Raw genomic sequence first — 56,083 nt, 5'->3', positions numbered from 1 at the left:
TCAGCATTCTGGCCATTTCTAGGAAAGAATCATTAAGTTATGTTAAGAGTGAACAAATTCCCAGGAGAAGTTCAGGGTGAACAAATTCAGAATGTGATTTTGTTGAGTAAGATTCACCATATATTATAGTGTTATGGAGTCTAAGCTTTGTCCCCCCCACCTTTTTTCCATTTTATTTTCTTCTTTCCTTCCTTTGTTTCATTCTTTTTCTTTTTGTTTCTTTTTGTTGTGAGAAAGACAGGAAGGTCCACTCTTAAGGATATTTGACTGGAGGTAACACACTGTTAGTTAGAACTTATTAAATAACAACATTAGAGTCTAATATCTAGTGAGAGCTTGATTGTAGTGCTCCTTAATGTTTTTAACTTACTGTTGCTGTAGGGCATGAGCAGTTTTGCTGCCTACCTGAGAGTTCTCAGATCCCCCTCCATTCTTGGTACACTGGAACTACCCAGATGTAGATCTGATGCCTAAAAGTGGCTTGGATAGACTACTGTTGCTGTCTCTGCAGTCCCCAGATTCTGTGAAGGCTGTGGACAGTACTTTTGCCTCTGCTAAGGATCCCTGGTAGTCACAGAATTCACAGCTTCAAACCTATCATTTTCCTAGATGCTCTGGAAGCTGTAAAGTAAACAACTGCTCGCTCCTTCATTGTTATCAACAGCCACTTTAAACATCTTTGGGAGGCCTAGGGAGACTTGGGCTCAGCAGTAAATACTTTGAGGAAACTACAAACCAGGCAGAGATGCTCTGAGGAGATCTCATCCCAGGCACAGGAACCACAAATATTATGATGACAGATCGAAGCCTTCGTTTCTGCTTTAGGAGCCCACTCACCCACCCTGTCCCCCTTTTCATGCCTCAACTGCTCCAGACACTCTGTGGTGACTCATAAGGCTTTGTTTCACCTATGACAGCTTTGGATGACCCTCAGATGACCTGATTCACACTCTGGATCTTTCCACCAAAGCTCAGTGTGATCAATGCACAGCAGTGAGGAGCAGGGCAGGTCTAGTTTGCCTGTTTCAACTGTGTAACCAAGCAGAAAGTTTGTGGCTACAGAAGGGATGCTGTGTCCATTTGGTACCAGCACTGCAGGCAACGCCCTTCTCACACTCCTTGGAGGAGTTGTAGAGACCTCCCTGCATGTTCCCCAGCCTTAGTTGTTGCTGAGGCCCCAGTGAACTATAATCTTGTGTGTTTTCCTGCATGACTATGGGCTTTATGGGTAGAGCAGGCTAAGCTGGTGGCACAGTTAGCAACTTTCCAGGGCTGGTAGCCCTACATGCACCTAACAATAATTGAAAAGTGGTTAAGAATTCCAGATTCTTGCTGGAATCACAGAGGTTAGAATGTTGATGCTATGTGAAACAGGAAGTGTAAAGAGATGAGGGTACAGAGCATTTTCAGGGCTTGGTCTCTGGAACAATCCCAAAAAGCTGCAGGAACTGGCTCTAACTGGTGAGACATCATAACACTAATAGCTGACGGTCCTGATACCCCAAGCTTGGGATTTTAATACTAGATGCTAACCACTAGGTGCAAGGGCACTAGCTCAGAGCTATGACAGCAAGAGTGAGGCAGGAGTCATGATATATTCTGTTTATTCACGATTTTCATCTGAAAAGAGCTGATATGGGTGACACTCTCCTCTTGGAAAAAGACAGCGTCTGTCTTGGAGAGATAGAGATACAAGGAACATACCTAAATTCCTAAGGAGCATTCCTCAATACCTAAGGAACATACCTAAATAAACACAATATACAGTAAGCTGACAGCCAGCATCAAATTAAATGGAGAGAAACTCAAAGTAATTCCAGTATAACTAGGAACAAGTCCATTCTTTTATATCTATTCAACATAGTACTTGAAGTTCTAGGTAGAGCAATAAGGCAACAAAAAGAGATCAAGGGGATACAAATTGGAAAAAAAGAAATTAAAGTATCTCTATTTGTAGATGACATAATAGTACATGTAAGTGACCCCCAAAAATTATACCAGGGAACTCCTACAGCTGATAAACACCTTTAGTGAAGTAACTGGATACAAGATTAACTCAACGAAATCAGTAGCCCTCTTATACACAAATGATAAAAGGGCCGAGAAAGAAATCACAGAAACAACACTCTGCATAATAGCCACAAATAACATAAAATATTTTGGGTTAACTCTAACCAAGCAAGTGAAAGACCTATATGGCAAGACCTGTATTCAAGTCTTTGAAATAGAAATTGGAGAAGATATCAGAATATGGAAAGATCTCCCATGCTCATGGGTTGATAGGATTAACATAGTAAAAATGACCATCTTACCAAAAGCAATCTACAGATTCAATGCAACCCCCATCAAAACTCCAACACAATTCTTTACAGACCTTGAAAGAAAAATAGTCAACTTCATCTGGAAAAAAAAAAAAAAACAAAAAACAAAAAAAAAAAAAACACAGAATAGCTAAAACAATCCTGTATAATAAAAGAACTTCTGATGTATTACCATTCCTGATCTCAAGTTCTACTACAGAGCTATAGTAATAAAAATGGCATGGTATTGGAATAAAAACAGACACATTGATCAATGGAATAGAATCAAAGACCCAGATGTAAATCCTTTCACCTAATGACTCTTGATTTTTGACAAATAAAAACAAATGCATCTTTAACAAATGATGCTGGTATAACTGGATGTCAGCATGTAGAAGAATTCAAGCAAATCCATATCTAGCACTCGGCACAAAACTCAAGGCCAAGTGGATCAAAGACTTCCCATTAATCCAGTTACACTGAACTTTATAGATGCCCTGGGACAGGAAACAACTGCCTGAACAGAACGCCAATAGTACAGATACTAAGATGTACAATTAATAAACTGGACCTCATGAAACTGAAATCTTCTGTAAGGCCAAGAACACCATAAATAAGACAAAACAGCAGCCTAGAGAATGGGAAAAGATCTTCACCAATCCCACATCTGACAAAGGACCAATTTCTAAAATATATTAAACACTCAAGAAAGTAGCCATCAAAAAACAAATAATCCAATTAAAAAATGATGTACAGATCTAAACAGAAGATTCTCAACAGAAGAATCTCAAATGGCAGAGAAACACTTAAAGAAATGTTCAACAACCTTAGATATCAGAGAAATGCAAATCAAAATGACTCCGAGCTTCCATCTTATATCTGTCAGAGTGGCTAAGATAAAAAACATCAATGACAGCTTATACTGAAGAGAATGTGGAGGAAGAGGAACACTCCTCCATTGCTGGTGGGAATGCAAATGTGTACTGCCACTTTGGAAATTAGTATGGCAGTTCCTCAAAAAATTGGGAATCAATTTACTGTTGTGGAATATTATTTTAACTAGGCAAGGATGTGTTACATTCGTCTATGCTGCAGAATATTAATTTGACTGTGTAAAGGTGTGTTACTTTTGTTTATGCTGCATTTGTTTAATTATGAAAGATGTGCTGCATTTGTTTTACTTTGCCTCCCTAAGGCAACTGATTGGTCTAATACAGAGCTGAGTATCCAAAAGTTAGGCAGAGAAAGGATAGGTGGGGCTGGCAGGCAAAGAAAATAATTAGGAGGAGAAAGGAGAAGAGAGGAAGGATAAGAGGGAGAACTAGAGAAGGAAGAGGGAATAAGGGACAATTCCCTGGGCAAGAAGCTAGGCAGCCACCAGACAGCCACACATACAGAAAGTAAGATATACAGAAGTAACAAAGGTAATAAGCACCAAAGGCAGAAGAAGAGAAACAGCTTAATTTAAGCTAAAAGAGCTAGACAGAAATATGCCTAAGTGAGGCCAAGCATTCACAACTAAGTCTCTGGGCCATGATTTGAGAGCTAATTGGTGGCCCAAAAGAACAATTGGTACACAATCATCCTCAAGACCCATTGATACCACTCTTGGGCATAAACTCAAAGGATGCTCAATCATACCACAAGGACACTTGTTCAGTTATGTTCACTGCAGCTTTATTTGTAATAACCAGAATCTGGGGAGACCCTAGATGCCCCTCAATCGAATAATGGATAAAAGAACTGTGGTACATTTACACAATGGAGTATTATTCAATGGAGTATTCAATGACATCAGGGAATTTGAAGGCAAATGGATGGAACTAGAAAAAAATCATCCTGTAAGTACTCACTCATATGTGGATATTAAATGTAAAGGGTAATCCTGCTATAATTCACAGATCCAGAGAGACTAGGTAACAAGGAGAGCCCAAGGTGAGAAGGGGGTGGGGATGACGACATATGGCTCTACCTGGGAAGGGGAAATAGAGATCTCCTGGATGGACGAGGGGCTCATGGAGAATTTGAGAGATCAGTCTGAGGGGGTGGAAGGGAAGAGTACAAAGAGAGATGACTGGAAAGGGGGTGCTTTACCCAGTTGGGTAGAAGCCCGATGCAAGGGAAACTCTCACTAGTCTACAAGGATGGTCTCACCGAAGACTCCTGGCAGTGGTGGATGAATAGCCTGAAGTGGCCAGCCCCTGGGATCGGATAGATGACTACCCCAGATGTCATCAGAGAGTCTTCATCCAGTGACTGATGGAGGCAGATGTAGAAACCCAAACATTGGGCAGACCTTGGGGAATCATGCTGAGGACAGAGGGAGGGATTGCAGGAGCCAGGAGTGTCAGGGACATAGCAGGAAACCCCACAGAAATGGCTAGCCTGGTCCAGGGGAAGTCACAGAGTCTGAACCAAAAGCCAGGGAGTCTGCATAGATCTGGCCTAGGCCCTCCGCAAGTATGAGACAGTTGTATAGCCCGGTCTATTGGTGGGGCTCCTGGTAATGGGAGCAGGGGCTGTCTCTGGTGCTTTGACTGGCTGTTGGGAACCTATTCCTCATGCTGGACTGCTTTGCCCAGACTGCATGGTGCTTGGTCTTATAGCAGCTTGATAGGCCATGCTTTGCTGATTCATAAGAGAGGTCTGCCCCTTTCTGAACTAATATGAATATGAAGGAGGGGTGGGTTGGAGGAGAGAAGTGGGAAGGGATTGGGAGGGGAGGCTTGGTTGAGATGTAAAATAATTTCTTTAATTAAAAATTAGGTTAGCATACTGTATTAGTTGCTTTATGCTTGGTTTTGACAAAATACCCGGCAAAAGCCAACTTACTGAAGGAAGTTTATCTAAGCTCACAGTTTGAGGGGCTAGTCAATCATGTTGTGAACGTCATGACGGTAAGAGTTTGAGGCAGCTGGTCACAAAGCCCGTAGCTGGGAAACAGAGGGGGATGAACACTAGTGCCGCCTTTTTTTTTTTTTTTTTTTTTTTTTTTTTAATTAGGTTTTACAGTCAGGATGAGACTTCCCACTTCCCTTAACCTAAGGTAGAAAATCCTCACAGACATTTCCAGAGATTTCTCTCCAAGGTGATCCTACATCCTGTCAAATTAATAATCATTATAAACCATCAAACTTGTCAACTTGACACCCAACTTATCATTTTATACTAAGCCTGAGTTTGGCCCCAGGAACCCACACCGCAGAAGGAGAGAACCCATGTGGTAGGAAAGGACCAACTCCCCAAAGTTTTCTACTGACCTCCACCCGCACCCACACACATGCAAAATAAATTAGCAAGTGACTAAATAAATAAAGCGTAATGAACTATCTATCATGCATGCCAAGTAATGGGTTTTGTGCCAGGCATTGGTGGCACACACCTTTAATCCCACCACTCGGGAGGCAGAGACAGGCAGATCTTTGCGAGTTTGAGGCTAGCCTGGTCTACAAAGCTAGTTCCAGGTCAGGCTCCAAAGGAAAAAAAAAAGTTATGTGTTTTACTGTGCAGTCTGTGAATACATATTTGTGTCTGGCGTTAGAGTTTGCTCGTCTGCATCCCCTTCCCGGTGCTGCTCCTCCTTCCAGCTGGTTCCCTTTCTTCTCAAAGCTATTGCTCCCTGATCTGCTTTTTAATTGTATATGTTCCCTTACCTTCTCTCTGTCCCACCTTCCTCAAGATCATTTCCTCTCCTCTCATGATTCCTTTCTAGTTTCATAACCTGTATGCATCATGTCTGACTTGGATAATTTACAGCCGCATTTTCCCCCCAGAAAATATCATTGTCTCATTTTTTTTCTTTATGGCTGCATAAAACTCCATTGGGTCTGTGTACCACAGTTGATTTATCTGTTCATCTGTTAATTGGCATCTGGGCCGGTTTCATTCTCTGGATATTGTGAGTAGTGGAGTATGAAAATGGCTGTGTCACTATCTATTACAAGACATTCTGAGCAGAAAAAAATCCAGTATTTAATTCAGACACACCACTGAACTAGTTATATTTTTATGTGATTTCAACACAGAGGCAAATGTCATGAAATGGTTTATTGTGCTTTTTATCTCTGGAGACATTAGCTTGTTTTTCTTCTTAAATCCACTAAAAGATATATTTTTTAATAAACATCTTGCTCCAGTAGTACATGTGTATTTTTCTACGATGAAAGAATCATTTTTAGAATTATGAGTGTGTTGTTTTTGTTTTAAAAATTTGAATTGATCTATGTATGTCACATGTTTGTATTCCTAGTACTTAGAAGTCAGGGGATCATGCTTCAAAGCCAACCTAAGACACAAAGTGAATTCAAGGAGAGCCTGGGCTACTTGGCAAAACTTTACCTCAGAAGACAAATAACAACAAAAAACAGTTAATGTTAAAATTGCAAAGAAAAAAATTTGAATATTTTGAAATTCTACCACTCATAGATAAAATTGGTTAATATTTTAATATATGTAGAAGTACATATATGCAGATAATATACACTTATGTATGCAATGTACCATTATTATTTTCTTTCTCTGTTTAAGTACAAAGTCCGGTAATTAATAAAAACCGAGAGTAATGCTTATTGAGTAAAATTGAAATTTTTTTTAATCTTTCAAGACAGGGTTTCTCTGTATTGCTTTGGATCCTGTCCTGGAACTAGCTCTGTAGATCAGGCTGCCCTCAAACTCAGAGATCCTCCTGCTTCTGCCTCCCGAGTGCTGGGATTAAAGGTGTGCATTACCACCACCACCAGGCTAAAATGGAATCTTTTTATATTCTTTAATTTTACACAATGACTTTTCTTTATAGGATATATCATGTCAGTCAATAATCAATCATTTTTATGATTCTGGAAATAGTCATGACCTAGATTTTAATCTCAGGTCTTTCATTAGTCAGCCTTGCAATCCTGAGCAAGCTTTCTCTTGTCCGTTTTGTCCTCATTTGTAAAATAATAGAGGTTAAAAGTAATTCTTTCACAGAAATGGTATGTTAATTAGGCAATGTAAAACACAGAGAGCAATGTCTGTCACATACAAAACTAAAAAATATTAGTTGTTGTCTTATTTGCTTAATATTTTGATTTTTTCCCATTAAATCCATGAAGGGGTCATGCCAGTCTTGTTCCCTATGTCATCCTCACTCTGATATATAGTGTACATGAAGAATTTGTGAAAGTTGTAAGTATTTTTAGTGAAAGTTAGTAACCACTTATTGACTGGAGAAATGCCCACCTACTGCTGTCAGTATGGGAGATTGACAATATATGAGGAAAATCTTAAAGTGTGAAATCAAACAGGTTTCAAGACTTTATTATTTTGTCCTTAGTTATTAACATTGGGTGTGGATGTATGGAGAGGGTTACTTTTTGAACTTTCCTGAGCCCCAGATTTCCCATCTATAAAACAGAGATGATATCCAAGGTTTCAGTTAATGGATATTCTATTCTGAACATTCCTGATGTCTTTGGATCCTGGAAGTTAAGCAGGGTCTATTTAGTCTGGTGAGTTCTTCTGTGAGAGATAATTCATCATCACGATGTAGTTGGCCATATATGGATTTAACAGGTTGCACAATTTTTTTTAAATATTGTGAAATTTTGTATCATTAAAGGGTGTCTAATTTTATTGGAAGATTTCAATGTACCCATTGGAATATTGATATGTTAGACATTTTGTTGTATGAATGTGATTGTTCTAGTTTGTTTTATGTGATAATCACATGACCAAAAGTACATGTTTATTTGGGATGAAAGTACTTATTTGGCTTATATGTCCCCATAACAGTCCATTATTGAAGGGAATCAGAACACAATTCAAACGAGAGAGGCAGGAACCATGGAGGAACACTACTTACTGGTTTGTCAAGGATTTTCATACCAATAGTCATAAAAACTGACCTATGCTTTATTTTCTTTTTATTTATTTATTTAGTTGCTTGGGTTTTATATCTGGGTGGAATATTTTAAGATGTGTTACATTCATTTATGCTTTGGAACATTTGTTTAATGATGCAAAGATGTGTTGCATTCTTTTATGATGCATTTGTTTAACTCTGAAGCTGTGTTACTTTGCCTGTCTAAAACAGCTGATTGGTCTAATAAACTGCTAAAGGGTTGATAGCTGGGCATAGAAAGGATGCACGGGGCTAGCAGGCAGAGAGAATATATAGGAGGAGAAAACTGGGTAGGAGGCAAGAGCAAGAAAAGAAGGATATTATCAATGACCAGCCACCCAACTACACAGCAAGCCACAGAGTAAGAAGTATAGAAAGTTATATAGAATAGAGAAGGATAAGAGCCCAAAGGCAAAAGGTAGATCTGATAATTTAAGAAAACCTGGCTAGGAACAAGCCAAGCTAAGGCTAGGCATTTATGAGATAAGAATAAGTCTCCCTGTGATTTATTTGGGAGCTGGGTGGCAGGGCCCCCAAAAGAGCCAAAGAGTAAAATAAATAAATAAAAATGGCATTGGGCTTTCTTGAAAATGCAGATTCTAGATCATGCAAGCGCCTTGGTTGGGGAACAGTTTTACTATTGTCTGAATTTCATGCCTCATTATTGGTCTGTTGTGGTTTCTGTTCCTTCATGACTCAGCCTTGGTGTCATACACATCTAGGAACTTATCCTTTTCTTCAGTGTTTGTCAGGTTTGGGGCATGTAGTTCTCATACAGGTCCTGAATCCTCTTTTCTATTTCTGTAATGCCGCTTGTAACACCTCTTTATCTTCACTGATTTTGGTTTTCTTAGTCTGGCTAGAGGTTTGTCAGTTTGGTTATCTTAATTTTGTGATGACCCTGGGTGCTATAAGAGTGCAGGCTGAGCAAGCCAGTAAGCATTGGTCCTCCATGGTCTCTACCTCTGATCCTGCTTCCAGGTTCTTGTCCTGCTTGGGTTCTAACCTGACTTCCCTTAGTGACAGACTATGATATGGAACTGTACACTGAAATAAACCCTCTGCCTCCAAAATGGTCTTTATCACGGCAATAGAAATTCTTACAAAGACTAACAGTGAGCATTCTTAAAAGCTAAGCCACCTCTCCAACCATCTTTCTGCCTTTTCATATAGGTATTAGTTGCTATAAGCTTTACTCTGATATATATATATGTATATATGTATATATATACATATATATGTGTGTGTGTGTACACATACATATATGTCATAAGTTTTGGTATCTGTTTCTCTATGTTCACTTATTTCAAGAAGAAATTAATTTAATTTTACTCTTAATTGCTTTGTGACTCAGGTGTTATTCAAAACGATATTATCTGGTTTTCCTGCATTTTTATAAAATTCACAATTTCTGTTATGGTTGTATCTAATTTTATCCTAGTTTGGTCAGAGACAGTACAGGTTATAATTTTGAATTTTTTGATTTGTAAAGACTTGTTTTATGACCTAACATGATCTGTTCTGAAGAAACTCCACGAGGTAATCAGATGAAAGTGTATCATGCAAGTATTGGGTGAAATTCTTATAAACATATTGGATTCATTTCTCTCTGGCTCATCTGACTACTGGTTAAATGGGAGTTGAAGTCCCTGGTTATTGTAGATGGCAGGTTCTATCTCCCTTTAGATAATGTAATTTATGATTTGTACATTTGTATAATCTGGTGTTGGATGTCACTCTGTTGATTCAGTCTTTTGTTTACTTTTTGTCATAAAATCCATGTTTTGGGTTTTTTTTATTTGTTTGGTTGGTTGTATTTTCATTATTTGGTTTTTCGAGGCAGGATTTCCCTGTATAGCCCTGTTTGTCCTGGAATTTACTCTGTAAACCAGGCTGGCCTCAAACTCAGAGATCCACCTGCCTCTGCCTCCTGAGTACTGGGATTAAAGGCATGTGCCACCATCACCTGGCTAAAATCTATGTTTAATTGAGAAATGTGCCTTTTAATTGAGGGATTTAATCCATTGAACATTAAAGTGACTATCGATGGCAAACACCTGTGCCTGTCACCGTGCTGGTTGTTTTGTTATTGTGTGTACTTGCTACTCTTTCTTCCTCTCTTGCTGTGAATCATTGTGGTTTGGTGGTTTTCTGTAGTGAGCAGTTTTGATTGATTTCTTTCTCTTTCTCATTTGTGTATCCATTCCACCGGTGAGTTTTAAGCTTATGCATGTCTTCATGATGTCAATTACACTCTTAAGTAGTTTTTACAAGTCTTTTATAGTGTTGATGAACTCCTTCAGGTTTTGTTTGCCTGAGAAAGGCTTTATTTCTCCTTCATTTCTGAAGGATAGTTTTGCTGTGTGTAGTATTCCTCATTGGCTATTTTTCTTCTTTGTTCTCAGAATATACTATCCTATCTTCTTTAGGGCTCCAAGACTCCAGATCAGAAGGCTGTTGTTGGCTTCGTAAGGACTTCCATATAGGTGACTCAACACCCTTTCCATGCTGTTTTTGAATTCTTTCTTGGCCTTTCAACTGATTAAATATAGGACTTTTGAGAAGGCCTCTTTGGTTTGGGTCTAACAAGGACTCTTTGAGATCCGTTAGTCCAGGTGTTCATATTTCAAAGCTTAGGATATTCACAGCTATTGTTTGCTCAGATATACTTTCCATGCCTTTCTTCATCTTCCTGCATCTGAAATTCCATAATGCAAATATTTACCCATTCATTGGTCTCATGGGTTCTGTAGAATTTCCCCCCAACAGTTTCTACTTTCCATCTTTTATTAGGTTAATTAAAATAAAACCCACCTTTAAATGTAGGCATTTTTTTCCTCTGTTAATCTAGTCTGTTATTGGGGAGCTTCATTGTTTTAGTCATTGAGGTTTTTTAAACAAAAAGATTTCTGTTCGATTTGTCTTTCTAATGTCTGTCTGTTGAAACTCTCACTTAGATTGTGAATTGTCATCCAGATGTTATTGACTTTTCCTCTGTAATCTCACTGATACCTCATTCTGAATTCCATTGTTTGTATCTTCCTTCTTTGTGTCTGTCTGTTACTATAGGAATACTAGATTTCCTTATTTTTTTTTGTTGTTGTTTGTTTGTTCATGTTTCTTGTGCCCCTATACTGTTATCTGAACATCTAGTAAGACAGGTGCATTTTCCAATTTGGGGAAGTTTATCTTCCCCATATGAAGAGGAGTTTTCCTATGATGTGTATTAGGACATTGGTTAGTTTTAGTCAGTTAGCTCTGAGTTTGTGTATAGTGGGTGTTGTCTTGTCGCTTATTCAGCTATACTCCTTATAAAAGTTATCTATAGTTGTGTTATTGGACAAGACTGTGGGAATCTATAGATATTATTGACATAGTATGAAGAATCACTGCCTGGCTGGCTATGCAGTTATAGAAAGTACCTACAGATGGTGTGAGGCCAGAAAAGGTGGGCCGTTTTCCATAGAACATACAGTCCTGTGGGCCAAGACCAGCCAGCTGTGTAACAGGGCCACTGGGGAGGCTGTCATCTTGATTCTGGTTCAGACATAAGTGTAAGCATTGCAGGCATTCTGGGAACTGGGTTACTGTTTGTTTGGTTTGAGGTCATCACAAGCTTGTGATGGTGACATTTAGGGCAGGCCTATTGTATGGCAGCCTCACCAAGATGGTCATGTCAACCACTCAATAGCTGTCAGGTTGAGATTAATTAAACACTTATTATGGGCTGGACAGCTATGTGATATGCTCTCAGTCAGGAAGTGGAATTTAGATGGTTGTTGGGACAGAGGCAGAAGGACAAAGGTGCTGTAGGCTGAGTGCCTGTATAGTGCTTCACAAGACACCCAGGCTGCAGACCTCTGTTAGGGCAGGTAGCCACATGAGAGCTAGAAGCTCTTTCATTCAGGTACACCTATTTGGGGAAATGGGGCACTGTGTATGTTTGGAAGCCAAAATAGGGGCCTTGCTGCTGGGGGTAGGCAGATTATTTGGGGTTATGGGGATGATGTCTGTGTTAGCATGGTTGAATGATGGCAGTCTCTAGAATGGCTGACCTCTGCCAGAGGGTTTGCTTTTAAGATAGCATTGAGCTGCTCAGGTTAGATGTGAATGGTGTGAGCTCTATGACTGTGTCTCTGCACATTGAGCAGGCTCCCATACTACCTTCAGACTTTGGTGATGGAGGAAGTCTCCTGCACTGTGAAGAGAAACAGCAATGAGAGCATACTTTTTCTTCTGTAGGAATACTGGCTCTGAAATGATTTTCAGGCTGAAAAAGATGCAAGGTGCCTCACTTCTATAAGGCTGTGCTGTGTTTTCAACCTCCACAGGAATTAAACCACTTTTCAATGGTTCTTTTATGTGCTTTCTCATTTATCCCTTTTTGCAGTTGTTGTGTTCCAATGCTCTGAATCAACCCAAGCAGACATAAGAGGTTATTACAAGGCAAGATTTAATTAATGCAGGGCAGCGCAAAAGAAGCAGGGAGAGAAGGGGCCTGATCTGTTAGGGCCACAGAACAGACTCAGGAGATGAACTGCAACCCCAAATGTCAGTCGAAGCAAGTATTTAAGCACAAAAATCACAAACATGTGTTGCCTAGTTACAGTTCCAGTTTTCACCAATCAGGATTTAGGGATTCGGGGCTTCCTTGAGTGTTCCGTCATTGCCAGTCTACATACAATGCATGCTTTTCAGTTCTTTCTGTTGTTAGGAATTGCCATGATGTTTCTAGGAACTAAAGAGGAATAATAACTATATCTATGGTTTTAGGAGGTGGGTCAGCTCCCCTGGGGCCTGGGAACCTGAACTTTGTTTCTTTCACCCTACAGGTGAAATGGAGTCTGAAGTCAAAATGGCAGTACTTAGGACAAGGTGCTTTTTGCCTGTTCCCAACATCGAGTTATTAGTCCCTATTGCCTTGGGAAATGAATGATGGGTAACTCCATGCAGCTCTCTTGCTGATATCACTAATATGCTCATCTTTAAACCATGGAAAATGAGACATAACTATGAACTCTAGCCCTAAGTTTAAGCTCCAAGTTTATTAGCCTGTAAAATCTACTATACCTGGTGATGGAGGATAAAGGCCATTTTAAGCCACTTTCTGAGAAAACTAGTAAGAGTTGTGTTTGTAACATATGCTTATTTACTATTTGTTCAACATCTTCCAGATGCCCAGAGCTAAAGAACAACTGACTGTAGCCAGTGCTTCCTCTCTCCCCTGCATCTAGAAATAGATTTAGTACAGTTCATACCTTTTGGTCAGGTGGTATTCACATAAGAATGGTAGTTTATGGCTCAGATAGCTACTTGTCTATTTCATGAACAATAGATGAATCAATAAGTAAGCAGATGAGCAGGATATTTGGCATGACAAGTTGCCCCTGAGGAAAAACGGGTGTGTTGATATGCTCCTTGTCAGCAGTACAAAGCAAGAAGCTAAATTTATCCCCACTTTGCACCAGTTCACCCCATTGCACAAGTGCCTTGTGCATTTGTTTCTGCTGCTGTTGCCTGGTTCATGGATCAGGACCTGAATGGACAAGTTTCCACAGAACTTTCTTACAGGCATTGTCTTAAAATGTTTGGGAAATATGGAAAATAGTCCTAAGTTAGTACACAAGAGAGCTAACCTAGGGGATTGCTAGGGCTTGGCCAGGGATTGCATGTCGGTGTGGTAGGAAGGGGAAATGGTGACCTATAACCTCAGGGAATATTGCCAAATGTCCACTCCTCTCTCCCTGCTGTCCTGAGGAAGTAACAGCCAGAGAGCAATACCTCACTTGGGAGAAAAGCAAACTGAAAGCAGCCTTAGCTGTCACCCTGCTCCTGGAGGCAAAGTTTTCACCAACACCACCAACTTCTATTAAAAATTCATTGAAGCTTTCAAATACCCGAAGAAATAAATTCTCTTGTGTCATCTGTAGCTGCAGAATGGTTTGTGAGTCAGCCAATCGCATCTGCCTGGCCCAGTGCTGCTTAAAGTGTAATGGATCACCAGAGCCAAAGTCAAAGGACCTTCCTGAATGCCATGCTAATTAAATGTTAAGCTGTTTTCTTTTTTTAATTGTTGCTGTTTTCAGAAAGAATCCAACCTGAAGAAGGTAAAAGTCTAAAATGACCTTGCAGTGAACCGCAGCTCTGAAGGGTTTGTATCCAACTCCTATGCTGAATTTACTCTGTTATTCTTGTCATGCAGGACAGTGGCAAGTGAAAAGGTTTTGTTACCTGAAAAACCTGAAATTGTGGGTAGGGATTTTTTTTTTTTCAGCTTTAACACTCATAAAGCACAGCCATGAAGCTTGCAGTGGGGGGGGGGGCGACTACATTTGGGGGATTCAAATTTTCCCTTCAAATCTCGAGCTCAGCTTCCAGAGATTCAAGACTAGAAAGAATAGAGGTGACAACAGCTCAAACAAAGATTAGATGACACAAATGCAGGCAGAGAATTCAAAAAAGGTAACTGCAGTGGTGTTTCTACAACACAGGCTTGGGGAGCTGAGACTTCTGAGGAATGCACCGGCCAGACCTCTAGTGTGTAATGAAATGTTGGATGGAGTTAATTTGTTTTCCAAAATACATAAACTAAGAAAGGTGTTACTTAGAAAATGTGTTTTAGAGAAACTATGAAAGGCTAGGGGAGTAGCATAAATGGCCTTCAGAATAGAGTGCACACATAACACCTGTCAAAGGTGGGAAAGAGGAAAGTTGAGGGAGCATTTCAGACTCTTGCAGGAGTGCTGGAACAGTTACAACCAGATGGATGAAGAGTCCCTCAGGCACATCAACTATTGTCTGAGTCCCACACCCATGGGAGGGGCCTGCACTAGTTATGTACCTGTGTTTTGGGAGCAGCTTGAGGAACATGGGGCCTCCCTGTGGAATTGTGTCAGATCCCAGAAGGGAGGTGACTGCAGCCGTCTGTCAACCTAGTTCTGCAATAAAGAAGGCATGACTGGTGAATTTTCATGGCTTCCACGTCAGCTGCCCAGGGGTAGAGCTTCTAATGGTCTCCATTGTGAGGGTTAATCTTGTCAGCTCCTGGAAACAAATAAATCTCTTGGCACAATGGTGAAGGATTATCTAGATCAGATTAAAGAGATGTTGTTATGTCAGGGTCTGAATAAATAAAGGATAGCAAGCTGAGCACAATCACTGTCTCTTGCCTCAATACCCAGTGAGCATCAAGCTCCTGTTGCCATGACTTCCCAATTATTATGGACTGTATTCTGGAGCTGTGAACCAAAATAAGCACTCCTTTGTTTTGCCCTTGTCAGGTATTTTTGTCACAGTAGTAAGACAAATACCTAATAAACCCATCAGGAATGGAGTTTGTTGCAGTGTTCCGTAAATAGTATTTAACAGTTAAGGAATTCCCCCTTCTGGCTTACTTTTCTTTCTAAAAGTTATGATTTTTTTTTCAGTGTTGAGATGATTATATGGGTTTTCTCCTCTAGTCTGTTAATATGTTATTTGTAGTTATGGATCTTGTCATAGAAGTCTCATTCTTACATCCTGGAAATAAATCTAAATTGAGTACCAGTGTATATATTTTTATTTGATGCTGCATTTGACCTGCTAATATGTCTGAGGTATTTCACATATATTCATAAGTGTGATTAGTCTGGAATTTTTCTTTGTTGATAGGTGTTTATCTGAGTCGTAATATTTGGAGAATAGTCCTTAACTTTTTTGTGTCTAGAAATGTAAAGAATACTTTGAAGACTATTTTCTGTTGTTTTCTTTATGGGAAAAGTTTTGTTACTATATTGAAATTCTTTGATGAACCTGAGAGTTAAAGATAATACACACTCATAGATATGTATTATGTAATGATAATAATTGAAGAAAAAGAGTCTGGCATGTTGAGCAGTAGTTCTCAACCTGTGGGTTGTGACCATTTGGAGGGGTGTTGAACTACCCTTATAGGGACTATATATGAGATATTTATATTACAATTCACAATAGTAGCAAAATTACAGTTATGAAATAGCAATGAAACAATTTTATGATTTGGGGTCACCACAACATGAGGAACTGTATTAAAGGGTTGCAGCCTTAGGAAGGTTGAAAACCTCTGCTCTTGAGATTGGGAGGACATGAAAGGGCTTCAAGGAAAGGCAGTTGGGAAAGTCGAGGGGGAGGAACAAGAATTATATCCCCAAATGATATAATTCTATTTCAATTAAAATTTTGTCATTAAATGGAAAAACAGAAAGGAAGAAAAAAGCCTGGCTCTAGTTTTGACAAAGAATGGAACAATACACAAATGAAGGCCAGCATATTCTTTTTACTTTTTAATCTTTTTTTCCTTTTTTATTTAAATATGAAACAAGGTTGTTTTACATGTCAATCCCAGTTCCCTCACCCTTCCATCCTCCCTTATCACCCCCATCAAACCCCAGCCCATCCCCTTTCTGTTCCTCAGGGAGGGTGAGGCCTTCCATGGGGAGTCTTCAAAGTCTAACATATCATTTGGGGCAGGGCCTAGGCCCTCCCCCATGTGTCTAGGTTGAGAAAGTATTCGTCTATGTGGAATGGATTCCCAAAGTCCATTCTTCTACTAGGGATAAATACTGATCTACTACCAGAGGCCCCATAGATTGCCTAATCCTCCTAGCTAACACCCACATTCAGGGGGCAGTCCTATGCTAGTTTCCCAGCTATCAGACTGGGGTGCATGAGCTCCCCCATATCCAGGTCAGTTGGTTCTGTGGGTTTCTCCAGCCTGGTCTTGACCCCTTTGCTCATCACTCCTCCTTTTCTGCAACTGGATTTCAGGAGTTTGGCTCAGTATTGAGTTGTGGGTGTCTGCTTCTGCTTCCATCAGCTACTAGATGAAGGCTCTAGTATGGCATATAAGGTAGTCATCAATCTCATTATTGTGGAAGGGCATTAAAGGCAGCCTCTCCACTATTGCTTAGGTTGTTAGTTGGGTTCATCCTTGTAGATCTCTGGACATTTCCCTAGTGTCAGATTTCTCCTTAAATCTATAATGGCTCCCTCTATTATGGTATCTCGTTTCTTTTTCTCCTCCATTCTTTCCCTGTTTTAATCTTCCTGTTCCCTCATGCCCACCTCTCCCCTCCTCTTCTCCCTTTCTCTTTTTCCTAACTCCCTCTCCCTTCCCTCCATGCTCCCAATTTGCTTGGGAGATCTTAGGTCAGCATATTCTTTAATTAAGGACTTTAACATTCTTGTTCAAGCATTAAAATGTTAAGCAAAATATACCTTGTCTTCCAAATAGGAGAAACTTAGGCTTCCCATTCTTGAGGTGTATCTTTGGGAAGTAAATGTTTTTAACAAATGTATTCATTTGCCTGGTGTGTGTGTGTGTGTGTGCATGCACACATGTGTACACATGTGCATGTTCACATCTATGTATGCATGTTTGCATGTGTGTGCGTACACATGTGGAGGACTGAGGTTGACATTGGGTGGCTTCATCAATCACTCCTCACTTGATGCATATATAGAGGCACGATCTCTTGCTTAACTCAGAGTTTGATTTCCTGTTTCTATATTTCCTTTCCATGTGCCGTGTCTACAGTGTCCAGCATGATCATCCTGCTTTAATGTGGATTCTGGGGACCCCAACTCCAGTCCTCACAGTTCATGCATCTTACCCATTGAGCCATCTTCTCTGCTCCCCAAATGTCTCCTTACAGCTTCAAGTCCTCTTGGCTTAGTAATGCACTAAGTCCAATCAATGCTGCCCAGTTGTGCATGGCTATGAGATTATCCCCTAGGGCATGGGTAATCAGCCAATGGCCACTCCACCCAAAAGATGATTCTCCCTCCTCTAGTAGCCATTAATTTCCAATCACTCCTTGTAAGGTGTACGGTTTTTCTGCCTGTCGCCGCCGGTCTTGTCCCGCCGCCACGCCGCCAGCCCCAAATAATACACAGAGACTCTGTATTTGATACAATACTGTTGGCCCAGTTACTTGTTTCTTATCGGCTAGCTCTGCCTTTAATTATTAACCCATTTCTGCTGATCTATGTATTTCTCTTACCAGGGAGCCGGCGGCATACTGCTTTCTTCAGACTCTCCATCTTGACTCCTCCTTCCTACTTCCTATTTCCTCCTTGTCTCCTAGTCCCTCCTATCTTCCTTTCCTATTGGCCAACAGTGCTTTATTATTAACCAGTATGAGAAACATATACAGAATGACATCTCCCATCAGCTCCTCCTGTTTCCATATCAGGATTTGTAATTGGCTTGATCTTGGCCAAATAATCTCATTTGTTGTGAGTTCCTGAGTGCAAGGGCCATGCCATGTTAGGAGGACAACAGTCTTCCTCTTTATCTGGCTCTTACATCCTTTCCATCCCTCTTCTGTGATGTTCTCCTATGCCTTGGTGGGTGTATGGAAGAGAAATGTGATGTTCTATCTGTGGCTGAGCATTCTTGGTCATTTATTCTTACACTTTGAACACTCTCGAGTCTCTGCCTTCACTACTACCCCTCTGGTACAACAGAGAAGTAATTGTCTTACAAGACTCAACCAGGTCTGCTTAATTCCTCTTACATCTTGCCCTTCTGATCCAGTGCTTCCTCTGTTTAAGGATAAAGTTCCTGTCAATAGTATGAAAATTGGCTTGGGGTTACTGGACCCCACTTATTTGTTCCTCTCTCCAGCATGACCACATCAAATAAATCTCTATCTGCTTCACACCATTCCCAGCAGAGGATCAGCATATAGTTTCTTATTTTGGGAATCTGAGTAGGCTAGTAGGAAATCCTGAGTAATCTACCTAAGATCACACAACTATTAGGTACCAGAAACATGGATCTAGCACCCCACCTCACCATCACAGATAACTGTCCGTCCCATAAGGTATTGTTCTTCTGTGAGTCCAAATGAGGAATCGATGCTTTTTAAACAAAAGTACCAAGTGCCTAATTCAGACTTGTGCTTATTTTCTGTGCCCAAATTCTTCATTTTTAAGGTAGGATTATGAACAGATGGACAGTGGCTAAGGCAAAAAGATCAAGAGATTGAAGCTGTGTGCTATTCTGTGGTATTTTGACATGTGAATCTCCAGGGAAGTGCTGATTTGTCGATGAGAAGCATAAGTGGGTCCTTGAAAGTATTGCATGGTGTAAGAAGCCTTAAGTATTCTCAGGATGAGAAATCTTACACACACACACACACACACACACACACACACACACCCCACAAAACATTTACTTATTGTTGCTACTGGCAAGAGCAGATCTCGCCAAAGAGTTGTGCTCGGTGATGAAAGTATGATTAGGAACATTGCTCAACAACTGGTGTTATTGCTCAGTTGAGTTGTGGCTGGTTCACACACCACCAGCCTCAAGAGCCTACTTACACAAGAAGCCACAGAGTATAGCTTGACCATGCTGGAGCTCCTATAGCTCTAATTACTTCTAAATATTAACATGTAAATATCACCCTGCCTAAGCACATCTGTGATAGGAAACGGTGGCAACCATTGATGCAGATGTATGCTTTCTAAGGAGAACCAACAGGTCTAGAAGGTTATAAACTACTCCACAGCACGTAGTACAGTTGTGCAAGTCAGTCCATCACTCAACACACTTGGTACCTGCAAGCTCTAACTCTACATGAAACTAACCTCACAGGCAAATGTGTGTCCAGTGAGCCCAGACTCTAAGAGGCTGACCAGTCTGTGTCAGTGTCTCTACCTAAACTGTATTCATAAAACTTCAAAACCTTTTTTTCTTGTGAGTGGGCAGAACTGATTACCAACTGCATTTTAAAGAACATTTTAGATCTGGGGTTTTTTTCCCATTCCCAGTCTTCTTCAATTGTCTTTGTGAATTTACAGGCATTTGGAAAACATCCTTGACTTGATCCTATATTAAGAATAAAGAAGATAAGTTCATACGGGGGGGGGGGGGGGAAATAACAAAGGAGGGACTTTCCTTCAATACCTTTGAAAAAAGTGACATTTGCATAAGCCATATTTAACCAGAATCTTTGTTTTATGTTTTTCCTTTCTAAGGGCTTTGGTAGACTCCTTCCCATTCTCCACCCTTCCACTAATCAGAGAACAAAGGCTTTAGGATGCCTCTTAGGGATACTTCCTGGCTCATCATCTTTGTGCCTGGATAATTACATTTAATGACTGGCATCTTCTGCTTCCATTTCTCCTCCCTCTTAAATTATCAGATATGCTCATCTTCTAGATGCCACTGTGACTCTGTTGCTCTCCCTTTCCAAAGGCTTGTACAAGGTTCCTGAGTTTTAATTTGAAATTTAAAGCTATATGGTGGCATTTTCATCTCTGCTTTCCTTTAAGCCAGCAATGTTTGTTTGCATAGCAACAGGCCCCAGTAACATTTCTTTCATTCCTTCTTCTTTCTTTTAAACGTTTATTCTTCTCTCATACATTGCATCCTGACTACAGTTTTCCCTCCCTCCACTTCTCCCAGTCCCTGCCCCTACCTCTCCTCTCACCCAGATCCACTTCACCTCCATTTCCTTTAAAAAGAGAAAAAGGAGCAGGCCTCCCAGGGATAGCCGCAGAACATGGCCTAATAAGATAAAATAAGACTGGGCACAAATCCTCATATCAAGACGGGACCAGGCAACCCAGCAGGAGGAAAAGGGTCCCAAGCAAAAGTGTCAGAGACACATCCACTCCCATTCTTGGGAGTCCCATAAAAACACCAAGCTATACAACCATATGGTGTATGCAAAGGATATAGCTTAAACCCATACGAGGTCCATGTTTGTCATTTTAGTCTCTGTGAGACCCTATGAGCCCTGCTTATTTGATTCTGTAGGCTGTGTTCTTGTAGTGTTCTAGACCCCTCTGGCTCCTCAATCCTTCCTCCCCCTCTTCTATAGGATTCCCATGGCTCTGCTTGTTGTTGGGCTATGGGTCTCCGTATCTGCCCATCAGTTTCTGGATGGTGCCTCTTTTATAACAACTGACACTGATCTATGAGTATAGCAGTGCATCATTAGGTATCTATCTGTCTATCTATCTGCCAACTGTATTTGGAAATATGGGTCTCTCAGGGAAGGGAAAACAGAATAGATTTTGTGAGTAGACTGGGGGACTAGTAGGGATTGGAACAGGAAAGATCAGATGGGATGAGAGGGACAGAGGGAGACAGAACTGGAAAGGAAGACTGGGATTGGGAGCATTTGGAGGGTGATGTAGAAATCTAATAGAAACTCCCTGGAACTCTAGTGAAGTCTCCTAGCAATGGGGGGGGGGGGTAATGCAGAGCCTGACTGGACACCTTCTATGACTAGGCAAATCTCCTAGCAGTGTGAAGGTGGGGTTTAAATGAATTCACCAGTCCCAAGATAAATTATAAATAGGTGTTTATTAGGGAAAACACACAGATAAGAGTAAATAACCACTTTGGTCTTCCAGCTCCAGAAGATGTAGTCTTTGTCTTTCTGGTGCTCTCTGCATCCCAAGAGAGCACAAGCCAGCCCCTTCTCTACCTTGATGGGTCATGTCTGCACTTGAAACCACGCCCAAAAGGTGTGGCTACCACTACAAGTTCACTGGCAAGGCAAGATGCCACTGCAGCAGTGGGATTGGGACATCAAACCAGCCACAAACCTTGGACCTACAATGTGTCCTGCCTGCAAGATGTGCTGGGATATGGTAGTATAGAACTTGTAGGAGTGGCCAATCAATGACTGTTATAACTTGAGATCCAATCCACAAGAGGGAGCCAATGCCTGACACTACCATGGCCAGGGACCAGAGTTAGGACAACCCAGAGTCCCAGGATAGAACCAAATATGACTGGCAGTAACATTTCTTTCAATAATAAAGATTAAAGTTTTGAGTTCATGAAGCAGTTTCAAAACATCACAATAACCCTTGACAAACATCACAATAACCCTAGGATGGAAATAGGTAGACTTCCTTATTTTACAGGCAAATAAACTAAATCTCAAAGTAATAAACTCTACAGTCTTTGAGGAGATTTATCTCATCATTGCAATAAAATTCTTAAAACCACATATTAATCTTATGTTGTGAATAGAAGACTGTATTTTGAAATCTGCGTCTCTTTCATTTTGGTTCCTTGTCCCTGATGTCTTAAGTGACTAAGCATTTCAGGCGGGGCTCTGAGCACTTGAGTCTGTTCTCTGTGCACTGTTCTTCTCTGACGGGCACATTCTAAGCCCTGTGAGTGTGATTTATATCTACTAGTAGGCACACAGGTTGAAGGGTCTTCTGGAATAGCAATAGAATCTTAAAGGACTTCAAGAGAGGAAAAAAAAATCTTGGTTTCACAAAATGTAAAAATGTGCATAAAAACAGCATCAGCCATGAAACAAGAAAATATTTCTAACCACCAGTTTCTGTGTGTGTGTCTCTCTCTCATTTTTGTTTTTGTTTTTCAAGACAGGGTTTCTCTGTACAACAGCCAAAGCTGTCCTGGAACTCACTCTGTAGAATGGCAGGCCTTGAACTCACAGAGATCCACCTGCCTCTGCCTCCCAAGTGCTGGAATTAAAGACATACACAACCACCACCCATCTTTCTTTCTTTCTCTTCCTTCCTTTCTTTTTCCTTCTTTCTTTCTGTTTTTTTTTTAAGGTCTCATCATTTGTCTACTTGTTTGCTTGTTTGTGTCTCACTATGTAGCCCTGGCTGACCTGGAACTCACTATGTAAACCATGATAGCCTTGTTCTCACAGAGTTCTATCTGCCTCAGGCTTTGCCTTCCAAGTGCAAGGATTAAAGCCTTGCACCACTACATCCAACTGCAGTCAGTTTCTAACAATATCCTGTTCTCCCATAGGAATTCAGGCACTGAAGTTAGCTGAATACTTACCACTGCACTCGTATACTTTTTCTAATTTTTATTTTATTCATTTACTGTGATTGCTCTAGTAGGCGTCTTGAACCTGGGAGAGTGGAGACAAAAAAAAAATGAGGTGGACTAAAGTCTCATGCAATAGTCAACTCTTTATTCAGGGCATCAGAAAGTTTGTATTTTGAAGGTTAGGCAAAATCATTTGTGCAAAGTTTCAGATTTCAGGCAGTATACAGTCACAAGGGCAAGGTCACATGAGTTTTGGCTTATACAGTCAAAGGGCAAGGCCACATTAGTTCAAATACAGTCACAAGGACAACCCGTGCTTGGAAGCATTATTTAATAAGAGTAAAATGATGGGTAATCTGAAGGAAACCCACTCCCATTTACACCAGGAGGGGCACAAGAATACATTCCAAAGAGATACCCACATTGTAAAGGAGCAGAGCTCACAGGTCTCTGGTCTTGTTTACTTGGAGTTTTCTCACAAGCTCTCAGAAATCTCCTCATACAGCTTTATTCCTGAACTGTGATCCAACAAGGTACCAACTGTCAAGTAACAAATTAGGAACTCTAGAGATCTGGCATATTTTCTTCCCTCAAGAAAAGTCCAATCTAAATGAGGAAAAACCAACATACATTCTCATACAAGAACAACAGATTAAGTAACAGTCCAAAAAATGGACTGTATTTAAATGCATCATGTTACAGATCTTGCAGAGTAAAGCCAAAAAAAAATTAGATAGTATAAAAGCTAGTATAAAAGAAGTGGGCAGGGCTCAGGGACAGCTGTCCTGAGACTTGAAGTATAGAATTTACATATCTGAGTAGGAGAAATTAAGGAAAGGAGAAGGTGTTCTTCCAGTATGAGCCCAGGAATCTTTCTACCTATTTTAACTCATTTTCCTAATATCAGTATTACCCACAGCTTCAAGACAGTGTGCTGTATCATTTATAGCAATCAGTGATCATCAGAACATTGACCTCAAGGAACCTAGAGAGACCTAATAAAGAGAAGGAGAAACTCAAAAGTCAGTGCAGGCAATTTTCTCTTTTGTTTGGTGGCTATGAGATGCTGTGTGTGGAAGTTAGCCACCTAAGAAGAGGAGATAGGGAAGGTGAGTGTGAACAACTACATTGGCTTCCACTCACAAAAAGTGGGGCTACAGTGCAAAGGAGATTGCACCTTGAATAGAACACCATTATTTTGAAGTGGAAAGTAAAGATTTTTATCAACTTTAACATAGTTTATGGACTATGTGCAAGGAATCTGAGTTTTTAGTGACACATGTATCAGACTTTCACTGTGTTTGGCATTAGATATGGTACGGAAGTAGAAAACAAGTTAGAAAAGAGCAAAAGCAGATATCTTATTTGTTCCTTCACAGACAAGATAATAAAATACTGATTTATATCTATAGAAACAAAAATTATGGGCTAGGGTTATGGGGATGAGGAAGCAGGGAAGAGCTTAGGGGAGCTGTTGGCCAGGTAGAAATCCTTCCAGATAACTGAAACAAACATTTCATCTTCATTGTGGGAGATGCCTGCATGCAAAAATCTCTTCAGGAAGAGATGAAGTTGTTTCCCAATGGTTTTTTTAGTACATCATGACTTTCCCTTTCACAAAGGATGAGTTAATATGGATCATCCATCCTGAAAAAGAAGTAACAGATCATAAAATTAAACTAAGGAGCTTTTAAAAACGGCCAAAAAAAAAATGAAAATGTTAGTCATACGGATAAACATTCTCTAGCTGAGAGAGGCAAGGGAATTGCTAGCACTGCAGTGCTAGCAATAAACAGCCATTGCATGAAGAAGAGATACAAGGTATTGCTTTCTGTTGGGAACTGTAGACAGGATGCGGGACATTTTAAAACAAATGGAGCAGAGACACCAGAGCAACATTTTACACACTCATGTATTAATCACGCCCCAGTTAATGTTTTTAAATTTTCATTTGCTTTTAAGCACATGTGCATGCTTGAGTGAAGTTATCCGAGGAGGCCAGAAGAGGGCGTCAGATTCCCTGAAGCTAGAGTCACTGGCACTTGTGAACCATTCAATTCAGCTGCTAGGGACTGAATTTGAATTCTCTGTAGGAGCAGTACACACTCCTAGCTGCTGAGCTTGCTCTCTGGCTCCCCTCTCCAAGTAAACAGACTGAATCCGAGTTTATATTTAAAATATTTACTTCTCTAATAAGTTTCCCTCTAATGTTCATCTGCAATTTGACCTCTGCTGGTCAGATTTCTGCAATATTGCTAATTTCCATGTCTGCATCACATCTGGTCAAATTTCTGTAATACTGCTAATTTCCATGCCTACCCTCTGAAGGATAATACATACTGATGTGCTCAAATGGAAGTGAAATGAGAGAAAATAAAAACCCAGGAAAAGGGTGGTATTAGTTCTAAATTAGTTCTGGTGGGCTATGACTTAGAGAAATGGTGACAAATTTAGACTCATGTATATAGGTGCCATTATACTCTGTGCTCAACTGTGCCATTCTTGGAAAGGGTGGAGGAGAATTGTATTTCTGTGTCTTTGCACCTTTCAAAAGGAGAACCGGATTCTGAGGGTCTGGTCTTGTGATGAGCTGTCAGGGTAAACCACCATGGCAGGTGCAAACTTGCTTACCAGTATAGAAATAAAATGTTTCTGAAAGTAGAATCTCACACATACCCTCCTCTGAGGTTGGCATCATATCTTCCTGTGTATCTTGGGTGTAGCTTTTACCCAGGTAGAATTTAGAAACTAGAAACCAAATGAGGTGATAAACAGAACCCATTTGCAGAAGAGTCTAAATAACCAGCAAGAATCAAAACCACAAATGCTCAAGAAGTCATTCATTCATTAGCCGAAAACTAATAGGAGTGAGTACAAAGAACTGTGAGAATCAACGTAAGTCAGAAAAAAAAGTCATAAGGTGTTTAGCGTGATGGTGTTCATCTTCCCCTTGGCTTGTTCTAGGGACACACCCTATTTCTTCCACCCCACCCTTCCTCAGTGCCATCACACAATGGTTTAGTGTGAAAATAAATCATATTACTGGAAGAGGAGGGACTCTGGTACTAACAACTCTAACATGGAAATCGAGAGCTTTAGATCTAGAAGCGTAATAGTTATCAGGGCATTATCTCTGGATACCGGTGCTGCAAATCTCAGCTTCTCCATTTATTCAATGACTTCCCTTAAGCTATTGTCTTTGCCCCTTCTGTTTCTTTACTATAATCAGGGATAGCAATGCTCCCTGTCTACACAGACTTGTAGGCAATATTTACTCATTTCAGACTCACTCAGAATAGTATGCAGCATGGAATGTATATATGATGAAAGATTATTTTTAATCTGCTATTTATTGTTGTAACTCTGTCACTGGCTCAAGGCCTACAGGTAAGTTATTTACTTGATGACAAAGATAGTTTTGACGTGACGTCCCGCATCTTTCTAGCCTAAAATTTTGTGAATTAGGATCACCTTAGCTAATCAATGACATATGTCCCAAGGCAGTCAACCAGTTTAAACCAGTTGATAGTTTCTGGATAGTTTCACCTGGTAGTGAAGTGCTCTGGACATACAGGGTGTGGGGGGAATAGCCTTCCTTTCAACTTCTATTGCACAGACTCTCAAAAAACCAAGAGCTATAGGAAACTTCACCCGTGGCCCCTGAATTTGCTTTTAGACCCACCTCACCATGCCATTGTTTCAGTTATTTTCTAGCCAGAACATTTTGATGATTCTCTCTCCAGCTCTGCCTTTTTCGAATGATTTTTCTGTGAGTGATCACTTAGACCAATGATTTTTCATCCGTATGAAATTCATCAGCCATTACCATTTCTGCCTTTTGTTGTTCTACACTTCTAAATATTTCTGTCTTAGCACCCCAACTAGGCAATAATTTCCCTGAGGTCAGAGCCAAGGACTTACTGCTCTGAGTATCTCAGCAACACTTAGCATTGTTCCAATACAAAAATATTCACTAAAAGAGTATTAATTAGTATTTGTAAAAAAAATCAACAAACTGTTAATAAGCAATTAGTAACAAAGTTTATGCTATTTTTGGTCAGCATCTTCAGCTGGCCTCCCAATCCTTGAAGCGAACTGAACTGCTTTGGTGCTGTAGCTATTAAAGTACATGTTGCTGTGGCCAGAACACCACTCTGGGTAGACAGACAGACTTTCACTAAGTGGGTGGGAGCACAAAAGAAATCTTTACACCCTGTGGGTTTCCTGCTATGGAGATAGGAGGCCACCCCCCAAAGAGCCCTTTTCCTTATTAGGACTCCATCTACACAATTACAATAATAAAAACAAAGTGAAAAGATTCCATTGACCCATGTCTGTATCCTTACCACACCCCCCCCCAACATGGCAAATTCTAAAGAAAGCAAAACACATTCTGCCTCCAGCTGTTTGTCCTAAATAATTGTCCTCATCCTTTCCCCAGCTGCCTTCTGGGGAAGGCATGAAAATGGCTTTCCCACTGATGTCCTTAATGCATACAATGGGAATGTAACAACAGTTCTTCCTGCTGCATTTAAGACTTTCCACTTCTGTCTTTGCTTCTTATCTCTGATCCCAGCTATTCTCCATCCTCCTTCATCTGTGTCTCAACCCCCTCTTTTCATCCTCTTTTTCCTCATTTTGGCTAGACAGCCTGGCATTTCCAGTGTTTGTATCTTTCCATAGCAATCTACGTTATTATCTAACGAGAGAGTTAGAACGCTGAGAACAAACCAGGCAAAACTTCCTTAGGAAAGTGCTTAGTAGGTTTAACACTCCACAGCTTTGCTTCATTTCCAAAGGCTAGTGCTTATTAGAGCAATAACCATTCACTAATTATTGAGGGCCTGTACCTGGGCAGTTCCTTTCTACAGATATGCTAGGTGTTGGAAATGCTCATTGAATTGTTTGTTTCTCAATTGTTAGGTTTGAGTCTTATAAGCTAAGACAAGAAGAAACATAATAGCATACTTCTATCCCTCAAGGAAAATTCAGAGACTACAGGGAAACATTCCTACCGTATGGAATCTCCTTTCTAAGTAGAGATATTTGTACATCCATTCATTTACTTCCACTAGCATCAAAAAATGTCAAGATTTTTAATGGAAGCCAGTACTCGACTACCTTAGCTGGAAATGCCATTTTTATGAGACCCCTGTGTAAATGACTACCACAAGGTTGTTCTATCTATAACAGGAAGTATCCTAAGGAAAGTAGAGATAAATAGACGTGCAAATTCTTCATTAAAAACTTACCTTTTCTGAGATTTCTTGCCTAAAAATAGAAGAGAGAATAGAAAAATTGTATCATCAAAAAGTAGACAATTTTAATTTTTTAAGTAAAGGCTATGCTGATCCCCATAACTGTCTTTTAAAGTACATTATGCATTTGATAAGTGGGCACTCACTTGGGACTAAGTGGATCTGGGGTACCAGTTAACATTTGGTGCTGTAGCGTAACAAGGGGCTTCTCAGGACTCCATTCCACCTGCTGTACTGCTCAATGAAGCCAGAGCCTAGGCTGAATTCCCTCCCAATCAGGCTCAGTATCCCATTCATCAGCTTATTTCACATTTCATCCTGCCTCCTGGCCCTCCCTGAAGGACTTAGGTGCTAACACTGCAAACAAACGGGTCAGTGTATTATTTGTATCCTGAGAATTTCATTCTGATCTTTTTAGTTGGTAGCTTTTAGTGGGAATCATGCAGCCTGATTTGAGTAATTAATGTATTTTCATCTAGATATGCAAGTGTGTGTGTGTGTGTGTGTGTGTGTGTGTGTGTTTCATATTTTATAAATACACTGCTTTCTCTTTTGACTGGTTGCATGGAACCAGGTCTGAAAGTCACTTCCGTAAGTGGATAGGACTCTGTGACAAGCATGTTTGTGTCCTAACATTAACCTTGGTGCCTCAGTTTTGCTTACTCAGTTGGGGCTTTCTTTTCCTTGCTCTTTAGGTAATTTCTGTTGACTGTGCAAAGTGTAGCTTGGGAACTGAACCACATTCTAGAATGGAAAAGAACATAAATACTGATTCGTGATGGCCTGAAGAATTGTGATCTCCCAGAAAGAAGAGGAAATGGGGAAAAAACAAAAAAAAAAAAAAAAAAAAAAAAAAAAAAAACAGAAAGAAAGCTCTCTAAGGAAGAGGGCTCCTTTGAGAGGGGATGGATTTTGTGTATTTCTGTAAACTGGTATTCTAGAACAGTCTCACACAGATTGTAACTTCCTTATTGGGTTAATTAAAGAAAATATATTTAAAATGTTTAGCCCAATGTCTGGCATATAATATACAGTACTGCTTTTTTAATAACAAAGTTCTAGAAATTGTTATTTCAAAACTTTTCCTTCTAAATTTAGCTTTCAGATGATATGGACCAAATTCATTGATCAGGGAGAATCAAGTTCATTTGTTCATCTTCACGGAAACATGTTTTTTCTTTTATGAGCAATGAAAGCAATGGCAATAGATAAATAAAACTGGTCATGTGTGGGCTTGCCATGTCCTACTGAGGGAGTGTCTTTTTTGAAGAAAAGAGAACTAAGGAAGAATGTGTTCAGTTTCATGTAGTGGAGTAACCCTGTGTGTTGGGTCAGGTGGAAAAGTCTTCCAACCGAGGACATAAACAGCCTTATGAACCTGAAGGCAGATGATTTTCAGGGGTGCTATTTTGAATGGAAGAGCCACTTCTGACTTGAGCTTCTGCTAAGGAACAATTTTAGAGCTTGGCCTCAAAATGTCATTGCCTTGGAGAATGAGAAAAATTATGAGTACTGAGTGTTTCTAGCAGAGCCCACAGCCAGAATATTTGTTTGTGGGCCCAGAAAAAGAAATCTAAAGGCTAGTTAGACCCCAAGATGGTTAAGGCATGGGCAACCCTTTCACCATGTTCATAAAATTCATCTGAAAGAAGAAAGTTTGGTCCTTTGATTAACTCAATAAAATGATAACATTTATGTAATAATGTATAAATACAGAATTATTATTTTCACTGTGATTCTTATAAAAGTATCTGTTTAATCTCTATGAATTTATCTTAGGGACCTAGCCACCAGTTCTACCAGTGTCTTTCCAAGGGGGTGTAAAGAGATACTACTCATGTTGCAAAGAGCAAACTTATGGCTAAAATTTTTGAGAACAAAGTCATTCACTTGCAAAGCTGGAGAGATCAGTAGCTGTTTGGCAGCTGAGCACTATTGAAGACAGCATAGCTACCCTGAATTTGCCTCCAGAGCCAGTGATCTCTGGGCGCTGGCACTCTCTTTGGTGGCATAACTGTCACTAGCCCCAAAGCCCGTTATCTGTTTCCTGTTTGCCCCACTCCAATTCCCACAGCAAGGGCATGCCATTTCAGGTTATCAGTTTGAGATCTTGTACAGAAATGACTGACTCCAAGGTGAAAACTTTAAAAACAACCTACAGGTCTTCTTATCCCACTCATAATACAACCTTAGCCAGCTTGCACCCACAAAACACATGTGACTTTGATTCTGTTCTTTTGAATCTCCAACTACCTATGTAAAGGATCGAATTGGGGGGTCATTATCTTCCTTATTAATAGGACTTATCATCCTTGAAGTTATTGAGCTAATAGCCCCCTTACCCGGGAGCATGCGTAATGAATGGCTGCCTCTTCACTCATGGCAGCAAGCCAGCTGGAGGGAGATTTTGAAGTCTCAGTGAAAAGACTAATCAATGGTGAAAGAAAATGTCACTCTTTGTTTTGTGTGCTGGTGCTATAGTCAGTAACAGTCTTTTGCGGTGGTTGTATAAAAACTCCATGGAGTTTCAGCAGAAGAGATGTTTAAGCTGTTCAGTGCTGACACATTATAGTTAGTGGTGTTCTTGTACATGGATAGTGCACCCTCTGTCATCTTTATGGATTGGTGGAAAATGAATCTATCACCCCTTATTTTTAAATTTGGACAGAAGATCAAATCATAGTGGAAGACCACTTGAGACCAGTAGATAATATCTCTTGGATTGCCAGTGCACATGGGTTGGGTAACAAAATACACACTAATGACTCAGAAGGGGAACGTAAGTGGCCATCTGCTCACGTCACAGGAAGTAGCACATAGGAGTCATTCATAGTCCCATTCATAATGCAGGGGATCTTTAAAGCTGCAGGGCTATGTGAAATTTACAGTTCATCTGCGAGATGAACTTGGGCAAAAGTGACAGTGCACACCCAAATGCTGCTGTGGCCTGTGGGCCTGTGGCTGGTGTACTGATCTAACCTGAAGGCAAAAGAATATGCAGGAGGGAGGAAGGGGGCAAAAGGAAGAATGTTGTGTTCTCGTGTAGTGTTCTATCTACTTCCTGTGTGGCAGAGAATAAGGTTTGGAGGAAGGTCTCCTATTCCATTTTTCTTCTTTCCCCAACCTTTTGCCCTATTTTCCAAACATATATATGGTATACCAGGTTATAGCCTCAGTGAACAGATTATAGAGAAAATCCACAAGGATTTCTTCCAAGAGCAATAAAACTTCCACATGTCAATACCCAGACAGTTATGTGACTCTTAAAGAGATCAGATGTTTGAAAACTTTACATGATAATAGATTCACTTCCCAATGATGCTATAGTGCTAAGATTGAAGTCATCCAGGCTCCTGGAAGACAATGGAAAATACATCCTCTCTTCAAACAGATACCAAAGAACCATTACAATGTCTCATTTAGCCAAGTTCCTCATAGCAAGCCATCATGAAAAGGCCTGCCTAGTGTGAACCATTGGCTGGCTTTTTTAAATGAAGTACACGTTAAGATCAGTGTCTCCAGGGACTTAGTCTACCCAGGTTAGAAGTCGCTTGGCACCTGCTTTAGTTAAATCTCTTGCACTTTATTTCCTGTGGGGTTTCTTTTTCTTTTCTTTTCTTTCTTTTTTTCTACTCTAAAATGTTTTACTTTGATGTTATTGAACACACCTACCTTTTTTTAACCTCCTTGCCAGCCAAATGATAAATGCCAGACCGGAGAATGCAGTAACCGTGACAGCCACCGGAATGAAGAGGGGGTTATAGTTGCCTTCCTTGATCTTTGAGAAACTTCTGTCTGTCTCTGAAAGAGGAGTCAGTAAGACATATGGTATGAGACCACAGCATTATTTCCTTAGTCCAGATCATGATGCTTAGCACTTTGGTCTCCTGATATTCCGCCAGTAATAACATATACCACTGATGAGGAATGTAGCATGGGAAGGCCCATGATGAGTATGCAACTGGGCAACTGGGCAACATGATCACAGTTCTCAGATTTGCAATTCATGGAATTCCAGGGGATGAACCTAAAAGTATTGACAAGAAGTAGTTATCGTGATGTTCTACCCCCAGTCTCATGTAAAGGTTGACTTTTGTGCATATAGAAGAACTAGAAAGCTTCATATGTAACTGCAAGGAAAATTAAGTTAGCAATCTGAAGTAGGTAATATGTTAATCAACAGAAGCTGTTATTAGTCCTTAATTAAAGGAGTTATGCAAAAGTGTTATTGTTTATATATCCAGGATGTGCAATGATCTAAAATGATATAATTGTACCACTTCCCTTCATTTCCATCTAAATAAATTAAAAGGACACGTCTACATATCCTTCTACAATACAAACTAGTTTTGTTTACACCTTTTATTAAAAAATATTCATCTGAAAAAAAAGTCAATCTTCTGATACCTCCAGGTGAAGGAATCTACTTTTACATATTGGCAACTGTTGTTTTGCTGAAGATGAGGAAATGAAAATTGAGTAGAGACGAAAGGAAATGTATTTAATGAGCCTGGCATACAGCTTTACTGTAATGTCTGCTCTGTCCCTGTCTGTCTCCACCCCTACTTTACTTCAAACACCCAGAGATCTTTCTTGACAGCTTCTTTGGGGCCTCTCACTTCTATACTCTGTGCAGATGGTATCAGGCAGACATTGGTAGCTGTTATTTCATAAGCTAATTTAATGCACACTTATTTTAGCATTTTTAAAATGTACTCTGTTAGAGGATATATATATATATATATATGATGAGGAAGGTCAGCTTTTCTTGATAGGCCTAGTACAATCTTGGGAACAGGGTTGCTGTGTTGAAGGTCTGACAGTAGCTCTTAGCCTTGCCTATCTTAGATAGTTACGCTGTGCTATTGGTGTACTATGTTTGATTTGTTCCTGATACCTTCAATTTAAAATTTTTCTGAGAAATGGAGAAGTAATGCAGCATCACCTTATTAAAATACATTTGAAGCCTTAAAAAAAAAAGATGATGAGGAAGATGTGGTTCTTTTCTTACACAGATAGATTTGGAAGAATCAGTTTAGGATAATTGTGTTTGGAGTTAGGTAGTCATTGGTGACCTTTGAAGAAGCATTTTAAATGACTAATAGAGAAATTAGGTTGTGGTGGAGTAGAAAATATAGGCAATGCATAAATAAGTAGACAATGGATTTAAAAGTAAGAGGAGAGTTGAGATTGAAAACAAAGAAAATAATTATCATTAAAGGAGAGGCTGAGAATAGCCAAGAATTTTATAGTACGTGAATGTGTATAAATTTCTTTTTTAGGCCATATGTATTGAGAAAAATGGAATGTGAAGGTGTGTTATATCTCCCCACCTTCTGGGAGTCAGTCAGCTCCACCTTTAACCTTCAGTATATTTGAGCACAATTACTCACTTTGACATATTGGACTGGGGTTAGACCAGATGCCAGCTGACCCGCAGATGGTTTCTCTCTCCCCGATTAAGTCAGTTCCTTCTCCACAGGTGAAGGTACAAGCAGAAGAGAAGCTGAAGTTGGCCAAGGGATGACTGCATTCAATTGCTCCCAGACCAGGCGCTGTGAGAGCCTGGCACTGAGTCACTTCAGTGAAGACACAGAAACAAAACAGAATTCATGACCAAAGGCAGTTTTCAAGCTTTTATTATTAGCATAAGCTAACTATCCACAATAATGAATTTCATTATGGCATTTCCGTAGATGATGTATATATTGTAGTTTGATCAGATTAGTTCTGAGGTTTCTTTTCTTCCTTTCTTTCTTTCTTCCTTCCTTTTTTTTTTTTTTTTTTTTTTTTTTTTTTTGTTGTTGTTGTTGTAAAGTTGCTTTATTTGACATAAAAAAAAAAATCACTAAAGTATATCTTCAGTTCACCCTGAACTCTAAAGTGTTATGCCTGTGTTAAAATACTGGACATCCACAAAATAGTCCTGAGGTTTCTTTGTTTAATTTTTTAAAATCTTTTATGCATATGAGTACCTGCACATTTTATGTGCTGCATAAAATTATCTTTAACTGGGATTACAGGTGGTAGTGAGCTGCCCCAATCCAGGTCCTCTGCTGGAGGAACAAGTGATCTTAAGCACTGAGTTCTCTCTCCAGCACAAGTTTTGGATCAAAGCCACCAGATTTAACCATGGTGACCGTTCATAGGAATCTAGAAATTTCTGATTTGTAGGAATTACTTTAGACAATGCTTTCAGGATTGTTTTCTTAATATGATATCGAGTAACAATTGGTCAGGGATGGAGCCAACAAGGCACGGATAACCCATGGTAGTATAAGGTAGGCATTCCAGGCTGCTGCCCCAGCATGGGGATGTGCCAACTATGCTGGAAATGTCATAGCATACAGCCATGGACTCAAGAGCACGCATGGGACATTCTCAGTGACTGCCGAGATTTCAGTCTTCTCATGTGTTGTGAAATCTACTCAAGCAGTGTGACAGACACCCCCATTCTCCAAGGCAGGCTTAACTTTATACTATACATCATTTACATCAATTCAATTCTATGATTTCAGTGGTGGATTTTGGTTTTCACTAGAGAATTAAACTAGGGAACCAGAAATATAAATGTAGACAGCATAACCACGACTTCATAAATGTAAACCCTACCAGTTTTGTTTTTCCCCATCAGCTTGTGGCAAACCTCATCAGTCAAAAAAGGATGAAACCTCCTGTTTCAAAGGAAAACAATAGAGAGCATGGTCTTTGTTTTTCACAGTAGTTGTTATTCTCCTGTGAGCTTACATAGGAGAAAAAACAAATAAATGATAACTTTAAGAATGTACCAAAGGAAACATTCAAGAAAGACCTTTGCGACCTCTGAAGGAAACTGATTGGTGCTAAGTAGGGCACCACATAAAATGGATGCTATTGAAAGGAAAGGAACAAAAGTTGAACAGAGATTCATCAAGGCTTTATGCCATGACAATGAGAAAAAGAAAATACAGAGTATAACTCCAGTGTGTTGCCCTAAGTCACATTATAAATGCCAAAGGGCTTTAAATACATTTGGCTTCTTTTGCTTGTTTGTTCATTTTTGAGTTTTGCCTTTCATTTTAGTAAGCTGGGGGGGGGGATCTCTAGAAAAGCATCAAATAGACTTCTAGGCAAGACTCCCCTATGTTTTCTCAGATTATAGGCACAAACTTGACACAATGAGAACTCCACTCAAAAGTCACTCATCTTGACAGACTGGCTCTAGGGATGACCAGTTTCCACGTGGTCCACAATGTGTTTCTCCAATCCCAAGTAGCTCTGTTCCCTCAGAACAGTTGAAAGAGCACTGGGAGTGGAAGCTGAAGTCTCCCAAGGGGTGAGTGCAGTCCATGGTACCCAGCTCCAGGGCCTTCAGTGGTTCCCACTGGACCACTTTAATGGGAAGAGGATTTGAAAGAGTTATGGGGATCAGATGGATTTTTTAGTCTTGTCTCTGCTACTTGGTAATCACTGGTCTGTCTTTGAGTCCAAAGAAACATTCTAGGAATAAATGGTGTCTGCATTATGTTTTAAAGACGACCAGGTGTTGTCCACATGCAAAATCAAAGAAAGGTCATAAACAAAGCCAACAGAACACAAAGTATATGTGAAAAGTAGAAAACTGCCAAAACATTGAGATTGCTATAAAGTCAGAGTACCATCTGGGGGATGTGGAGAGAGAGAAGCATAGACAAAGTACTCATCATTTTCATCCCACCAATGAGCACTTGGTATGTATCAAGCATCATTTCTCAACTTAATGAGCTCTGATTTTACCAAGACAAATGATAGGGATATGTTAAAGAGTGAATGATCATGTGTGTCTGGTATGTTCTGATTATTTTTAATTGGTCAGCTTGATTGCACTATGAGTAACTTACTTGAAGGAAGCTAATTTTCAGTTCTGGAGCTCATCTAGGGACTACAGCACTAACAGGAGAAAGACAATAAGGGAAAGGATAGTGGACAAATAGGAAATTGGAGAAGTAGCAAGTTATACAATGTCATAACAAGGACACTGGTTGGGAGAAGGGATTGGCCTAAGTGAGATAGGGAAAGGGGATGAATGTAATCACTGTGCGTTAAATTAATCAAAAGTGTTTTGTTGAATTGTACGTGTATAGGTGTTCTACCTGCACATGTATGCATGTATGCACTATTTGTGGGCCTAGAGCTGAAGGAAGCCAGAAGGGGTACTTTGTATGCTCTGGAATGGAATTATAGATGTCTGTAGGCTATCATGTGGATATTGGGAATGGAACTCAGATCGACTCTTAAGCTAAACCATCTCTCCAGCCCCACAAAATAAAGAAATTTTTGAAAACTGAATTTGTATTATGTTATCTTACACAAGTGTTGGAGATGTGATAGTTTCATATTAGAGTCATTTTGTGTGTCATTTCCATGTAATGTGGTTGTAACCACAAAAACAGAAAACTGGCTAGGGACACTTGACTTGTAGACACCCAAGACAAGATCCTTAGCATATTTAGAGGTTATAGCTAAAGATAGATTTGTCACTTCAAAGGTTATATAGGTATATTAGTCCACAAAATTCAGGAAATTTGATGAAAGAAACAAATTAAGTCAGAATAACAATAGAAAAGATAAATGCTAAGACTAAGGGTTTGTGGCCTTGGGTAAGTACCAATGGAAGAACCCAAGAGAAATCATTATACTTGAAAAAAAAAAAAGGCAATAAGATGATCAGAAAGGGAAATGATGAGAAGCAAGAAAGAAAACACAGTGTTCAGAAAGGAGTAAAATTAATGGAAAGACCAGCAATTACTGTGGGGGGGGGGTGAAACATTTGGGAAGAGACACAGCTTTGGGGACAAGTGAATTAGTCAGATCTAATCCGGTTGGTTAATGCTGAAATTAATTTCAGTTTCAGTCCTTTATTCCTTAAAAACACTACTTTTCTTCTTCTTACAACTTTCCAGTGAGCGTGTTTGACACATCAAACACATTTTGAAACTCAACCAGCCTCGATCAAAAGATTTGATGCTACTTTCAGGAGTGGTTGGTTGAGTCCAAACCTCTGACTTTACAGATGGCTACTCTCTCTTTTCCAGGTCTACCACTGCATCTCTGAGTGATGTCATAAGGCTCCCAATGACTCTTCCCATCCCCTCTTTCTTGGCTGTCCTAGCAGAGCTCCTCTCTGCTGTTTCTAGGATAATTGCCCTCAGTGATGGTGTTAAGATACTGAGTGGCCACTCATAGAAAATAAAGGACAAGTGATTTTATTAGATTGCCCCAAAAGCTCATTCCTGTTCCATCAAGTTTGATCATTAAATATATATAATTTTATTAAATAATGTAAATTCCATAAATGCCGAATCTTTAATAATTTGCATCTGTAGTCTCCAGAAATACCCAGTCAAATTAGTTCATAGAATTTGTTATTAAACAACTGTGACTTAGTCTGTGCATCATTGTGAGTTCTTTGCTATTCTTCATCATGTCTGTCTATAGAAAAGCAGGAGTGCCTTCCAGATGCCTCATTCTCCTAATAATAAATATAACTCTTTCTGTCAGATTTCAGAGATCTGCTTAATCCAGCAAGCTCATTAGATTATGACATCCTTGAAAGTAGGGATCTACAATACCTGGTTTTTTAATTGTAATCTGCTCATCTTTTGCAAATCTCAATACCTTGTTCCTTGTGATATTTCAAAACACTTGTGAAGTAAAGTGAAAGTGCATGTTGACTTAGGAAATCTTTACAGGAAGATAACATTGTGAAAGCCCGGCCTCCTGTTCAGAACTTCCCGTTTCTTAGAATGGCTACTATTAATTTGTTCCAGCAGAATTAGTTTGTCTCAACCAGCTGCTATCTTAAGCTATTATGGTTCTTATGGCTTTTGGCAGGAATAAACAAACAAAAATGAATAGGCTCACCATACTGACACTGTGGTCCATAAAACCCATCATCACAGTTGCAGGTGTGATTGTTGATGGTTTCCACACATTCTCCGTGGCCACTGCAAGACCCAGACTGGCAAGAGGCTATGAGCAGATTAAACAGTCATTTTAGTGTGATTACATCCATGGTCCCTTCCTCTCACAAGAGAGATTTGCTTAAATATTCATAACATTTTTATGTAATAATACATGAGAAAATTTTTATTTATGAGCTAGTCATATTTGGTTTTAGAATGAATTAACTTATAGTAATGCTCTACATGGTTTTGGAGGTGTTAGAGGAAGACCTTTAAAAAATCACCCAGCTCTCAACATCATCTTTCTGCCTGTCACTGAAACACAGGCTGTCTATCCTTATTCCCCATATAACATACTTACAACCTGGATAGAACTTGGCCTAGGTGTTGAGCACAGGAACAAATTTTACATACAGAATGCCCAGAAGTTCTATGATTAAGGCTTATTTAGGATGATTTCAGAATGAACTAGCAGTTTCTGGATAACACGTTTAATTATGCTAACTTTGGTCTTCCTGAGTCAAAGTCAGACAGGAGTCTGGTCACTGCCCACCTGTGTAGCAGAGAGCTGCCTTTCGTTTGTGGCAGGCATCGTCATTCCATTTCCCAGAGTCTCGTTCCCTCTTGATATAGATCTCTACACAGTCCTCCCTGGACTTCTTATTGTTGGGCTCCCCAGCTCCCCAATTCTCTGCTTCTTTAGTGAGAGGCTTGTTGGTTCCCACCCATGTCCATATTTTTCCAATTTTCCGGATTCCTATCCAGTAATAAGTTGGGTTTTTGGGCAATGTCTTCTCCAAATATTCAATTTCTCTCTTATTTTGTATGGCCACTAAATCTGTGTAATTTTTCTTGCAGAACTTTCTAGCATTTTCCCAGTTCATGGATTTTTCAGAATAGTGGTAAGTCCAGCCGTGAGTTCCATGGTGTGCCAGGAAGTCTGAAAAATGCCAGAAAATATAATGACTCATAGAGTGTTTTAGAACCAGGCACAGATGCAGGCTGCCCATTACTCAGAGACGAAGAAACAAGAGCCCAAGAGTACAGACAGTACCATTGGCAAACTTGGATCAGACTCAAGGACTATTATACATAAATATATCTTTGTACTTTAGCGAAAGATCCTTCTCAAAATTCTTTCAAGTGCAATTTCTCCAACATAACTTAGAAATGGTGTCACTAACAGGCTTAAAATTCACACTGTACTTTTTAATGCTGGGATAATTTCCAAAAGGCCAATATTTGTTACTGCTAACATAGTACATATACAAAATCTTTCTTTTAGGTAAAGTAAAATAGGATCAGAAAGAACAAGGATATAATTTTAAATACTTTTTTTGTAACATGGAAATATAGTACTTTATTGCAGATTAAGCTGCTATTGGGAAAGCTTCAATACATTGCCCACTTCTTGTGCACTTAAATCCATTGTAAAGAAAGCAACATAAATACAAAATAATGCAGGGACACAAAATTTATTACACCATGTTCTGCATTCAAAGATACTCAAATAATGGTGTCCAATAAACATATGGGGGCTTCAAGTATGTGGGGTTTGAAGAAACCAAACACAAAATGTACACAATAACCATGAGGATACTGGCCTTCTAAGTATGGTCTCTGTGAAATATGATTGTATGGTAAGATGAAAGACTGCACAGCCATCAGCTCACTGAGTTTTCACTTCATAAGGCAAACACTACAGAGAAATACCAGAACAGTCTTCTAAATATTTATGCTTAAGTCCTGAGCTTCTGTAAACCTGGGTCAGAGAAATTTCTTTTTGAAGAAGATAGCAGTCAGTAGAGGGATGCCTAACTGTTAAATTCTGAGCCCCACAACCATCAGGCTGGTTGCAGAAAAGACACAAGAATGTAAGCATCAGAGAATGGGGATGGATTCTGTGAAAAGCTGTCTTCTGGGCATGACATGGCTAAGCAATCTTGAACTCACAGCAGCTGTGATTGTCTGCACATGATCAAGCATGGATGGGGTGGAGGATCTCCAGCCCCACCTCCCTCTGAGGAGCTATTGGCAGTTAGTAGTTGGCACAGAGCATCACTCTTTCTGAGGAAGTAGCCACTGCTAAGTTTCCCATGCTCCAGTGAATGGATCACATGGGGGAACATATGGGTAGCACTAAATGGACTTAAGGGGTTATCAAAACAAGGAAGAAAGAAGAAAGACATGAAGTTGGAGGGGCATGTTAGGAGGGACATGGGGGGAGATGAAGGGGGGAAGGCACATATGATCATACTTTATTGTGCATCTATAAAACTCTCAAAAGTAAATAAAAATTAACAAAACAAAGACTGTGTTCACTCATTCTGAGTTGAAACTCCAAGGTAGGGAAGAAGGAAATATGAGTTTCTTAGGCATTAGTTTAAACAGTTCCAATGTATTGATAAAGAGTCCCTAGGACTTAAACATAAAACATGTAGCATCAGTAGAAAGACAACAACATCCCCCCAAACAAAAACTCAGTCCTCAAGCAACCCACACTGTGACCATAGAAGTTCCCTGGGTGCACAGCAAACTATTAATAGAAAGTAGAATGTAACATAAGCGTTCTGAGTAATAATTAGCTGCAATCCTCCACAGTGGAAGGCTATTATGCTGTTCTCAGGATTGGGGCGCTTCACTAGAGAATATGGCATGTAAAGCTGTGCTAGGGGGCTCAGAGGAATGCTGAAGTTCAGAGGAAGAGTAGAGTCCTTAAAAAGAATTAACAGCCACCTGCCTGATTATTTTCCCTGCAAGTATGTATGCTCCATGAGCATTACACAAAGAATAACTGCAGGTATAAAGGCTTAGCAGAATACGAATGGCATACCACAACAGAGCACCGTCCAGACCCACAGCTTGAGGATGATCCATGAGCCCTGTGGAGCACTCTGGCATTTCCATGGAAACACCTGCAAATGAAAGGGAAGATGATATTTAAAATAAAAACTACAAACTTATATCCCCTCAAGGTGGGGCCCTACAATTTTCTTAAAATAAAAATAAAGCTCACCAGCCTTATCCAAGGTAAAATATTTACGCAACATGGCTGAGAACAATGTCAACAACTTTACTCCAAACTGGTGCACTGCTTTATTTCATTTTGTTTCCATGCTTCAGTCCCAAGTTGCTGCATTATCAATGGGATGTTGTTCTGTATTTTAGTAACCTTTCCATGTACTTTGGGCTCAGCTTTAACTCAAACTAAACACTATTTTGCGTGCATGTTTTTAATGTTCATTGGTGTTTAATGGATGAGTGACATTAAAATTTGCTGTCTTCTCATACAAGGTCATGATGGATTCAAGCATGAGTGATTTATCCAGACACCAGAAAAGGAAAGCAATTCATTTTTTTTCCAGCTAAGAAGCACTACATTCTGAATAGCCCAAATAAGGTAGCCATAGATTTTTTCCCCTGCACATCTTAAAACTGTAGTTTTGCTTGCATATCATGTCTCAGGTAGCCCCTTTATGTCACTGCAAGGTCCATATCTCAATAGTACCTTTTCCTGCATCTCATCAGAGCAAACACCAAAGGAAGAAATCAACAAGAAACAGTCTAGAGTTGCTGTTTTGATATAACATGCTTTTTGTTGTTGTTGCTTGCTTGCTTGTTTCTATCTTTCTTAAAACCAGATAGCTTCTTGCCCCTTGATACCTGCCTCTTCAAACCCCAGGAAACATTTGAATATCTAGAGATATTATAGGCTGGAAAGCTCACCATGGCTTCTGGGTCTCTGCAGTTCCTCTGCAGCCCTCAGCCTTCAGCACCTGGGGCTCTGGGTTCTTGCACAAGGAGGGTGTGCTGTGCTCAGGAAGAATGTGCTAAGTGTCGCCAGCAGGGCTTGCTTTCTTTCATTTCTCTAACCCAGTCTCACATCCTCCTCCCCCTTTTCTTCCCCTTTCTCATCTCTTTCTCCCTCCCCTCCCCTTTTCTAAACTGGTCTCAGTTGCCTGCCCCGGAACACTGTAGCTGACTAGAATCTCTGGCAACTGGATTCTTCCACACATCCCCCCAATCTTTTCTGTTCTCCTGTGCATCCTTCTCCTCCTGCTTCCCTTTGTGTTTCTTGTTGTTTGGTTTTAGAAACACCTGACTGTGAGGTAGGAGGCCCCGGTAGTGCCATAGCCAAAAACTCACTTCAGGTTCCATCACAACTTCAGTATCTGGAAGTTGCCTGGAAGACATGGCCCACCTCAGTTCTTTGCCTCCCTCTTTCCTTGATCACCACCTAGTGGAAGTCCTTGCTAATGGCTCTTCGGAAAGTTAAATCCCTAATCACAATCCCCAGGCTCTAGCTTTTGGCCCTAGGAAAGTTTGGGGACCTAGAAATACCTTGAGTATAAAATATCAAAGAGGTAAAACAGCCTATGAAATTTGAATTCAGCCAGGTAAAGGCAATCTGAAACAAGTCACTGACATAGTGTTTGCATTGTAAGGAAGTTAGTAATAATGACAAATATCAAGGTATGTACGTACCAATACACACAGAGAGAAATAAAATATAAACAATTATAACAACAGTAGAATTTAATAGGCCATGTTAATTACCTTTTCATATCTAAAAACACTTGTCCTATTTTTTTTTTAAATTTATTTTTTCTTTGGGGTTGGAGAAATAGCTCAGAGGTTAACAGCACTGGCTGCTGCTCTTCCAGAGGTACTGGCAGGGTGGCTCCCAATCATCTGTAATGGGATCCGGTGCCCTCTTCTGGTGTACAGGTGTACATGCAGGCAGAACATTGTATACACAATAAATAAGTTTTTTTAAAAAATGAATAAACTTTATGTGTTCTTAGGTGATTTCATAGCTCAGTGGTACTTAATCCACCCCAAATCCTGCTGGCTATCATCCCTTGGAATCTCACCAACATTTTTCCCACCTTCATGTGCTTTCTTGCTTTTTATAACCTACTTAGTCTAAGTAGTGCTGCCTGTTAGAATGTTGACTCATCTTTCTGGTTTGAACATGTGCAGGTCACCATGCGACTGCAGCCCCACAAACACAGCTTCCCACATTCATGGGTGTAATAGTTCTGTCAATGGCTTAGGAGATTAAAACAATGACTGGGCTTTCTGGGACCAGGAAAGTATGTATGCAGGTGAAGGACCAGGAGATCCAGTGATGTAATTCAGCTCAGGATCCAAAGCTTGAGAATCAGAATCACCAGCATCCTAGAGCAGAGCGAAATGAATGGCATAGTTCAGGGTGGTTTTGCTATTCCTCCAACAAGAAGTTCAGTTTGAATACCTAATGAGTTGGATGAAGCCTGCCCATATCAGGCCTGTGTATTAACCCCATTGTAGCAGGAAGAATGTATGTATCAGAGGGGGGAACCTCATTGTGAACCTAGTCCTGGGGGATAATTGAATCTTCAGTGTAAATTAATATGAACGTTTTTGAATTGCGGCAACTGAGATTGGCAGGCAGCGAAGACTTGGTCTTGGAGATAGTTTTAGATTATTAACATGTTCGGATACCTTTTGGTATTGGCACAAGAGCCTATAAAACTTCACCCATACTAGAATAGTGATGACCAAAGAGAGACAATAGGAAGTATTAATTATGATGTAGAGAAGCTGGAACCCTTCTCATTCCAGGTGTGACTGGAAGTAGGATCAGCCTCTTCAGGAGAGAGTGGGACGGTTCCTCAAATAATAGAAAAGAGTTCCTATGTGACCTTCTTCCAGATAAGAGCTAAAGTGGATGGAGAAAAGGTCACACCTCAACAGTTGCATTCAGGTGTTCACAACTTCACTATTCACACTAGTCAAAATGTGGAAAGAAACTCAGAGACAATCGCCTACATGGCGGATTGACAAAACCCAGTCAATCCATACAAAGAATACTTATCTACCATCATAGAGCCCTCATCTAGTAGCTGATGGAAACAGAAGCAGACACCCACAGCTAAACACTGAGCTGAACTAGAATCCAGATGCAGAGAGGGAGGAGTTATAAGAAAATGAGGGCAAGACCAGGCTACAGAAACCCACAGAGACAGCTCACCTGAACAAGGGGGAGCTCATGGACCCCAGACTGATAGCTGGGAATCCAGCATTGGACTGACTCAGACCCCCTGAACATAGGTCTCAGTTAGAAGGCCTGGGCAGTCTAAGGGACCTCTGACAGTGGGACCAGAATGTATCCCTGGTGCACGAAAGGACTTTGGGAGCACATTCCCCATGGAGGGATATTCCCTTAACCTAAAGGCAGGAGGGAGGGCCTAGTCCCTATTCCAAATGACTTGACAGATCTTGTTGATCCCTCCTGGAAGGAATCACCCTCCCTGTGGAGTAGGGGGGTCATGGGATGGGAGGGTGGTCAGGGGGCATGGGAGGGAGAGAGGGAGGGAGAGAGAGGGAACTGGGATCTATATGTATGATAATAATAATAATAAAATTTCTCTGTAAATGAAATGAAATGTTGATGCAAGCTACACCACGGAGGACCCTAGAAAACAGTATGCTAAGTAAAAAGAGCTAGACAGAAGGTCACAAAGTACTCTATGTATATAAAATATGCCAGATAGGCAAATCCATAAAATGTAGATTGGTATTGCCATGGGAGGGAGAGAAGAGATTGTGAAGAAACTGCTAGTTGACTAGGTTTTGTTCTACAGCAATAGAAATGTACATGGTTGCCTGATATACCATTTTAAAAGAATGTCATTAAGATGGGTCAGTGGGTAAAAGCCCTTGCCTGGTGGAGAGAGCTGAATCCTCAGATGCCTTTGATCACCACACATTCACAGTGACAATGCGCACACACATACATACACGCACACACTAAATTAAATGAACTAAAATGTAAAGTTATGGCATACAGATTTTTATCTAGATCAATTAAAATTGTTTTTATTTAAATAACACCTTTTTCCTTTATTTTACATACCAACCACAATTTTGCCTCCCTCCTCTCCTCCTGTTTGCCTTCTCTTCCAATTTGCCCCCTCCCCATCCACTCCTCCTCTACTCCATTCAGAAAGGGGCAGGCCTCCCATGGGCTTGAACAAAATATCAAGTTGAGAAGGGACCAAGCTCTTCCCCTTGCATCAAGGCTGGGCCAGGTAACCCAGCATGGGCAACAGGTTCCTGAAATCCAGCTAAGCACCAGGGACAGGTCCTGATATCACTGCTAGGAGCCTTATAAACAGACCAAACCACACAACTGTCACACACATGCAGAGGGCCTAGGTAGGTCCCATGCAGGCTCTCTAACTATTAAGAAGGCTTATATACACAAGGATAAGTAGAAAAACATTTATTGTCAAACATTATACTGACATGTGAATACAAAAAGTTTGACATATTTAAATAAACACATACTTTTAAACCATAAAATATTTTAAATCATAATTTAAAATACTCTATAAAATTCGATATAGATCACGTTCATATTTCACACACTTATTTCTGATACGAAATATATAAGCATTTACATTGTGTAGTTTCACAACAGTTCTCTCTTCTCTAGCTCTTGCTGCCTCCCTTCTTCCTCTCTCATGCCCTTTTGGTCCTAATGCTTGTCATATTCCTTGTTCACCATTGGCTTCTCCATTGTCCAATCACTTTTCAAAACCTTTCTTTCTCAAATATGTTATTTTGGAAGTTGGGACACTTTTGATGGGAACAACTTTGGCACTTGCTGATCAAGGTTTTGTCATTGTCAATGACAGCTGAAATTCCTTAGGAGTTTTAACCTCTGTAAAACAACATAACCATTGTGTATGCAAGCTTTCCCCTCTTCTAGAACATATGGACACAGAATAAAACAACTACAGACTGTTAGGCACTTTTACTATTTCTACTGCCTGGATCTATTACCTAGTGAACCCTCATCATGGATTTAGAATCATACATAATATACAAGAATCAGATATCTACTTGTCACACCTTAAGAGCCACCTTATATTTAGACAAAGTTCCAAACAAATAATTTAAAGTACACATTCACTTTTAGCACTTCCACTTTTATTACTTCAGAACATTTGACCTAAACACTTTTTTTCAGAAAGAAAAGAAAACCCTACACATTTGGTGGGGGGATCCCCCAAACATGCAAACTCTCTCTTCAATTTCTATTCTTCTAATAGTACCATGTCCTAAGACCAGCTCCAGTTAAATACCCAGGGGTTCACACTGACTAGTAATTCCTCATTTTGAAGATGAGTTTACTGTGGACAGACAGAACATAAGGATTTTCTAATAAAAAATGATTTAAGGTAATTTTTGCCTTGTCATAGGTCACAGGATTTCTGATTTCTTTAAGTCCTTTTGCCCATTGCTCTGAAAAAAGAATTATGGACAACACGGTGGCTTCAGTGCAAGGACACAGAACACATGTCTGAGAACCTAAATCCCATGGGGATAAAGCCAGTAAGCCTGCCTGGCAGTCCTAACTCAGCAGGATTTGCACCTTGTACTCCTAACAACACTCCCATGCCATAGCCAGGGGATATGGCAAGTGTGCTTCTTTTTTTTTTTTTTCAAGATGGAAATAGAAAATTGTTTACTCAAGAGTTCTGATAACTATTATTTATCTCTGTAACAACAATAATAGCATCAACAATTGAAACACTATGTAGGGAATAAGAGAAAGAAACAAAGCCACAAAATGCCATTTCTCTTCTCAAATTTCAGAGTAAGGTAGAAATTTGCTGTTCCAGGGGTTTTAGTTTCTTTTGAAGTGAGTATCCCCAACCTTCCATGGCCAGTATGTTCTTGGTAATGTGGCTAGGAAAGAGGAAACTGAGTCTCTCTGATGGGCAGATGATCTTGTCACTGAATTTTGATCCATGGAGTCAGGATCCCAGTTATTAAGCAACCAAGAGAGACCAGGATCCTGCAGACAGCTCACTTTCTGCTATCTTTGTCATATCATCCTGTTTCCCAGGATGCATCTGTATTCCTGCAAATACAAGCAAATGTGAAGGCCTTCCAATGCTGGAAGCCACAATAAAATACATCTTTAAAGCAGGCTTTTCTCTTGGGAGTGGTCCAGATATGAACTCCCAATGTCATTCAGCTACAACGAAACTAGTCTAGGCACTATAATGGTAGATATTAGTCATTTAAACCTGTTAAACCCTATGGAGTGAACAACCCAGTGAACCATGAGCAGTGCACCTTGGGCTTTAATTAAAAGTAATTCAACTATACTGGTCATCATTTTTTAAGAACTATGATAGTAACGATGTTGATAATAAGGAAAACAAGCCAGGGGGCTGAACAGTCAAATTTTAACATCTACCTTCTGTTCAATTTTTCTCTAAGCCCCAAACTACACCAAAACTCTGTTCATTAGGAAAAATTGATTTAGAAGGTCTTGACCTTCCAGATATACTCTCAGAAGCAAGGCCGATATTGAGGATTACAGATTCCAGAATCACACAAGCGTTAGGATTGAAACCCTGATACACAGCACAGTAGCTTTGGAAACTTGGTCAAGTTCCCCAAAATTCTGTGCCTCATTTATTCATCTCAGAGGAGTAGAGGAATAGTCCCAGGCTCGCAGAGTCCCTGGCTTAGATCCATGTTTAGCAATCTAATTGCTGAGTGGGGCTAACATTCACCAACACCATTATCATCCACAAGTAAAACGATCCAAAAAAGACAGAACTCTGCTCCTCCCCCTCCTTCCTCAGAGAAACGAGACAACTTTCTATGAACAGTTATGAAGATGGGGATTTTCTCTAGCCAGTGGCAAGTTTGAGGTTGTCAGGGACAAACACTATAGGGAAAGGGGATTTTCTCTCCTTCACGAGACCTGCTCAAGTCATACCTGATTGTTTTGAACTTAGATGATGTGAGAAGGTACTTGATAGTTGCCAAACGATTGAAGACTTTGGCAGCTGCTGGGGAAATAGGAAAAAACTATGTCATGCACTGCTTTATCACATGCAGAGGGGGAAAAAATGTACGGAGTATTAAATGTGGCATGCTTTGTTCAAGAATTCACCTTACCTAGCAGGAACAAATTTCTTTGCTGCAAGAGAAAGAAAGTAATTAATTTGGACTAATGACTTTTCAGAAAATTAGATTGATTTACTTGACTCATCTAGATTTTTATTCTCAGTACGACAGGGCCCTGTAATAAGTATTTGATAGTAATTAAAGTAAAATGCAGAGGATAGATCAGCCAAAGAACACAACAGCTTCCTGATACCAGGAAATAGCTGCATGCTCATCTTGTCTGTTTCTTCTTCTTCTTTATGGATCCAAAATCCATACTTTTACATGAAATTTTCTAATGTCTAAATTTCCAATTTTAATTCAAAACCATTTAAATAGTCAGTAGGCCAAAGGGACCATGGGAGTATTTCCTATTCTTTATGATATATACATTCCTAAATTTAGACTATTCCAAGCAATTTTCTTTGTTACTTGAAATCATTTCACCTATTCTCCCAAGAGAATCATGGTATAATTCCATAATTCTCATTGAGCATCTCCAAGGACAGTGTGGAATTTGAAGTGAGTAGCGCCCCCTAGAGTTAAGCAATATTAGTACAGCCAATGTACATTTCCAAAAACATTCAGTATTGAGTTGAGTGAAAAATCCTTATCATGAAATGTTTGCTTGATTACACTGGCATTTACTGGGGCTCTTTAATAAGTTGGTTCTACTTTCTAGATTCTAGTGCAAATTTTCAAGAGACCATAGCTCCTAAGTGAGAAATACACACTCACACACACACACACACACACACACACACACACACTTTTCAAAAAAAAAAAAAAAACTTTTTTCAAGTAGATGCTTGAATTTACCTTTCTTCCGAAAGTATCTCAGCAACAAGTAGAGAAATGAGGATGATGCTAGGAGTGAGGTTCCTCCCATAGAAAGTGCAACTACCAGGGGCTGGGTGGGGCCGGTGGGGGCTGAGGAACAATTCAGAGAAAACAGCATAAGTAACAATTGGCTTTCTAGTCTTTCTGCCCTGGCCATTTTGGCCCTTTTCTGCATATTCATTACCAAGGGCATGAAGCAGATACTTGGCACTGAGGATTTAAAGAATTCTTCTCAAACCACCATTGAGGCTGTGTCCCAGTGTTCCCAGGCAGGACACAGCCTTGTCAAGCTCTTTGACACTGTCACAACACACCTCGGTTAACACTGAACTATCCTTGCCTTCTCTCTCTGACACTTCTTATTTCCTCCTTTAGTCTCTAGATCTCCCCTTTCCAACGATCAGAATCCCACTATGAGGGAGTAGGGAGAGATCTCAAGGGCAGGACAATGGAAATAAATCCTAACAGAGGAGAGTACTGGAGAGGGATGTGGGGTGACAGATAAAACATCTACTTGTCCCGCTGGCTGGAATCATTTTCTGTTTTCTTTCTATCCATCCCTGTAACCTTCCATTCTTATTTTGACATAATGAACAGTTAGTTTCCTTACTGTAGCAATACAACACCCCTCCTGCAACCTACTCTCCCAGGCAACCACCGCCAATCAATGCATCACCTTCACAAGTAGGCAGCATCCCAGACCAGTGTCCTGTGGCACCACAGGTCAGAATTGCAGATCCATTGAGTGTCCATCCATCAGGACATGTAAATTCACATACGGTGTCAAAAACCATTGCCCCACTACAGTTCATATTCATCTTTCCTGGAACTTCAAGGCTTGAACACTGTACCACTGTGAATGACATGTCCATGGGAGAAATTAGCAAAACCTTACCACAAAATGGCTAAGCTTATGTGCACCCTGAGAGCCTAAACTCAATAGTACCTTGACAGGAGGGCACTTCCTGGGTCCACTGTCCCTGGGATGTGCACTCAAGTTGAGCAGACCCATGCAATTTAAAGCCCTTGTTGCATTGAAAGGTGCATGAGGACGTGTAGGTGAATTCTCCAGTTGTAGCATGAGCACACTCTATGGAACCATTAAGGGGCTGAGGGACAGCATCACATTTCACAGCTGGAAGACAGGGACCATTCAGAGGTGTGAGCATTGGGCTATAGTAGGTGTCTTATGGTAACCAAACCACAAAGATGTTCAGTAGATTCTCTCTCACAGTGAAATTCACAGTATGTCACAGGGGGCCGGCAAGATGGCTCAGCAGGTAAAGGTAATTGCTGCCAGTCCTAAACAACCTGAATTTCATTTCTGGAACCCACATGCGAAGGAAAAATTTGACTCCTGAAAGTTGTCCTCTGATCTCCCCACACGGGCCTTGGAGTACACACACACACACACACACACACACACACACACACACACAGAGAGAGAGAGAGAGAGAGAGAGAGAGAGAGAGAGAGAGAAGCATTTTTGCTCCCTTCAACTCAAATCCTTGTTCACAAGAGAACTCCTAAGTAAACACTGGAAAGACACTTCATATGGCTCCACTGTGTCCTGGATAAGGCTTCATACTGGAAAACTGAGACATCAGAGAAAAGGTGAGAAAAAGGAGATCCTGGAGAATATTTGCCAATTGATGGCCAAGTTCAACTGGCACAAAGATATGCTCAAAGAACTCAAGATAAATCTTCATTACAAATTCCTGGGAAGGCAACTCTGTTTCCCTTATGATCCAATTTCTCCATGATAATGAAGCCTAATATGGGGCAACCATTAGCAAGATTGTGGTGCCTCCACATTGGTCTGATGTGCAGAGTGAGGTTAAAGGGAAATATTTCTATATCACCAAAGAACAAAGTATGGCTCATGAAGGCTTCCACGTGGTTTCACAAAAGAGAAGAAGCCTTCCCTGCAGACTTTGCCTGCTCCTGGAACTGATTCAATACCAAATTTGGATCTGAGGATGCCAGAACTGGATAAGGAAAGCTGCTTCTTCTGAACACCCTTGCTGTAAAGTGAATGGAGTTTGATTGCTTTTATGTCTGTATCAAAACAGTACTTGTAGGTGACAGACATCAAGCTGGGAACATTGTCATTGCTGCTGGTTATGGAGTTTAAAAGTGTATGATAAAAAGTGTGAGGCCCAAGTAGTGTTTTAATTATTCTGAATTTTATAATTTAAATAACATTTCTCTTACATTATGAATTCTCATTACTCTATTATGCTAATGCCAATGGTATTACATACAGTGCTGCTTCCTGGCCATGCATTCATTTTTTTTAAAGGTATTGGTGTTGCCCTCATAATTGGTATCTACAGTTATAGGGGACACTTGGTCTCATTGTCAATGTCCAAGACAAAAGATAACAGATGTTTTAGAAATGGAAGCATTAGATACAGTTTCTTCCTCACCTTTGCACACTGGGATCTGTGGTGTCCACTGCCCTTCTACACTGCATTCAACTTGGGCTGGCCCCTCCAACATGAAACCTTGCTTACAGGTGAAGTTGCAGGATGACTTGAAGGCAAATTCTCCAGCTGTTGAGTTGCTGCAGCTCACAGAGCCATGCTGAGGTTGAGGGATGTCATCACAGGTCACAACTGTAGCACAAGCACCCATTCAAATTAGTAAACCTGGCTTGCCCATTTCAAGCCTCAGGTGATCAAGAGAATGCAATGCATCTCAATATGGAAGAACTCTACCTTTGCATGATGGCTTCTCATTGTCCCAGATGCCAGATGAGGTACACTGTAGATTCTGAGCTCCAACTCGCCTGTACCCTTTGTCACAGTCAAATGTACAGGTTGTGTTCCATAGGAAGCTCCCAGGATTTGAGGAACATTCCCTGACTCCATTGTCAGGGTGTGTCAAAGCTTCACATTCAGCCACTGAGGAGATGATGGAAAAGAGATAGTTTCACACAAAGAACATTCCTTAAATGTTTTCATTTTCTACAGAATTGGGGTTTATAAAAGAAGGTGAAACCCATCTTCTTAGAGTGTAACCCAAACTCTTGATAATAATTCTTGATAACATATAAACCATAACAAATTTTTAGTACTTATTCATATTTCACCTTCTCTTATTTTTGCTTTCATTGTGCTGGGTGATCTCTGATCTATTTTATTACATATATACATAACAAAAAAATAACAGCCTCTAGACCAAGATTCATGACTTGGTGTAAAAGCAATATTAATATACAAAGAACCTGAGCAATGAATCTTTTTGATGGCTTCAGAGAACTGTGCAAAGAGATATTGAAGTTCCCTGATCAACGCAGTGCTAAAGTTGGTCCCATTTCATGGGAGTGTGAACAGAAAAGTCCATGAGAAAGTCATGAGGCTGTCTACATGTGTTTCCACTGTCTTCATGACACCTTCATTTAAATGTCATCAGAACCTCAGAAATACCCATTTAAAAAAAAAAGAATGAAAAAATCCTAGGTTAAACCAAACAGATACCAGAAACAACAAAAGAATTGGAAAAATTATAAAAAATTAATTAGAAAAGTTATAAGTTGGATAAAAACCTAAGGCAATGAGGAGTGAGAAGGTTTAGTGCATTTTGAGAGTGATCATGGCAGGCTACAGCACCCAAACTCCATTCTCCAGAGGACACACACTGTGTAGTAGTCTCTGTGCTGCAGGGCAGGTAGCCCCGTTTACCGCTGAAAGAGCAGGAGGAATTGTAGCTCAAGAGATCAAAAGGATGGATGCAGTTCAAGCTTCCATGGTCAGGGTGTTTCTCTACTTTGCAGATCACAACTCAAAAACAAGAACCAAGTCACATTTCTGCTCATCTCTCTCCTTGTATAGGAGAGAGGAACACTGAACACCATAATTATTGCTCATTGAACATTTCCTGTGGTTCAGGCTCTATAGAACGAACCATTAGACTATAAAGCTGTTTCTATTATTATCTTCATGCAGCTAGTGGTTGCATGAAGTTGTTGGGTTTAATACAATTGAAATATTAAATCATTTTGTAAGACTACTTTGTCAAAGTGACATAAGTTATAAGTAGTAAGTCTGGAGTTCGACCCAGGAGGCTCTGATTTAATAGTCTCAACAGCTATGGTGCTTTTACTCTGTGTATTCAGGTAGAGGAAACACGTGTCCCCAACTGACTAGCTATCTTTGGAGAAGGAACAAGTGATGACAAGACTTACCTTGCTCACAGTTGGGTCCAAGGAATCCAGGGTGGCACTTGCAAGCATAACTGTTGATGGTCTCTACACATTCGCCATGACCGCTGCAGGATGTAGAGGTACAGGAGGCTACAGAAAGCACAACCCAATGAGGACAATCTATTATTATAGTGGGTATCATGATGTTCTCTATTTGCTTTGTTTGTTTTTAGTCTATAATCTGTATAATCCAGATAACACTAATGGCATTAATGCTCAAGATTTTTACTGACATGGCCGATCCAAGTTCCAGGCTATTGTATAATGTAGTGATTGATAATAAATGGACATCAGTAGGAAAGCTCTTCTTGGCAACAAACAAGAAAAACTAATTCATAAATATCTCTGAAGATAGTTTCATGCCAAACAACTAAAACATGCATTGTATCTGAGTATATATACTCTATGTTTATAGAACTATATATCTATATAATGTGTATATCTGTACATATACCCATACATTCCTGACTTTACTCACACAAATCAGTAAATGTTTGGATGTATTACAACATCTCTTTAAAAAACAGAAAATATGCACAGCAGAGACCAATTACTTTGCATACTCTAAATATGCCAAGCTGCCTCCACATAGAATTAACCTCCCACCATCCAGAAACTTCATACCTGTGTAGCACAGAGCCATTTTCTTTTTGTCACATCTTTCGTCATTCCACATGCCTGGGTCATTGCGTCTTTTGATATAGATTTCTACACAATCCTCATTTCTTTGCTTGTTGTTTGGTTCACCTGGTGCCCAGTTCTTAGCCTCCTCGGTCAGAGGCTTTTGGGTCCCCACCCAGACCCATATGTTATTGACTTTTCTGATTCCGATCCAGTAATAACTTGGTGAGTATTTCAGATTGGAGTTTAGGTAATTGATCTCTTCTTTGTTCTGAATTGCCACCAGATGTGTGTACTTCCGTTGACAATATGCACTGGCTTCATCGTATGTCATGAGTTCCATGGAGGTGTTGTAATACCAGCCTAGGTTCTCTCCAATGAGAAGCACTGGGTTGGGTCAAGAACGGAATAGCAAAGTTTAGTCCTGCTTTATGTTGTCTTATTTTTGTTTTTTAGGGGTCTTTGTGATGGCCCAAACTATTGCTTTTAAAAGTAAAAATAGAAACATCTGGAGGGTCTAACATTTCTATGCATCACTGTGTGACTGGCCACCCCACTAATGCTTCATAAGAACCACAATGTAATATTCCAACTTCATAGCACACTGGAAGTCATAAAAAAGAAAGTTTTGTTGGATGCTATATTACTCCTGTTTGAGCCCCATTCCAGGAACCAAATGAATGAATCTTTACAATGCCTGAACGAGAATCCTTCCCATGTAAGAAAACTATTCCTACCAGAGGGCAGAACCCTACTGGGAGAGATCAATGGTCATGCTAACCCCACTACAAAGCACAGAACAGCTCCACACAACAAAATACCCTATTTTCTTAAAACTCAGTAGGGTGAAGATGAGAGACCCTGGTTTCCAATGACACCAGCTTACCAAAAGTGAGAGAGGAGAGAAACTGTGAGGCATTCATGATTTCGGCAGTTCCTCTCACCCAGAGATTTGGCTGGAGATCTTCTGAGGAAAGAAAATGCAGAATTAGTCAGAGAAAGAAATTTTAACAGTGGTTACTCACACCCTTCTATCATAACATTTAAGGCAGGACCATGAGATTTTAGGTAAGGATTCCTGTACCTCATTACTTATTTCAAAAACATTGACTGTGGTGGATATGACTTTAAGATTTTCATCATTTTAAACCAAGAGAAAAGGCAGGCTTTAATGACAATGCTCTAACAGCTTAGACAGATCTTTTTATCAGAAGGCCTTTTGTGTTTGCACACACATATATAAGTCTACGTTTGGGTCCAAGGCTTCTCTGGTTTGGAGTCTGCACTTACTGTTTTGTGAAATGGTTGCTGGGGTGTTGGATTTCTCAGGTGTATTACTGCTGCTTCTGTCTCACCGTTCTTCTAGCAGTTTTGATGTGTAGTCAGTCAAGGATCACTGAGTATGTCTTCTTCTAGAGCCTCTTTATAGAGGAGCTGGCTTCCTGTGAGTCATAGGACATTATTATCAAAATCTGGTAAAGAGGAAATCCTCAACCACATCCCAAAAGTTTTCTTGGAATGTCCACCACATTAAAAAAAAAAAACTTTCCTAGTGATGTCAGAAACTCTATCCCTCTGAGCTAATCCTTTTTCTAGGCTCTTATAGTTTGCATGCAAATGTGTGGTTTTAATTCCTGTGTCATAAAGTCTAATTACTATTATCACACACTTGTAGAAATTCATTTCATAAACATAAGCAAGCTCTAAATATATTATTAGATGTGACCTATCATTCTCAGTTTTCTCATACACAGATGACATTATTGTATCAACACCCACTTTCCCTTCATTCACCTGCGATCTTAGCCTGTTCCAACAGGCACCATGGTACAATGAAGAGATTCATGAACTGTATGTTCATTCACACATAGTTTTTCTCACATACATCTCCACTAGTTACAATGAAGTTACAAAAAAGTCTTCACTCGTCTATTCTAAATAATGCCTTGTTTCTGCAAAATAGGATTAAATGGGACATAAAAATTTACCCCTTCTACCTTCCCAACATTTTGCATTTTCTAGATATTGTCTCTATCTCAATCCTTCATCTCAGTTTATTTCTCTAAATATGATTGTTATTGTTTAGCACATGTAGAAATATAACCCCACTTAAATTTAGGTAAGATTAAAACTATAAGTTGTGTTCATACATTATCTGTCTACATATCTACCTATAAATTATAAATGTGTGTCTAATATTTTTTAAAAAATCATAGGAAAGTAAGTGTGACACGTACACATCACCCTGGCATTTGGGAGGCTGACGCAGGGGTTAGGAGGCACCCTG

At 40.0% G+C, this 56,083-nt stretch overlaps 2 protein-coding genes across 2 annotated transcripts; both read right to left on the bottom strand.

Moving 5' to 3' along the window:
* Positions 1-23,112: 23,112 nt before the first annotated feature.
* Positions 23,113-41,977, bottom strand: Sell (selectin L). The gene is made up of 8 exons (XM_051186135.1): positions 41,895-41,977; positions 41,002-41,083; positions 38,722-39,108; positions 38,128-38,235; positions 33,639-33,824; positions 31,918-32,046; positions 28,240-28,258; positions 23,113-24,634 (listed from the first exon to the last, which is right to left on the bottom strand). The coding sequence occupies exons 1-8, from the start codon at positions 41,895-41,897 to the stop codon at positions 24,616-24,618; spliced, it is 933 nt and encodes a 310-aa protein (XP_051042092.1). The 5' UTR covers positions 41,898-41,977; the 3' UTR covers positions 23,113-24,615.
* A 5,977-nt stretch (positions 41,978-47,954) lies between these two features.
* On the bottom strand, positions 47,955-54,719 carry Sele (selectin E). The gene is made up of 11 exons (XM_051185753.1): positions 54,683-54,719; positions 53,800-54,183; positions 53,158-53,265; positions 52,566-52,753; positions 51,689-51,875; positions 51,398-51,586; positions 49,915-50,103; positions 49,645-49,821; positions 48,948-49,058; positions 48,141-48,162; positions 47,955-48,031 (listed from the first exon to the last, which is right to left on the bottom strand). Exons 1-11 carry the CDS (start codon positions 54,717-54,719, stop codon positions 47,974-47,976), a joined length of 1,650 nt encoding a protein of 549 aa, XP_051041710.1. The 3' UTR covers positions 47,955-47,973.
* Between the last annotated feature and the right edge of the window lie 1,364 nt (positions 54,720-56,083).

The sequence above is a fragment of the Phodopus roborovskii genome, unplaced genomic scaffold, assembly GCF_943737965.1.
Source record: "Phodopus roborovskii unplaced genomic scaffold, PHOROB, whole genome shotgun sequence".
NCBI lineage: Eukaryota > Metazoa > Chordata > Mammalia > Rodentia > Cricetidae > Phodopus > Phodopus roborovskii.
The sequence above is the reverse complement of the archived record's forward strand: the minus strand, read 5'-3'. Positions and strand labels throughout refer to the sequence as shown.

What these genes read in the sequence shown, in the direction of transcription:
- Sell (XM_051186135.1), bottom strand. An exon ending in GGCAGCTCTCTGCTACACAG is followed by an intron (nt 38,236 to 38,721) that starts GTGGGCAGTGAC and finishes ATCTGCTCATAG; the next exon opens with CCTCTTGCCAGTCTGGGTCT. An exon ending in TGGACCACAGTGTCAGTATG is followed by an intron (nt 33,825 to 38,127) that starts GTGAGCCTATTC and finishes TCTTCACTGAAG; the next exon opens with TGACTCAGTGCCAGGCTCTC.
- Sele (XM_051185753.1), bottom strand. Translation starts at nt 54,719, where the DNA reads ATGAATGCCTCACAGTTTCTCTCCTCTCTCACTTTTG. An exon ending in TGGACCCAACTGTGAGCAAG is followed by an intron (nt 52,754 to 53,157) that starts GTAAGTCTTGTC and finishes CTTGTTTTTGAG; the next exon opens with TTGTGATCTGCAAAGTAGAG. An exon ending in ACAGATCCCAGTGTGCAAAG is followed by an intron (nt 50,104 to 51,397) that starts GTGAGGAAGAAA and finishes CCTGTCTTCCAG; the next exon opens with CTGTGAAATGTGATGCTGTC.